The sequence below is a fragment of the Siniperca chuatsi genome, linkage group LG1, assembly GCF_020085105.1.
Source record: "Siniperca chuatsi isolate FFG_IHB_CAS linkage group LG1, ASM2008510v1, whole genome shotgun sequence".
NCBI classification, from domain to species: Eukaryota; Metazoa; Chordata; class Actinopteri; order Centrarchiformes; family Sinipercidae; genus Siniperca; species Siniperca chuatsi.
This window is the reverse complement of record NC_058042.1, coordinates 3250001-3315000: the sequence shown is the minus strand read 5'-3', so window position 1 is coordinate 3315000 and position 65000 is coordinate 3250001. Positions and strand designations below refer to the sequence as shown.

Below are 65000 nucleotides of genomic sequence, written 5' to 3'. Positions count from 1 at the left end.
CAGAGATGCGACCACATCACACCTGGTTCAGCCTCTTTACATCGGCTCCCTGTTTGTTTCAGGATTGATTTTAAGATCTTGTTGATTACTTTTAAGGCTCTTCACGGCCCCAGATTATATTTTAGACCTTGTAATCCCTTATGAACCTTCACGTAGTCTGAGATCTTCGGGCAGGGGTCTCCTGTCTGTTCCTGAGTCCAGGATGGAAACTAAGGGGGACAGAGCTTTGGCCATCAGGGCCCCGAGGCTCTGGAACAACCTGCCTGAAGACATCAGGCTGTCTGAGTCAGAGTCTTCGTTTAAGTCTCGTCTCGAAACACATTTTTATCTGAAAGCAGATCCTGATTTTACCTGAACTGGTTGTTTATTTTACTGTTTATTTTATTGCTTTTCTGTATTTTATTTCTTTATATTTCGTCATTCACTGTGGTGTTTTATTTCTCTTGTTGTGAAGCACTTTGTACTTTGTTTTGATAAGTGCTCTATAAATAAAGTTTTATTATTATTATTATAATCCGCAGGTTTGTTGTGAGCGGTTTCACGTGGGAACTATTTTCTTTCTACCGATAGCTCCATTTGAATGCAGCACTTTTACTTTTACAGAGTATTTCTACACTGTCGTACTGATACTCAAGTAAACGGTCTGAGTACTGCCACCACCGCGCGGGCCGGAAGGTCAACAGCTGGTTCACGTCCAGCTTCCAGTGGACACTCGTAACCGGTGTAATGTCGAAGTACACATGTGTATCAGCTTGTGTACGTGTCGTTGCCGGTCAGATCATAGATAGAGCCATGATCAGTTTTCATGATCAGTGTGTATTAGTAGCATGTTGATTGATTATTGGTTGGTTGTTCCAAACGTGGTCCCCTCCCTGTCACGCTCAGGAAAATGGCTAAATAAAGTCAGATTCAGCGTTCAGCTCCTGGTCCGAACGCGCGCGATCACATCAGACGTCCTTCAGCAGAAGACGGGAGAAACAACAGCTGACAGGAAACACACACACACACACACACACACACACTCCACAATCCAGGCCAGTGAGATCACCATCAGCCATGTTAAGCGTAATGTAATTTCACCTCACAATGAGGGGGGCGTTGAACGCACAGAGAGGAAGTCATTAGTGATGTGGATGTGAGCCTGTGTGGGGTCGTCGTTTCATTCATAACAGTTAGTGAGGAGGAGGAGGAGGAGGAGGAGGTGAGGGAGGGAGGAGGAGGAGGGGAGGGAGGTGAGGGGGAGGTTAAAACTCTGTCAAGCTTTGTCTGATGAATTTCTGCTCAAGCAGCAGCACTTTCATCAAACTTATTCATGTTGTGTCCTTTTGGCTGAAATTGACTCAAATCTGCTGTTTGTTCATTTTCTCCTTCGACACAGTGGTACATTTACTCAGGTACTGCACTTAACTTACAGTTTTGAGCTACTTGAGTATTTCCATTTTATGCCACTTTATACTTCCACTCCACTACAGTTCAGAGGGAAATATTAGTACTTTTTACTCCACTATATTTATTTGCAGATTCACATTATCAATACAAAATATAATAGTGCTTTTGGTGCTTGAAGTAAATTATGTTCCTCTGCTTGAATGCAGAACTTTTTCTTTGTGTTTCTGTATTGTTGTGTTGGTACTTCTTCCACCGCTGAACAAGAAATTTCGCTATTACAAACGATCTGATGGTGAAACGGTGGTTTTAAGCACCAGTCGACCAGTTTGACCCAGTTATCTAAGCCACTTATCTGGAAGTGAAAACAAAGGTGCAAATAAACAAAATGTTCATGATCATACAGCTGCAGCAAGCATCAGTTAAAGTGAAATCAGGAAAGAAGCTCTGCAAAACAGATGCTTTAAGCGTATAGTTTGGGTAAAAATTGAGTTTGTCTTGTCGTTAGTTTGATGCCTCATGGACTCTGCTTTCTCTACTATCAAGCTAGCGGGTAAAATGTTAGTGCGTCATGAAGAGAAGACGCAGGTTGTGGAGAAACAGTTTCAGATCGGAGGCTCCTGCTGCTACAGCACATGCAGGCTGTGTTTTGATAGAGCGGTCCTTGAAATGCTGCACGAGTCCGTTTTTGTGTCCTTTGGGCTTTTAGCTCGACACTCGCTGCTCCTGCTTCCTCCTGCGTGTACAGGAGAGCGATGTAGCACGGAGGACCTCGCCTGGAGTTGTTGACATAGCTGGACGTGTCCACAGGTGTCTTTCCCTACAGCAGGCACTGTGTTTGTTATTCTGTATGTGCTGAGACCCAGGAGTCTTCCTCCTCCTCCTCCTCCTCCTCCTCCTCCTCGTGCAGTATTGATGTTCACAATAAGAGGATTCATTCTGCAGGGGAGTGAAGGTTTGGGTTTCTGTATTTTGCCAACGACATCCTCAACATTTGGAGTGAAATGTTGCAATAAGCTCATTTCATCGTTAAGGTGGTTAATATTTGTGTTTTAAGCACAAGTTTTTTGGTGGAAATGCATTTACTAAAGAACTTAAGTACAAATTTGAGGAACTTGTACTTTACTTGAGTTTTTTCTTTTCATGCGGATTTCTACTTCTCCCAAGCTTCATCTCAGAGGGAAATATAACTTTTTACTTCACCACATTTATCTGACAGCTTGAGTTGCTTTACGAATTAAGATTTTTACACACAAAACAGACAAAAAGCTTATAAAATATGATGTTTTGTTATAAATTAAACTCCCCAACAGTTCATACAAGTTCGGCTGAAACGATTAGTCGACTGACAGAAAATTTATTGGCAACTATTTTGATGTTTGAAGTCATTTTTCCTGTAAAATCACTTCCTGGTTGCAGCGTCTCAGATGTGCAGATTTGCTGCTTTTCCTCTGAATGACTGTAATAACTGTAATGTTTTGTTAATAACGTCGAGCTTTGGACTGTCGGTCGGACACGACGACATCGTGAAGGCGTCGCTTTGGGCTCTGGGTCGTCGTCACGGCGTTTCTCACTGTTTTCAGAATCTTTACAAACCGAACGATCGATCGATTAATGGAGAAAATAATCAGCAGATTGATCCAGAATGAAAAGAATCATCAGCTGCAGTCCGATACAAACCGGTTCAACATGAGCTCCAGCTCCACCAGCTGCAGCAGCAACATCCTGCTTTACATTAATGCACGAGGAATAATAATCTGATGACAGAATATATAACAGCACAGCAGCCACAGGGACGCTGCACTGCTTTAATACTTTAAGTACGTTTTCCTGATTATACTCACAGACTTTTTCTTGTGGATTTTCACAGTGTGTATTAGTACTTTTACTTAAAGTAAAGGATCTGAATACTTCCTCCACCGCTGTTTTTCCCCATCTGGTTACCTTGAACTTTATTGAGCAGCCAAGCTTCACTTCCCTTCATCCCCTGGCAGCGAAACATCCACACTGACAGCGAATTCATTCATTTTTCAAGAACTAGAATGAATGTCACGTACCATCGTACAGTCTTTATGGTTATGAATGCATTTTTTTTTTTGTTATTGTACAGCTGTTGTCCTCCGCGACCATGAAGGAGCAAGCTTCAAGCTTTTCAGAGCCACATTTCACGTCTACAGGCGGTAATTGCGACTGAAAACAGTGGAGCACACCTTTAACCCTAAAAAAAATGAAATTCACAATTCAGTACAATAGTATGAAGTAAATCGTGCTGTATGCTCCCGTTGTCCAACTCCATTAACATGAACTTTCTGCAGCACAAGACTAAAGATCTCAAATGCCGATAAATACATTATTCCACATCATTAAATTGAATGTTTCCAGCATTTTTTCAATTTTCAGCAGCTCACAGAGACACAAATCTACCCCCTGCTTGTGCCAAACCCCAGCGGGCGACCTTTCTTTTCCCAGAGTCCTTCATGCTTGCGGCTCCTCCGGAGGCCTGTCAGGCTTGATACATCAGGCACCTGCAGCGGGGATCGCTGTGCCCGTCACATGTGACAGGGGAACACGCTGAGGTAATGGACGGCGACAGAGCACGCACCGACTTAACTCACAACTCGCCGCTCCACGTCTCTCCAACCGACAGGACAGGGAAGGGTTTCTTTTGTATCTCCGCAATGTCTTTCTCCAGAGGACAAGACGCAGCGAGAATCTCAATTTCACCGGTGGTAGACGGGTGATTTGAGACGGACAAGCTGTCATGCCGGATGGCAGGTGATGTTTTGGGCGGTGAAATCAGAGCCAAAAAAAAAAAAAAACAGTCATTTGTATGCAAGGTGTTTTTTTGTTTGTTTCTGAGGAAAGGCTGAAATGTGCGTCTGACATTTCTGTTCTCGAAACAAAAACAGCTGCTTTGCTGGTCCACTCCATATGTATTAACCGTATGTTTTTATGACCTTGACATGGAGACACAGTAGGACACACACACACACACACACACACACACACTTGTTCACATTTACAGTCTCTCTCTACGCAGTATGATAATAAATGACAAATCACGTGAAATATGAGTGAGTATCGATAATAGAAAGCGAGCACCTCCAGTATTTGGACAAAAAGGTGAAGAATGATTATTTCGTTAGCATTCAACAACTACAGCTCCCATGAGGCTTTGCCATTAGCACACTATCAACTGCACTTGTTAAAAGCTAACAAAATAAGTTTATATTTGTTAAAATGACAAAGTGTTCCAACTCCACCATCCTGTACTATCGTAGGCACCAATTCACATTATGAGGTCTTAGAAGGACATGAAACTCTCCAGGTTGAATCATCAAATATGAAAATATCTGGTTCTTGTTGCATCCTGGTGGTCTAAGGGTCTAAGAGTCTGGCTTCTCCATCTCTCTCCCCTCGTTTCCTGTCATCTCTCTACTGTTGGCTTTAATAAGGGCATAAAATTATCAACGGGCGCGGAACAAAATGCCTCTGGACGCAACTGGAAAGACCTAAAGCCAGTCAGAGCAACAAAACGTGTGATGTAGCGTAGTTGGTAAATTAAACTTGTCTGAAGTACAGCAAACACATCTTTAAGTAAAAGCTTTAAGTGCAGTTGTTTGTTCTTCTTTTAGAGAAAATATACCGTCCAGTTTGTTTAATACTGAGGTGATGGCGGATTCAACATCAGCGGCAGCCATCTTGGTTGTTTACGAGAGAAGTTAAGTGTGTCAGAGGGCCACACAGCTAGCTAGCTAATTAGCTACTAGCTACATCCATTAAGAGTAGCGTTTATGAGATTGACGCAGTTGTTGTAAGCCGACTTACAGAAATGTACGCATTTCTTCAGCTGATGTGAAAAACGTTAAAAATGTTCCGTGTTGACTAAAAATGACATCGGTGGGACGGATATTTCAAGTTGCTGGCTAGGGCAAAATAAATTCTGTTGCATGCAAAGCTAAAGCTAAAGCTAACAACTTCACCTCGTAGAAACCCGATAAAACATTCACAATGAACTTCTTCTCCACAGCTACATGGGCCGAGGCTCGGGGCCGTTGTAGTATTTAGAGCCGTCCACTTTACCCAACGGACGGAAAAAAACATCCTATTTGTGTGTTTATTTGTCCCCTAAACACAAATCATAATTTCTGTTTTTTCAAATTAGTTTAACTACTCCACAATCTTTTCACATACTCCTGTCTCGAGAAGTGAATCATGCTTTAACTTTTAAAATAACTGTTGCTTCCTAGCTTCCTTTCTTTCTCGCGGCCTTTTATCTGAGCCGAATGTAATCGCGGAAACTAAATCTGGTTTTGGAGACAGGCAGCTTTTTCATCATCATCATCATGTTTGCAAGTAACTAATATATTTTGCAAACTGTTTCACAACAAATGTGAAGTTTCTGTAAAGACGCCGCTGCAGCCTTTGTGCTCCCAGAGAAAGCACAATCGTTATAAGCTGAGATAAATCCTAGTGATGTGTTCTGGTTTCCCCACTGTGAGACTGGAAAGTCTGCTGCATTATTTAAAAATCACCCTCCCAGTCTCAGCCTCTAAACCGCTGCAGGGTCCCCCTTCTTCTCTGAGAACAAACCTGCTCATCTGCGTTGATAGACAAGGTGAAGGGAGAAGGTGAACGCTCCTCGAAACCAAAACACGTGGATGTCAGTCGGACCCCCCGTGGAGAAGGCGGTGAGCGGAGGTTTTCGCTCGTCTTCACCGCTGTTCGAGCTCCCCGGTGTCCTCGACACAGAGGTGCGCTGTGCGGGGAGTGTGTGAGACCCTTCACACTGAAATACCAAGCCGGGTTGTTGAAATATGACGTGTTTTTCAGAAAAAGAACCAGTTATGTTTATTGCACAAAGCGAAGGAAGAAATTATAATAAACTTTATTTTTTGTATAGCACCTTTCATACATACAGTGCAGATTGAAGTGCTTTACATCAAATTGTATATCTATATATATATATATGTGTGTGTATATATATATATATAGCCTACATAAAAACATTTAAACAAAGAAATTAAAAGGTGAGACGGTGTAGTCCCTCATTCGTCCAGGAGTGTTCTATCGTAGAAAAGGTTTCAGTCGTAGTCATCTGGACACTGTTTTCAGAATCAAGACGTTTCGGCTCCCATCCGGAAGTCATTCGCAATTGTGAAAAAATTGGACGGGAACTGGAAATTTAAGCTAATCTGTGTTACATAAGCCCCGCCCTCAGGGAGGAGTCTACCTGAGTATCTGTTAATAGCTAGTTTCACCTGATTAGCATGTAATCAGGCACATTAGCACATGCTAATCAGGCACTTAACAGTGACTAGGGAGGTGCAGCCAGAAAACAATAGGCCTGATTACTGATTACTGGGCCATCTTGGAAACAATTAGGTCAGTTTCAGGTGAAACTAGCTAATAACCTGACTCCAGGTTCATACTCAACACACAAACATGAGAGCGACATCGATCTTCTCATCAACTATTCTTCTAAAGCAGGACTATATGAGAGACTACACTTAGTTTCCTCTATGACATCGTCTACTGTGCTTTGTTGACGGTTGTTCATTGTGCATTTTTATGTTTTATTTTTGATCCCCCCCAGCTCCCCATTTGTTTAACTGATGTTGTGTTATTGTCTTGCTGCTGTACATTGAAAGCAACAAGGGATCCAAATAAACGAAACAGTGCGGAGCGGCTTCATGAAAGCAGGAGTTAGGTCACCTTGCCCAGAGGCATCATGGCTGCACTGGCCCATCAACTACATCTGCAGCAGTCAATTAGAGTGAGCCGAGCATCGGTGGAAACACAGAGCTCGATGTGTCGTCCTTTTTATCTCTGCCCTCATTTTATATTCTGTCGCTGTTTCATGCAGCGCGTGAGTGACGGCTTCCCACGTTTAGCCGCTGCAGATTAACATGCTTTTCTGAGCGGAGTGCAAATTCAAGATCAGGAGATGAGAAGGGCAAACACGATTTCTTTGGAGGTTACTTTTAATATTTCTGATATGATACTTTAACAGGCATTGGTTTATGAATTATGTAACTGTTTCACATCAAAAATTCATAGCAGCTTACTTAAAAAGCCCCGCAGTTATTCTGTTTCATTAGACTTCTGCTCGGGTTGAAGTTTGGCAGAACTTTGCTGTGAATCATGTGAGGCCACTGGACTTCGTGCAGTAACGGGTGCTCTCCGACACCCGGCCTGCACACTGCCAGTGTGGTTTCCACTTCATTTCAACCTGGCACACAAAACGGTGCATGCCGCTTGGCCGACTAAAACTGACGGCTCTGTGCGCCAAGTAAACAAAATGCCTCACGTACCAGCAGCATCAGAAACAATCAGAAACAAATATTTCACATGGCTTGTACTGCCACTGTCAGCACTTAAAAGCTGCAAAAAGAAGTCATTAAAATTTAAGTTCACCCCCACACTTTTTTCATTTTCACACTTCTTCAGCCTCAGCCATTTGTCAGACTTCACACAGCTCCCTCTGGAGCCACAAAAGGCTTAATATACATCTTCTTTCACATTCGCAGCAGTACTCCCCAACGCCTGTAAACAGATAAAGACGCGTAAAATCGGAGGAGTTCTTGGAGGACGCTTCTCCCACCGCTGAAGAGCTGTGATAGCTGGAGCTGGTGGCAAGAGAAGTGCAGCTATGCGTTCATCTGCGGACACTTCACCTGTAAATATTTGGACAACCCTGCAATCTTTTCCTGCAGCGGAAGAAGATGCTTTACTTCAGTAAAAGTAGCGACACCACAATGTAAAAATACTCTGTTACAAGTAAAAGTCTGCAAAATATTAGCATCAAAATACACTTCAAGTAAGTAAAAGGACTCATTCTGCAGAATGGCCCATTTTATTATTGCATTGCATTAATGTGTTCATCACTTTAATGTTGCAGCTGGTGAAGGTGGAGCTACTTTTAATCACTTTATTTCCTCTCAGGAATCAATACAGTTTTAGCTTTACCCACAATTAACATTAATATAATAATATTATACTGGATTACATATTATTAATCAGAATCTGCAAAGTAGCTATAAATTATGAAATAAATATAGTGGAGTAAAAAGTATCAAGTAGCAGAAAATAGAAATACTCAGGTAAAGTACGAGTACCTCAAAACTGTTTTGCGTTTTTGCTTGAAAAGTGACTCAAAAGATCAAGATAGTTGCAGATTAATTTTCTGTTGGTCGACTGATCAGTTAATCAACTAATCAACTAATCATTTTAGCTTCAATGTTACATGTTTATGTTAAAAAAAATCAATATCAGTCGATATATTTTGACCAGTTTTGCTCGGTAGCTTGTGAATTTCCCCTCAGGGATCAATAAAGTCTTACTAAAATAATATCATATTTTGTATTATTTATCTAAATCTGCAAAGTAACTAGCTAAAGTTATCAAATAAATGTAGTGGAGTAAAAAGTAGTTGAAGTATAGAAGTATAAAGTAACTGAAAATGGAAATACTCAAGTAAAATACCTAAAAACTGTACTTAAGTACAGTATTTGAGGAAATGTACTTGTGGTGGAATTTAACTAAATACATTTTGTTACTTCCATTTTACTTTGCACTTCTACTCCACTACGTTTTGGAGGCAAATATTGTACTTCACTATATTTATTTGACAGCTTTAGTGACTAGTTACTTTTACAGAATACAAAATATAAATCATCTCATAAATTATAATATATTATTATAGGTTAAGTTACCCAGCACTTTATTAAAATGAGCTCCACCTTCACCGGCTGCAACATTAAAGTGATGAACACATTAATGCATCAATAATTATAATACAATAATATAATATATATGATTCTGAAATGGACCATTCTGCATAATGAGTACTATTACTTTTGGTACTTTAAGTATATTTTGATGCTAAAACTTTTGTACTTTTACTTAATCAGAATCAGAATCAGAAATACTTTATTGATCCCCAAAGGGAAACTCTTTGATACAGTAGCTCGCCTTTACGTCAGTGCACACAGGAGAAAGTACTTGCAAAAAAATATAATACACTATATAACACTATAAAAACAGGTCAGAAAATAAATTAAGAACCAGGTGGGTATAGGTTTGAATGCAGGACAGAGTATTTTTACACTGTAGTATTGCTACTTTTACTTAAGTAAAATATCTGAGTACTTCTTCCACCACTGAAGAGGAAAGAAAAGATTGATGAGTTCTTCTTCTTTAGTTATTTTCAAACACTGATCCTCCTTGACACCTGTTCCGGAAGTAGTTTTATTCTGAAAACCCTGACCGGAAGCCGTGTGTATATAAGCGCGTGGCTTGACGGCGGTTTAAAATGGGAGCGTAACCGTTCCCCAAACAGACCGCAGCGAGCAGTGAACCCGAGTCCGCCGACCCTCCTCTGCCGACCCTCCTCTGCCCGAGCCGCTGGAAGCGCAAATGTTGATTGATAAGAGTTTGTTGGATTTATTAGTTTTGTCAGGAGACGCTCGAGTCCACTTTCACAACAGATAAAAGAGACATTTTGGAGAAAGAAGCTCATCTCTCAGCGGTAAGTTACAGCGGTTTGAACGCCTACTGTACCGGTTGTAACGGTTAGCCTACAGTAGGTGTGTTATTAAGCACCTAGCCGCTAGCTTAATTACTCTTCACAAACGACGTTAAGGACTAAATTAATGATTTCTGCCAAGTAAAAACAACTGTTAATAATTGCTAATATGTCCTCACAGTTCAGTGTTGATTTGTGACCTTTACAACTTGACAGTCGGTTTGAAACATTGATAGAAAACAGTAAGATATACCACTTTACGTTCATTAAAACAGTAACATTTAAATGCGAATAAGGCACATTTGGACGGGGCAGATTATACAGGCTAGTTTTTGATAACTGCAGCATGTTTTATTAAAGAAAGTTTATGCTGCACCTTTTGGGTGTTAAAGTATGAATATAAATAACAAAGTTGTAAATGAAAAAATTAAAAATAACACTGGGACCACAGTTTGGTGTCCAGACTATACTGAATTTAACTGTATGAGCAGAAAGAAAATGAACCTGTTTTTCTATGAATGTTTTAGCTTTATGTTGTTAAATTAATCAGATTATATTTTTAGTGCTATAAACTATAGAGCCTGACTGATAAATCAGCCTGGCCGATATTATTGGCCGATATTAGCTTATGACATTATGCATCTCACAGTATCTGCATGTCAATAAGAGACAGAAGAAACTGAAGTACAGGAATGCAAAATACACTGCATGTTTGAGGTAATGTAGAAACAATGTCTCCGTATATCAGCACTGACAAGCTTATTTTTACGCTGTAAAAATATACATATTTTTGTGACTGTTCTTTAACAGCCAAAATGAAGGGATCCTTATCAAAAATGTTTGTTTATGTTATGTAGGGATTCAACTAAATATTATTTTCACAATCAGTTAATCTGCTGCTTGTTTTATGAACTAATTTATTAGTTGTTTGGTCCGTAATATGTCTGGAACTGTGAAAAGTGCCCGTCGAGACTTCCTAAAACCTGAAAGAACGTCCTCGATTTGCTTGTTTTGCTGTTAAACACCCAAAGAAAGTGAGTTTACTGTCACGCAAGACAAAGAAAAGCAGCAAATCCTCCCGTTGGAGAAGCTAGAACTGGGAAATGTTTTGAGTTTTTGCTTGAAAAGTGACTTCAATGATGAATCAGTGATCAGGATGGGTGCAGATTAAGTTTCTGTTGATGGACTAATCGATTAATCGGCTCAGTTCAGCTTTAATGTAACTTACATGTTTATGTAAAAAAAAAAATTAATGTCAGCCGATATATCGTGACGGATTAAACCTAATGTAGAGTACCACCACAGACAGTGTGTGTATATATATATATATATATATATATATATATATATATATATATATATATATATATATATATATATATATATATATATATATATATATATATATATATATATATATATATATATATATGATGAGGTGAGCCGGGAAACAGAAAGATAATTGAAGTCCTGCTCCTTTTGATGGCCAAACTCATTAGCTCATTAAACAAGTCACAGATATACATACACAAGACAAATGGATTTTTAAACACTACGGTGTTTTTTAACATGCGAGTGGTTAAGATACAACTTAAAATTGTGTAGAAAGTTAAGGGAAAATGAGATTTCAAGCAGTTTCAGAGCAATTTGTCTGACTTTTTTAAAAATGTTTTCCACCTGTATGTGTGCAAAGCAGAAAATTACCTTTTCCTGTTGACAATTCAGCAGCCAGCTATATTTTTAGAGCAAAATAAAATCTCCAAATAAGAGCTGATTAGCTGGCGTGGCAGCCGGTTGAGTAGCCAAACGAGCATTTGGCCGTTGCTGCTTTCACACCCTGTGAGTCTGTGAAACACGTAAACTGACCTCTTCATGATTTTGTTTTTCTTCTAAAAGCTTCAGCTGCCAGACTGTTATCGAGAGACTTTTTTTTTTTTTTTTTTTTTTTTTTTGTCTGTGGGAAGTTTTCTTTGTGTATAAATCAGTTTGGCACATTAATGCGCACCATCTGCATGAAAATAATGTTCAGAATAGGATCATATTCACCACCTGAACAACTCCGTTTCAACTCAGCAGTGCCAAAAAGAGACTTACATGTTCACATAATGAGGCAAATGTTAGTAAAAGGGAAAATCCACCCTGTTGGCGATGCACCTTGCATTTTTGGGTCAGTTTTGGTGTTTGGTGTTTGCTTTAGGGCTGCAACTGATGATTATTTTTTATCATTACTTAATCTGTTGTTTATTTTCTTAATAATCAATGAAGCATTTAGTCTATAAAATGCCAGAAAATAATTTAAAAAAAAATGTCATTGTAAGTCTCCAGAGCCCAATGTGATGTCTGCAAAGTGCTAGTTTTGTCCAACAGTCCAAAAACATCAGATTTAAAATGATTTTAAACACCATAAAAGCAGCACGAGCACATCGGAGAGCTGGCGTTAGTTTTTTTTTTTTTTAGTCGTGCTTTCCGCCTGGCTCTGGAGATGGTTGTTGTGAAATCTCTCAACAACTATTGGATGGATTGCCATGAAATTTGGCTCAGACATTCATGTTCCCCTCAGGATGAATTTAATAACTTTATTGATCCTTTTTATTGAGTTTTCACTTAGCGCCATCATCAGGTCAACGTGTTAATGTGTCCAACACTTTGGTTCATGACCAAATTCCTGCAAAACTAATGACGTTCCCATCAGCTGTTAGCACGCTAACACGTTAACGATGGTAAAAATGGTAAACATTGCCTGCTTAACATCAGCATGTTAGCATTGTCATTGTGAGCATGTTAGCATGCTGGCGTTAGCATTTAGCTGTGCTTCCAGCCTCGCGGAGCTGCTGGCGTGGTTGTAGACTCTTAGTCTTGTTGATTCATAAATGATTTAAGCGATTAATTGATTATTAAAATTGTTGCTGATTAATTTTCTGTCCATCGACTAATGGACTGTTGGTTTCAGAACTTGTATTCTTCGTATGTTTCCTCTGGTTTCAAAGGTGTCATGTTAATGTGGGAATGGGCGCCCTGGTACCCTGATGGTTGGGGCGTATGCCACATATGCTGGTGGACATTTTGTTGCATGTCGTGCCCCTCTCTCTCCCCATGTTTCCTGTCTCTACTGGCTGTCAAATAAAGGCAAAAAGCCCCAAAATAATCTTTAAAAAAAACAGTCACGTGGGGATAAAGCCGTCTCAAATACAGTTCAGCCACAAGGCAAATTTAGTTTTGATTCTTGCTCGATTTTTCTTGACTCCGCTCTGCTGTTGCTATCGTTCTCACCACCTCCACATCCTGAAAGTTCAGGTCATGTCTCTGGAGGACGTCGACAGGCATTGTGGCGAGGGGAACCACAGGTCCATCTGTCCCTTCCCTTCATGTGCAGCACTGAGGCACTTAGTCTATTTGTGGATCACAGCGTGGTCGCTGCGGCCTGACAAAAGGACTGACGAGCCACGGGGGGGGGCGACCCTCGAGGGCTGGCAGTTCCTTTACTTCCCATCCTGCCAACAGAGCGTCTCTGGGGTAAAGTGAGGAGGGACGCTGCTGGTTGGATTGAGGTAGTGTAGTACTGTAGACGTTTGGTGTCGTCTGAGGAAATACTAAATATCAGGTATCAGCCCGGCTAACTGAGTTTAGATTGCAGTGTTGTTGGTTTATCCTTTTATTTAGCAACGATTAGTCAAAGCAAAAGCAACTGAAGCTTTGCTTGGTTTTAGTGCTAAAACGATTGTTGGGATTATTTGTTTAGTCAAAATACTCAATGTGACGTCTGTAAATTACTTGTTTTGTTGACCAACAGTCCACAGTCCAAAGATATTAAGTTTACGATCATATAAAACCGAGAAAGGCAGCAAATTCTGACAGTAAAGAAACTGGAACAATAAAACATTTTTGGCATTTCGATGATTTAAAATTGTTGCAGATACATTTTCTGACAATCGACTAATCGATTAATTGACTAATTGTTTCAGCTCTGGTGGATTGACAGAAAAGTAATGGACAACAATTCTGATTATCAACAAGTCAATTATGAAGCGAAAATGTCGAACATTTTCTGGTTCCAAATGTGAGTGTTTGCTGCTTTTCTCTGTTTCACTGTAAATTTAATATTTTTGGGTTTTCGGCTGATGGTTGAACAAAACAAGCATTTGGAAAAGTTCACCTTGGGCTCAAGGAATCCTCTGGGAAGGGTATTTTTGACTATTTTCTAACATTTCATACCCCAAACAATAAATGGATTAGTCGAAAAAATTATGAACAGATTGTTAAAAATAACTGATAGTTGCAACCCTCCTTGGTTTTGTCTTGGATTTGATTTGTCTAAACCACTTTTTTGCTTGTGATCTCTTAAAATGAAGTAACGTGACCCCTCGTGACAGGTTATGGCCTTAATGTGAGCACGAGTTGTGAGCAGTTCAACTAAAGTGTGATTTTTACTTCTCTGATGTGTCTTGTTTAAAGGCTTTTGTAGAGGCCAGAGTAGGTGAAAGTATCCTGTATTTCAAAATAAACAAAAACTAGAGAAAAGCAAGAAAAAAATAAGAATTTTGTGTAATAGATTTGTTTTTCTTTCTTATCCCTTTAATCATCTGGTGACCCCTCAGATCTGCTAATGAGAAATTTGTATGACTGCGTGATAATGACTCAATCTGGCAAAAAGGAAGAAGGAAGAGGGTCGTTTCCTTGATTTGTTGATTAAATTACCAGCCTTTAACATGACCTGTTCTCCTCAAACGCACTGCGGACACATCATGCTAATGCCCTGGTGCTCTTTCAAAGGTTTCTAGTTTTAACGAGATTAAATTCAGTCAAACTGCATTAAAAAGCAGATGGTCGGCCCTCCGCAGAGCGACCCCGTCCCTGAACTCTGCTCTGTCGCAGCACGGGGGCTTTATCAGCTTCTCCTTGTCTTGGTGGTCTTGCTCAAAACACATTTTGAGTTCCTGTGTCAGTCAACCATACAACACATTCACTGTGAACATCTTGACTGAAGCTGTGTAAGATACTTTTAAGATGAAGCACTTTTCAAAATCTGGGTACAAAGAGCTTCGCAATAAATTTAGAAATGAAGAATATAAATAAATATGAATACAAAGAGGAAATATTACATTTGAATAAACAAATTAAATAAAGACAAGTGAGAGTATAAATAAAAGGCCTCAAGACAAATCAGGACAAGCAGGAGCATCAGTAAAATGCCTTAGAGAGAAAAAACAGCTCTTAATGTGAGAAACTTTGTTTCTCTGAAGACCTGAGGAGCTTAGTGGATCTGTGGAGGATCAAACATTCACAGGTAGATGGTGGACCAAAGTTTCAGAAGGCTTAAATAGTAGTAAAACGTATTTTTATTTTAATTTCTTAAATGTGATTGTGAATCTGTGATAATATAATGGGATCACTGAGGGGGTCCCTACATTTGACTCAACTTAGGTTTCCACTGCAAACCGCAAGTCAAGTGGATTCAGTTGAAATTCATTCCTGTAATTACTGACAGACCAAAATAAATATCAAATTCAACTGAATTTAAAAATCAAAACAAGCCAGTTTGTATCAGCAGGCGCTGTGATTGGCTAGCCACATCACTGCAACACAACACAGGAGAACCAGAAGAGTCTACAGCCAAACTAGCAACTCTGTGTTTAGCAGCTATATTTATGTTTACCATGTTCACCATCCTAGTTCAGCAAGTTAACATGCTAAGATGCTAAGAATCACGGGAATGTGATTAGTTTTGCAGGTATTTGGTCATAAACCAAAGTATTGTACAGATTTTGACCTGATGATGGCGCTAGATTAAAAGTTATGGGATCGCCAAAGTTATTACGATTCATCCTCTGGGCAACATGAATGTCTTTGGTAATCCATCAAAGTGAGAAACTCACTTAAAAGCACAAATGTGAACCCGCTGGAGGCGCTAAAGGAAAAGTCAGTAGGGTTCATCCTCTCAGGACCATGAATGTCTGTAAAACATTTCATGGCAATCCATCCAGTAGTTGAGATATTTCAATCTGGATCAAAGTGTTGGACTGACCGACATCACCATCCCTAGTGCCACGCTGCTAACATGGCTAAAATCATGGCAAGGTTTTATTTTGCCGCCAAAAGCAGCAGCGCAGATCAAAGCAGCTGCACTCCGTGTGGCTTTTTTATTTCAGTTTACAGTTAATGGCTGTTGATGGTTTGACTTGTGGTTTGCGGTGCATTTCAGTCTCAAATGTCTGCATGTAGAGTTAGTTAGGAGTCATGCAGCAGAACTTGGGACTAATGGTGATTTAGTAGCTTCTTGACTTAAGCAGACATGCTGCATTACAGTAGTGAAGATGAGAGGAGCTGGTGAAACGATAAGCAGGGGCGTACATTTTTTGTATTTAGGTTGCAATTGGAAATAACAGGACTGGATAACAAACAAACTTGACGTGTTTACCAAAGTTCATCTGGGAATCAGAAATCACTCCGGGGGTTTAGAGGCCGTATTTGGGCTAATTAGATTAAAGAATTTGCAATCTAACCATAATATCCGACAGTACATCGAACTCTACACACAGCATGGTTGCAGTAAGAGTCGGGCAGAGAGCTGCGTTAGGCACAAAGATTTTCTACCACGTCAAAATGTAATTTAAACCTTTTTTCAGTAAACGTTATTTAAACCGTATTACATCTCCTGTCATCGGCGTCTGACTGAAGTTACTTTGTCTACAGCTCGTTAGTGGCTTATGTCCAGACAGAATGCCACTACAGTAGCTTTAAATGCACTTTGCCACGACAGAAATGCTTTGGTAATTCAGTCACTGCGGTTTATTTAATACAAAAGAAGTGGTGCAGCTGTAATACAGTGGCTAAATCACGAGAGCATTTGGCAGCAAGCCACTCGCACACACACTTAGCACATAGGAGCCAATAATTCAGAACAGAGTCTAAATATGGCCGCTGAGAGAAACCAGCAGACAGTATTTTTCTCCACGCGCTTGAGTTTATTCTCCCAAACCTGAACCAGATGGCCTCGGCTGTAATGACGGTGACGTTTCTTTTACATTGGGGAGGCAATTACAGCGAGAGGAATCTGCTCCCTGTGTGGTCCTGCTCAGTGGTTCACTTCGTGGTTAGTTTGGGAGTTGGATCATCTGCATGGAAGGTAGCATTCAGTCACACCTGGTGTATTGGTTTCACTTAATAAACAGCAGTTAATAGAAGCGAGCACCAGGAATGACGAGAAGCAGCACCGACCGTCCTCCTCCGCTGCTGTGGAGGGCGCTCAGCTGTCTGAGGAGAGTGGGCGCCTCGCTCTCCACCTCTACATCCACCTCTTGGGATTCGAGTGTAATTGGGTCTCTGGAGGTTTATGTGTCTACCTCTGTGCTCGACATTTTTACTTTCATCTTTTAAGGTTTGGTTTGGTCCTCGACTGGCTGACAGCTCAGCACTCTCAGATGGCACTGAGGGCTTAAACGTTGGCAGCAATTGGGAATATCATCACACTTCCATCAGGGGTAAAGCTATACTTTGGATTTTAAAGCAATCACATAGCAACTTTTAGTTCGAAACCAGCTTTTAGTGTACTGGAGCTTGCTTTTCTGGGTCTATTGTGTCAGGTTTTCATACTCCTGCAGATTTCGGGCACAGCTTTGATGGAGTTTAATAGCAGCAGTTTTGGGCATCAGTCTCTTCTACAAACTTTCACTCTCTTGCTCTTACTGAAATATGCACCGGAGCAATATTTTTGTCAACTGTGGCTCTGTTGATGCACACATTAAAAAGGGCAGGAGCAGTCGACTCCTTTTGAACTTGCTTTCATCAGGATGACTTAGAGTTCAGGAATCTGCATTTCAAACTGACCATTAAACTCTTCAGAGATGAAAACAGTTACTCGGGTCTCCCAAAATGTTCAGTTGGTGCAGGATTAGTCACCGTCTCACCTCATCTGCACATGAATGTGATTTTGTCTTTTTTTCCCCCTCAGTTTCACACTGAGGAAATAGAGCAAGTAAGAAACGGGGAGAAAGGCTTCTTGCTGTGTGGGCAGAGCTGCTGTCAACAGATTTAGAAGGTCCTCCACATCCGTGAGTCATGTGCCGTCTGTTTGATAGGCCTGCATCATCGGCACAGCTGCCTGCGGCAACCTGTAGCTGCATGTAGGATTACAAGACGGCATCCTGCTCAAACATGAGATTTACCTAAAATACTATATTGTTTAACCACAATTATAGCCATATTCTTATACCAGTGAAGTTATTACACAGATTTCCATCCTGAGGGATCCCTCCTAAGTTTCCCCCGTTTTTTACCATGAGGTTTTTTTGTTTTTCCTCATCCAAATTGTAGTCTAAGGATAGAGGGTGTCGTATGTTGCACAGGTTGAAAAACCTCTTGAGACAAAGTTGTGGTTTTGAGCTATATAATGAAATAATTTACCTAACTTGACTTGGGTCAACTTTGTCAAAATATTTATGTACAGTATATTTTTTGAAGTACTTTGCCCACTGCAGAGTGACCTGCAGCGGTGCAGCACGCAGCGGTGCAACACGCAGCGGTGCAACATGCTGCGGTGTATTTATGTGCAACACGCAGCGGTGCAACACGCAGCGGTGCAACATGCTGCGGTGTATTTATGTGCAACACGCAGCGGTGCAACACGCAGCGGTGCAACACGCAGCGGTGCAACATGCTGCGGTGTTGCACACAATTTTCAGCCAACAGTTCAAACTGGTTTGGATATTTCACATGAGAGATTTCTGTCTTTGTGGGTGGGGCTCAGTTGGGAAAAGATGATGTCTGTGCACCAATCAGGATTTAGCAATATTCGAATCAAAATGTGGTGGCAGTTGCTGGATTGTTTGCCGATCAAATCTGATCAAGCCACAAGCGCACAGTCCTGATGAAGCAGATTAGCTAAGTTTTTGAACGTTAAACTCTTAATAAATTATGACCAAGGGTTTTTTTTAACCTTGATTGTTGAACATTTAGTAAGTAATATTTATGTTACAGAGAAATACTTTTACTATTATACTATCATCAAAGCAAAGTCAAACTCAGAGTCAACCTCTGCATCCTAAAGCTGAATGTCTGGTTGTTTTCGGATCCGAACTACTTCAGTTTTGTCACCCAGAATGAGCTGGAAACAATCGCCTGATCATCAACTCTCACAGATCAAGATATGGTGGCCCACAGGGGACAGTAGCCGTGTTGAATATTAAACAAAAGCTTTGTCAACAGTGAATTGCAAACAAAAGAGCCCCTAAGCACTGAAGGATTAGTCTGTCCACTTGTCTGTATGATGGTATGTTATGAGCTGAATAATAGTTAACTTTACAGCTTTAGCAGTTATCGGTGTTTTTCACGCTGCGCTGTTCTGTCACGACTCTCTTCATCTGTGTTTACTGCTTACAGTACAAGTCTGGACGATTTGGGACAAACACTTCTGCAGTTTTGAATCATGTATTGAAAACAAACAAAAAAAAAACATGAATCATGAACTGTGAATCATGTAGCACGAAAACACAGTGCGTTAACATCGCAGGATGATGAATCACTCTCATTACTGAAGTGATTTTTTCCTTTTCTTTGGCATTTCCCATGGCCTAATGTACTGTATGTACCATACAGTACCGTTGCAGCAACATGATCGATCATCATGATTTCATTCCTGCTCGCATGTGGTGGTTGCTATAGAAACAGCTGGACAGCTGGTAGAGTACAAGGCCCGGGTCACAGTGTGAACTCATCTGTGCTTTTCACTAGAAGGAGAGAAATTTTGAATCATGCCTTAAGAAATGTGTTAGTTCATTTGAGACTTGCAGGGTCGGGCTTGTGTGTTAAATGTGTTTAATGAGGCCTGCAGACCACATACGTGTCTAGGGCTGTACCGAATGTCATTATTTTACATTCGAAGCTTCTTTTGAGGTTTTTGAATGAAGCTTCAAATGTCTGTCGTCATATTTTATGACATCATCACACTAATGCCTGACATCATGCCTCCCTTTGTGTGCGGCGAGCCGGAGAGCAGTGAAAATGTTGTTTTTGAAAGGCTAAACGGCAAACAATATGGACTGAAGCAGAATATTTAGTTTGATTACATCTATCTTTTTTTTTTTTTTCCAATAAATTTTGACTTTTGGACTTTACAACCCTCTGGAGTTATTGGAAATGTACAAATAGTATAATGCTAATAATATTAGTGTAGCTCAATCTTTATCTGAAGCTGCGCAGAAATACCGGGTTTAAACAGAATGAATAGACATGCAAGAAAATTAAATATAAATATGTGCAGCATTCGAATGCTGATGTAGAATTTGAATGTCGACGTTATGATAGCAGCCCTAATGATGTCACATGTTACCATGGATTATTTTCAGCTATGTAATGCAGGAGTAGCCTAATAATAATAGATACTCATCGCACAGAATACAGTATTGAGACTGAAAAGCATATCTTTAATTCAACAAGAGTCTACAGCCATAGACCATAGCTAGTGACTCTGTGAGGCTGTATAGGCGCAGCAATGCTTTGAGCTAAATGCTAAGGTCAGCATGCTAACATGCTCACAATGACAATGATAACATGTTGATGTATTCTAGGTACAATGTTTACCATGTTCATCATCTTAGTTGAGCGTGTTAGCATGCTAACGTTTGCTAATTAGCACTAAACCAAACACAGCTGAGACTGAAAGAAATGTTTTGCAGGTATTTTATCTTAAACCAAAGTATTGGACAAATTTACATTTTGACCTGATGATGGCGATAGAGGAAAAGTTAAAAGATCACCAAATTTATTACAATTCATCCTGAGGAGAACATGAATATCTGTACCAAATTTCATGGCAATCCATCAGATAGAGATATTTCACTCAAAACCACGAACGTGAACCTCATGGTGGCGCTAGAGGAAAAGTCAGAGGATCACTAAAGTCATTAGGATTCATCCTCTGGGAACCATGAATATCTGTATTTCAAATTTTGTGGCAATCCATCCAGTAGTTGTTGAGATACCAAGAGACCTACATTGCCATTCATATATGCATGCTGCTAGCGTGGCTAAAAACAAAGCATGTGCTGAAGTGGAGAAGGAGTTATTAAGCCGTCTGTTGATTTTATAATATTCATCAAAGAATGAGAACCAGAAACAGTCATTTAATAAATGGTAGTAGAGTCCAAAACAAAAGGTGGGGTTTACTGTCTCACTTTGTGATTATTTAATGTGAGGAATGTTTCGAGCTTTTGGCTTTTCCTCTCACAGGTGATTTCGTCATGAGTGTGTAAATACTGTATAACACAGCCACCATTACTGCTCTTTTTTCTCTTCTCTACAGCTGATGTAAAGCAGTGCGAGGTCAAAGGTTAAAGACTGCCATTCTCCCAGCTACATTCGAACCCAAGAGCCATTAAACAGGTACATATGGTATGATGCTTTCTGTTGCTACTCCGTCCTGCCCTTTCACCCTTCATTTCATTTTGGTTCAGCTTTGTTCATATTACCTTCAACTACGAGCTTGTGCTTTCATCCATCTGTATGTTAGCTAGAGGGATATCTGAAAAACTTTGGGATTTCACTGAAATTTGGGAGACCGTTGTAGACATTTATGAAGCACTTTCTGTTCTCACCAGTAACTCCTCAACCATGAAGCCTAGAGGCAAAATTAGCCTGATATTCAGACTGAATTGCCGTTTCACTTCATGCCCGACGTTGTGTTCACATCAGCCGATTTCTTGTTGGAAGGTGGGTTATTTTGTTCCGTTTATCCTAATCAATCAGTAGAAAGTGAAGTATCCGTCCCACGGACATCATTTTCAGTCAACAAAGACGTTAATTTAACATTTTCTCACGATGATTAAAGAAGAATTGCTATTATTATTTCTTACAAAAACATGTAGAGCTGTTTCAAGCTCATTCACGATTGTTGCCATTTTTGTGTCGTTTTTTTTTTTTTCATGGATGTAGCAAGTTAGCTAGCTATCTATGTAGGAAGATGACCTCTGCATTACAGTAGAGGCTGAAATTTTTTCGGGGGATTTCCAGTGGGATTCCCGCTGGATGGGAGTCAGTTTCACTATTCATCACGGGACTGGGACGGGACTGGGAATCAAAGGTCCGTTTTTATATATAAATACGCAGTTCTAATATGAATAATTCAGATTTATTTATAGGGAACAGGATGGGACGGGAGTTAATCTTCCGGGATTGGGACGGGACAGGAGTGAAAATCCACTCCTGTGTCTCTACTCTGCATTTTTAATCAGCCTACAAAGCTCTGCTTGGGTGATTGTCAGTCTTGTCAGTGAGCACAACAAAGATACATCAGACCCATTTGAATCACTTAAATGGGTCTGGAAGCAGGCTTCCTGGATGCCAATACTGATACTGACTGTTGTTTTTTCACCACCATGGTACTCATATTTGGATGAGCCCAAAAAAAGTTGATTTATGTGTTTTTTTTGACATTCACACAGACTTTTTTTATGTAAGTGGTTACAAAATCCTTTTGAGCGTGGCCATTTTGAACATTTGAACTCATTGTATAACTGCAACCACTCAGGTGCCAGTTTATTAGGCAAATATCACAGTACAGTCGAACAGCACCACAAACTACAACCTCCAAAGTGATCTTACAGTCAACACGTCTCTGACAGTTTAAACAAAAACTGATTATAACCTTCATGAAGGGAGGATTTACTGCAGGACTGTCGTATTAGACTACATTAGTTTCAGCTAGGTGTACCTAATAAACTGAGTGTGAGTCTGACTAAAAACCTCAACATTTTCTGTTATCAAATATTCATTTGTGCAGCTTTATTGGAGATATACACTCTCTGTGTGCTTTCAAGTAATTATTTTACTTTGATCATTTTTTTGTCTCTTACCACAGGAAATACTGTCTCATTCTTCGACGCTTCTTACCTCGGTCTTGTTTACATCGTTCGGCCGATCAAATTCCAACTGATGTGGCGGCTCACTGCAGACAGACACAGTGACAAATGTAAACCTCCACGGAGGTCAGACTGCAAGGCCCGATCAAATTAAGTCCAATTAAAACAAACTTATTAACACTGTCTGATGTCTTTGATGTTCAGGAGCTCCATCAACTTCAATAGAAACATATTAGTTCTTCTGGTTTCCAACAAATGTTAATGTATGCAGTTTTACTAAGAGTTCAGTGTGATTGACTGCTGCAGTCTGGAAAGTATCAATTAATTTATCTTCTCACTGTGTGTACTGCATAGACTACACCACCTGGTGAAGCATGCAGCACACACAGGCACATGTAGTCACGCCCACATACTTATGCACACACACATGAAAGCAGTATAGTGTGTGACTGTGGCAGATGGTGAGCTTGACTGTTCAGTCCTCATTACATTTAAAAGATAGTAACTTTTTCTTATTTCCCATCGTCATTAATGCTCATGAGATGTTTAAACCATACATTTATCATTTCCCACGGTCAAAACCCACTTTTGTTTCTTTAATGGTAGTTTAAATGATGTTTGTTTATGGAGGTCTGTATTTTTGAAAACAATAGAAGCACAAAACTTCTTAATGCAAAACCTGTAGCAGATTCAATTCAGTTCAATTCAATTTTATTTATATAGCGCCAATTCTTAAAGTTATCTCAGTGCACTTTTCCAATAGAGCAGGTCTAGACTGTACTCTTTATACTATTATTTACAGAGACCCAACAAATCCCAGGCAGAAATACCTGCTGAAAGCGGCAGAAGGAGAGAGACGAGAAAGCACAGAACTACGGGAGAGAGAAGATGTCGAGTTAGTAACATGCAGCGATGGGATAAACGTGTACAGATGGAGGGGAGGAGAGAGGTGCATCATGGGAAGTCTCCCTGCAGTCTAGGCCTATAGCAGCATAACTAAGGGGTGATTCAGGACTCACCATTAAGAGCTCTGTAGGCGAGGAGAAGGATTTTAAATTCTATTCTGGATTTTACAGGCAGCCAGTGCAGAGAAGCTAATACTGGAGAAACATGATCTCTTGTCCTAGTTCTTGTCAGTACGCGTGCCGCAGCAGTCTGGATCAACTGACTGTTGAAGCTTCTGACATTTGGACCTCTCATTATTAAAATAAATAAATTAAAGTTGCATTTTCCTTTAAAGCAGCCCTCAGTTTGACCAATAGAGAGCGTTTCCCTCAGAGAAGAGGGCGATGGCGTCTTTCTCTTCCCCATGTCAACATTTATAACAGCTCCAAACTAACAGGCTGGAAAAGCAGAACCCGCGGCACTGACTAAAACATGACATGTTTGCCAATAGTAAGTCTAGTAGTATTTTAGGTATGTGTTAAATAATTAAACTCTCTGAATTTTAAACTCTTGTCAGCACACACCATTACATCACTTTCACCTAAATTCAACTGTGAGAGAAAAAAATCGACTCGACTTGGAAAAGAAGTTTGCGTGACTCAACTTCAGGCATTTTATCACAAATGAGACATCTTGTCATTTTGACAAGAAAATTAATATTTATTTTAAACAAACCATTCATTTTTGTTCTAATCACACTTAATTAATATAAAACACAATACAGCTTCTGACTAAAATGTGAATCTTCACCTCTTTGTCATATTTGCATTTGCGGATTTTTTTTTTTTAGGTTGCATCACAACCTTTTACAGCATTTTACAAAGCTGTACTGCAGATGTAACAATAGAAATAATGAAGCTCAGTGAAAATGACCTCATTTACCATCCAATAATCAATACTTTCCCTGGGGAGACGCTACAAACTGGGCCTCGACTGTTTAAGCAGGTCAGACAGTGGACAGCTCCTGGTGCTGAAATGAGGTCAAAACTTTTCCAGACGAATGCTGCATTGACCCGAATGTAAGATGACCCTGATTTATAAGACGACCCCAACCTTTTTCCAACGCCTGTTTTTGGAACAAGACCTTTTCTTTCAGACTAGTCCTGTTGGGAAAGCTTCCCTGAGATACTGTTAGTCAAAGGAGAACATAGTCCTCGTCCTTAAAGCCTTTTCTCTCATAAAGGTGAAACTTGAAATATCGACGTTAAAGCAGAAATTAAATCCCACGTATATTTTCAAGTGCAGCTAATTCGTTTTTAGCCTTTTTTTTTTTCCGTTGGCTGACTTTGGTGATCTTCTGACTTTTCCTCTAGCGTAGCAGTATGAGGGTTGAACTTACTCTTCAGGTTTCCAGTGCTGAGTGTTTGAAATTGCTCCCACTGCAGTAACTTCTACATTGCAGCTAATAAGGAAAGAAGTGACACTATATTGACCCAAACTGGTTGGAGCGCCTCATTGAAGTAATTGGTGATTTGGCTAATTAAACTGAAATTGTGTGTGACCCCTCGAGAGTGTAACTTCTTCTCGCTTCTCCAATTCTATACTTTCACATCCGTTTTAGCATTCAGAGTAGGAACCTCCGTCATGGGCCTTCCAAAGAGGCTTTACACCTCCTCCACCCTCAGGGACGCTCTAGTCTTTATGTATTCTTCATCCACCTGCTTTTATTTGGTATGCATCTCAGGGCCTTTCCAAAATCAAAGTGTGTGAAAGGAGATAATTTGATGCCTCCCTTGCCTGGCTCTATTTATGGTTATGAGGCATGGTGGCAGTCCCTCAAAGGGAGAAGCTGTCCATGTGACTGGTTTTCATAACAGGTAGCTTTCAGCAAGGACGGAGAAAGCGGGGAATGGTAATAATTATCTCTTTGAAAACACTCCCCTGAGGCCTGCTTTGTCCAAGTTTTCTCTTCTCCCCCCCCCATTTCACCAGTATTTCTCATCCACCTTCACTCAGTTTCTTCAAAACCAAATGAACGAAAGTCCAAATTGTTAATTCAGTTTGCTAAAGTAACTTGCTTACAGATTTAGAGGAGATATGATTCAGTGCAGTCAGTAGTATCTCAGAGTTGACCCCATAAGATTCTTGATTTTGCCACTACAATTAGAAAGATACTCCAGTGTTTATTAATACCATTTGAGTCCACTTTTTTGACGCTGTCTGTCTGCATGGTGCGGTATTTTAAAGCTGCATTAACCAGGGGCCAAAAAATAAACTTCAAAACAAGCTAACAGCCACAAAGCCAACACCAAATCTCTAGCTTATGAAGTTATTAGCAAGCAGTTGCCCGCTTTAATGTCGAGCAGACACAGAGCTACGTTAGCATCCATTTTGAGTTGTGTTCACCTGATCAATGTGTGTCCAATATTCACTCTTCTTTTAGCTCTGGTTTGGTTTCCACCCACTTCTGAGAAAAACATCTGGCTCTTGGTCCTTTAATGGGATTTGTTGACAATAAAAAATATATAGACTTATCTCCAGATGTGTCCTGCATTACAGAATAACCCCTGGAACAGACTGAACATCACAAATCGATGATTTGAAGGCTAATAGTGCCTTTTTCCCAAAGTTCATATTGAGCATGTATTGATACTTATTCACAGTTCATGGTTTCAAATATTTGAACACATAGATTAAACTCATACATCGTTGTATTCAGAATATCGGAACCCATTCAGAAAAGCAGCAACCACACCGTCCTGAGATATATCAATGCCAGTCTTCTCCGATAGCGGCTGTGTTTACATTGTTCTCTCATTATCGATGCAGAGAGCTTGAATCCTCCGGGCTCATCCCTCTGTCCCCGTTCACTGCTGCACAGCACTGTTCTGATGGATGAAGGAAATCGGGTGCGTTGCTTCTCCAGCGCCGAGGAAGCCGCCTCTCTGACACTGTGATTTATTGTCACTGGTGGGCGAACGCTGCAGAAACGGTTACACACACACTGGCTGTGGGAAGCCTCGGGATTCACACTGGGATTTTGTTTCACTACTGCACTATGCTGACTCTGCAGTCCTCAACACTGTGGGCTAGTGGTTGTATTATAAATGCTAATAAAGGGGTTGTATGCAATGAGTGTCACTGTGGCAGTAAAACTGAAGTGAAATATTTCGTTTCAGCAAATTTAATGTCTTTATATGGATATTTAAAGGAATAGTTCACCGAATCATTTCCTACTTGTTACCAGAACAGACCATTGCTCACTGGGAGAGAAATATATATATATTATTATATATATATATATATATATATATATATATATATATATATATATATATATATACACACACACATTTTTGGGTATTGAATGTACGGTGCAGTTGTTTAAACAAACTGTTCTTTGATGTTGATGAGTTGATTCGCTCAAGAAGTAACCAGGAAACTTAAACCCAGTTCTGCAAGAACTCCGTACTCATACAGTATCTGCTGATTTCTAGATGTCTCCAACCTTTTTTGTCTTCTGACCCCTTAAAACAAAACGTCTCCTCGTGAAGCCTCGTCACAGGTTGTCTAATCTTTGGATGCCTAAAGAGGAGAAACTAACTGGGATGTCACAAGAAAAAGCAAAGAACAGAAAAAAAAAATATAATTTTCTTCAGAAGACGATATGTTTTGTTTTTCCTCGCTCATGTTCATTATCACCACGCGATGCCTCAGATTTATCTATCGGTTTGGGAACCAGTATGCTAACTAGTGGCCGTGTATTGTACTCTACAGAGAGTGACGTCACCTGGCACCAAAGACCAGCCAATAACATTTGACCCGTTCAGTAGCTGCTTTTCATCAGTACACTGCTTATGTCGGCCGTTGCCGAGGTTACACAGGTTTGCGTTTTGTGTTTGGTTATTGTTAATAACAGTTAATGAGGAGCCAGAGACCAACATTTCACTTTGTGTTGAACGATTTTCTTAAAGCTGCACTGATCAATATTTTTTTGCCTGAACAATGGACCAAATGACTGTGTGAAAGGGGTCAGTCGTAGTGACAAACCCACAGAGAATCATCACCCGACTCTGCAGTTCCCCTCAGCTCTATGAAGCATTGTTTTGGTTTTACTGCCCGCAGTTTTACTGTTTTGATTCGCTCTCATCAGCTTTGCTTCCAGCAGCAACTAACTGGTGAACATAGTGGAGCATTTAGCAACTTCAGAGCCAGATATTTTTCTCAGGAGTTGGTGGAGAGCAAACCAGAGCTTAAAGAGAGTAAATATTGGACCTACGTTCATTCAGGTGGCCTGAAACATGACTTTAAATTAATGCTAATGTTGCTCTGTGTCTGCTGGATGTATAAATACGCAACTGTTTGCTAACATGTTAGCCATATCAACTTTATAAGGTGATATGTCAGTATTGTGCTCACAGCTAGTGCCCCCAGGTGGCCAAATAGTCACTTAATGCAGGTTTAAAGCTCAGGGAGCACAACAGAGCTGTCAACGGTCAGGCATTTTGATAAGGTTGTGGAAGTTTAATGACAATGGGTGCACAGGCAGGCAAACACACACAGACACACACCAGATGCTTATACATATACATTTGCCGCATAGTCAGGCAGTCCCAGTGTGAGGTAATCAAACCCAGCACTTGAAGGATCTCCAGGGTTGGCCCACAGGAAACCGCCGCAGGGAGAAGCAGGCTGCAGGATTATTGAATCCAACCAGAGCGATTCTCCGTGACTGCAGAGGGGAGAGGAATTATTTGTGGCCATTCTCCGTCTGGCTGTGTGAAATTACCCAGCTGCCCCCAGACCTATTTTTGAAAGGAGCCACAGCTGCTAAATGGGACCTGATCACCACTTTGTGTTGCTGTGTACTCAAAACTCAAGGTACAGGAAGAGCAGGGTCTCTATTCTTGTGACAGAAAATACCCTTTTCACCGATGTACCAAAAACAGGACAGAAACAAACCTTTTGATCTTGACCCTTTCACCGCTAAGGTACAAACATATTTCTGAGAGTTTAGGTTTTGTAGCAGTTGAGGCTGAACTAAAGGTGCAGTTACCAGGTGGCTCAGGGTAAAAAGCCCTTTCCCACCACAGAAACCCAGATTTATTTTCCTGCTGTAGTGCTTGGCCCCTTCAAACATTTAATAGACTTGGGAGTAACAAGTGATAAATGGCCTTTTAGTGAGAAAAAAAGGTAAAATAAAAGAAAGAAAGTAGCAAAGACTGATTATTGCTAACTGCGGCACATTTTGGTGTACGTAATGTAATACTGAAACCAGCTCTCGTACTCTCGTAAAGATACAATTCTGCTCTTGTCTTTTCTTTGAGTAGAAATTACAATTGCAGAGAAGACAGGCACCCAAAAACAACAAGCTGTCATGATTGAAAGGTAAGAAACACGTTGATAGTCGTGAGTACAAAAACACTTTGAGCAATTTGAGATTAACGATACTGAACGAACTGTTGTGATTACAAAAAAAGCTGTTTTCTTCAGACAAGGACATTTGTCCGGTTTATGAAGAAAGAAGTAAACATATAATGGAAAAATAGGTTGAAGTTGTAAAACTTCAAGTCCAAATTTTTAACAGTGGAACAGCAAACAAGCCCCAATAGTTTTTAACCCATGTTTGATGACAGTTTTGCATTAGAGCATACACAAAAACACATGTAACATATAGTATATGGCTCTTTAATTTCACATTTTCCCACAAAACAGTTAAAATTGCCTATAATGATTTCAGTAAAGAGTGAGAACTCTTTGATGCATCAATAATTACAACTTCTTCAAAGACTTTTTTTATATTTCTTTAAACCAGCCTCTAATTTACAGCATCTACTACAACTATCACACTTTATCATCAGCGTCATTTTATGGGGAGACATGGAGACTTTACGATCACTCCTAATAATTTAATAGAAATGATGTTTAATTGATGTTGAAGGGGAGGGACAGAGAGAGAGCAACAGTGTGTGATGTGAATGGATTAAACCCAGACTGAAGTAGACCTACATCTTACATCTGTCGCATGTATCAGTGTGTTAGTGAGCCACCGAATGTGTCCCCTCAATATTTATAATTGACCAGAAACGTAATCAGATCAATAAAGTATTTCTGATTCTGATTTCTGATACTGAGCCAACTCCAAAAAGCACAGGATGTGTGGCGTTCACTGAATACCTCCCGCTTCATGTAGTTCACAAGGAGACGCTGTCTGTTTGAATCATACCATCATGATGCACGTGCTAAATACAAAACTACACCACACAATACAAAATATAAACTAATGTGTTTGAAACTGTGACCAGGTTTTCGTTGTAAAGTTGTTGTTCAAAACGCAGATACGCTTACAAATGCCACTTGTGAACACGTGCACCGGCACATGCATTGTCCACGGCGTGTCGCGTGTTTTGTGTGTTTTACCGAACACTGTATCATGTAGCTGCCGGTTATCTTCTGTGGACCTGCACGGGACTAAAAATGCAGAGAGAAATACGTTAGTCGTGCTCATTCGGACTGTCTGTAAAGTGTCTGCACAGCTGTATGGAAATAGAAGCCTGACAGACCAGTTTGATGATTGGTTCGTTGGGTGGAAGCATCCCCAGGTGATTGGTTCCTTCCAGATGACGTTGTTTTATCTGAGCCGACCTACTGGAGCTGGTGGACACCTCACGGCCTTGTTGTCCTCGCCGCGTTGACTATCAGAGCTTAATTTGTAATTATGTACAGTATGTTAAAGAGTAACTTGACACCAGGCTGAGAAGCTGTGTTTCTCTGCCCTCTCTGGTTGAAAGTTTCAAACCTGTTTCACCTCTGACTGTTTGTGGTCAGAAGTGCGCTCAGGTGCACCCAACAGTGATGTCACACAGCCTGGAGTACACTCCTACATCAGAAGAAAAAAAACACTGGAGGTCAACAGGGGGTGTTAAGTAACTCTTTAAATTAGCCATACTGATGGCTGCTCATTTGTTGCAGAAGTGAGCGACCATTTATGTCAACCCTAAGTCAGCGTAATGTGGTTTCTTTGTTAGTCCCCCATGAAGTTAAAACGTTTCTCAACTCCCGGTTGTTGCGCCGCTTTTCATCCTCGCGCCCCTGCAAACCCCCATGCTAGTGCCTCATTTTGTAGCAATGAAAATGAAATCCTGCTGCTTCTTGTCTCTTTGTAGCTTCATGTGTGGTAAGATAACATCAATCTGCTTCAGCGTGCTAGCTACCAACTTCGCACGCTAAATTACATTAATTTGAACGTGTGTGTGTGTGTGTGTATTATGTGATCACTCCATCGTGGTAGGGTTTCATTAGTTCTCAAAATGTCTTTTCACTTCTTAAATATGAGTCCACAATATGAGTATTACACCTGATTTACTGAAGGGAAAGAAAGACCGCACACTTGTTCGTGTGCACCGTTTAGACATCAGTCAGTCATCAGTGGCAAAATGGCCATTTTCCCTTTTTCTTTTTACCCTTTTAAAAACACACTGCTCTTATTGGTGAAGACTTTAATAACAGTAGCTTCAGTAGTTACCAGGAGATGTCTCCTGCTGAGCTGAGAGGACAATTACACCCTCGCACTTCATACATGTTTTTACTTAAAAAGCCTGTCAGTCTGATGAAAGGTTAGTGTTTGAAGAGCGAGAAACTGCGCCGATCGTCCAGAAGTTTTGTGATTAAAACGGCAGCTGGTGTGAATTTTAACAGCTTACAGTTTTTTTATTCTAAAACAGATGTTTTTTGGATTTCAAAGGCAATTGTAATCATGTGATCTAATTGTAGTAATTTAATTATGATTGATTAAATCATGATTACTTCTAATTGTGACAGCTGTTTTTGACCCCTGTTGTTTAATCAAGACGTCTGTTTCTGCCTTTTCATCTTTGTAATTATGGCGGCAATTTTGTGATTGCAGTAAATGTGTGTAATCATGTTTTCTCTGACATTGTTACAATGCTTGCTGTGTTTTTAATGTTTTATTTTTTGACAGCTCTTTGTGTATTCTTGTTTGTTTTTTTTCCTACAACCGCTGTCTTTCTTTGTTCATTCCATAAACACAGAACTGTCTGCGTAATTGTAAGTCCTGTGTAAATGTGCTGACATGAATGATTGACAAAGATGTGTTAATAATGCTGAGTGCATGTGTAGACAAATTCCCAACACACCATACATGCCCTTATTTTATTAACCCTGACCTCACTCAAACAGGCAGCAATTACCCAGAGTGCACTGGCAGTTACAAAACCTGTGTTTAATTGCAGTGAGAGCAGAGCACCCGGCATTTTACTTCATTAAACTAAAAGCCCCACACAGATCGGTCAAATTAGCAGTAAATACACATTTACACAGCTGTGAGCTCACCAAAGTCAGACAAAGAGTGAGGTGGTAAATAAGCAGGAATTACTGGTGTTAACTGCTGTGTTAAAAGGGAGCATCAGAGGACAGCTGTTAGTTTTCAGTCCTCGCTGTCGGTTTTAATCTCAGAGACCCGGCAACCACCAGGAAATAACTCCAAACTTTAATAATAATAAAACTTTATTTATAGAGCACTTATCAAAACAAAGTACAAAATGCATCACAACAAGAGAAATAAAATACCACAGTGAATGATGAAATAAATAAAGCTCAGGTAAAATCAGGATCTGCTTTCAGATAAAAATGTGTTTTGAGAAGAGACTTAAATGAAGACACTGACTCAGACAGCCTCATTTCTTCGGGCAAGTTGTTCCAGAGCCTTGGGGCCCTGATGGCCAAAGCTCTGTCCCCCTTAGTTTCCATCCTGGACTCAGGAACAGACAGGAGACCCCTGCCCGAAGATCTCAAACTACGTGAAGGTTCATAAGGGATTACAAGGTCTAAAATACAGTCTGGAGCCAGGCCATTAATGTGCCTTAAAAGCAATCAATAAGATCTTTAAATCAATCCTAAAACAAACAGGGAGCCAATGTAAAGAGGCTAAAACAGATGTGATGCGGTCGTACTTCTTGGTCCTGGTTTACAGCCGAGCAGCTGAGTCCTGTACAGTCTGCAGTCGTGTCAGAGTTTTTTGATTAAGACAAGTGAACAGGCTGTTACAATAATCGAGGCGCGAGGAGATAAAAGCACGTACAACAGTTTCTGCATCACTAAGATTTAAAATAGATCGGATTTTTGAAATGTTTCTGAGGTGATAAAAACATGATTGGACAAGCTTAGTGATATGTTGCTCAAAACATAAATTGCTATCAAACAGGACACCAAGATTTCTTGCAACAGGCTTGTTATGTTGTGACAGGTTACCAGTAGATGGCAATATTTGTTTAGTGATGTGTTTGGGTCCAGTAACAAGGATTTCAGTTTTATTTGAGTTGAGCTGAAGAAAATGTATCGACATCCAGTTTTTTTATGTCAGACAGGCAGTCCTGCAGAGAACTCAGCGTACTGAGGTCAGTGGGCTTGACAGGGAGGTACAACTGTGTGTCATCCGCATAACAATGAAAAGAAATACCATGTCTGCGGATGACATCACCCAAGAGGAGCATGTATAAGGAGAACAGTATTGGTCCCAGAATTGAGCCTTGAGGCACACCATACTTGATATGGGAAAAGGATGACATGAAGTTATTAATGCTGACACAGAATTTCCTATTGGACAGATAAGATGAGAACCAGTCTAGTGCAGTGCCAGATACGCCCACCCAGTGCCTCAGTCTATCTAGAAGAATGCCATGATCAAACTTTAGTTATCACATTTCTTTCCCTTTTTGGCATGTTTGTTGACAGGATCATTTTATTTCAAGCTATGTGGGTTTAAATTGTGCATTTAAAAAAAAAAAGACAAACAATGTTAAATGTCAGAGTTACAATACAACTCTAATACATACATCTACATTTGGGGAAATGTAGACAATAGTAAAAGGGCAATAAAAATAAATAAAAGAGAATTATTTTCATTTAACATTGACACAACGTTATCCAACAAGTTGTCTAAATTGAACAATAAAATACGTAGTTTGTCCATTCCCTCTAGAACGAAGTGTTTTCTGGTCTGATGCCTCTAACAGCAGGACGACATCAAAATATCTTTGACAACACAGTGGTTAAAGTTTGGTTAGGTTTAGGCACCAAAACCACTTGGTTAGATTTAGGGAAAGATCCTGGTTTGGGTTAAAATAAATACTTAGTTAAGCTTAGGGGACCTTTGTCGTCATGGTTACAATAATAATCACATGCTTAAGGTTATGGAATGATCGTGGTCAAGTTTGACCGTTGGTTTGAAACGGGAAACAATCAGCGGCCTCTGGTGTTACAGTCCAATGTTTTGTTTGGCCCGTCCACCACGACCTCCTCCTTCTGCAGACTTTGTCGCTCTATAATAATGTCACCTGACCTCCTTCTTTGCTCCTGACGTTTATACTTCTTACGACCGCAAGAGGGCGCTGTCTCTTGTAAACGTGTAGTTTTGGGCCATTGTTATTACAATTCATCCTGAGGGAAACATGAATATCTGCACCAAATGTCACGGCAATCAATCCAATAGTTGTCGAGACATTTCACTAAAAACTACTAATGTCAACCTCATGGTGGCGCTAGATGAAAACTAGACTTCAGGGCATCACCGAAGTCAGTGGGTTTCATCCTAATTCATCCAACACTTGTTGAGATATTTCAGTCTGAACCAAAGCGGTGGACCGACAGAACCACAGACTTTTAACGAGGCTACAAACACATCAGCGAGCCGCTCTGTTGCACTGGGTGACGTGTTCCTTCATCACCATGAACACACACACTGTAGTTTATTCTGACTCAGCCCCACACACACCGTCCTGCTGCCCCAAACACTCACTACAGCACCACATGTGGATTCATCCGCCGCTGAAAATAGTCCCCAACAAATGCACTATTTCCTCCTGTTAGTCTGATAAAAACTACAGCGAGCAGCTGTTTTAGGAAATTACTGAGCCTTTTTAAACACGAAACTATATATTTGTGAGCTGTTTTTAAAGATCTTCAGCAGGGACCAATAGGCTTGGAGCTGAGAGCCACAGACAGGAAGTCAGGAAGTATTGAGAGACACATTGTTGGTTTAGATCTTTTCAGGGGATTTGACAAAAATATAGAATAATACCAGACTTATCCTTTAGAAAACAGTAGTGATTTAAACTGTAAGCCGTTCCTTATAGCGTCTTTCTTTACTGTTATGATCACCAGCTGTGTGTTATGTCTCTCCAAAGAGAAATCCTTTGGCACAGTGAAAGTGATGCTCGTTATGTTTTGTTCCTTGAATAAATAGAGGATGGTTAACATGAGCAGCGATAGCCACCATGGATGAATTTAGAGTGTTTGTCAGGATCTAATCAGAAATAAGGACCTTTTAATCGTTAAGAAATCTCTCGCAGTAGTCGTGCTCTTGATTGAATTTGCAGTTATTAAACTAAACTGCTCGCTGTCCCCTCACATGTGACAGGTGGCTGTATGTTCGTTTTAACTGGTAAACACCATCAGGGACCATAAGTGCACAGTTGGTCCTCTTCACACCCCCACCGATGGCCCCGCTTAAATCAACATGTCCTCCTCAGCACCAGCCAACGTCTCTCCATGTGTCAAATTATCCCACAGGGACAGGCTGTCAGTGTCACGTCCCCAGAACTGACAAAAACTGTTACTGCCGATGTGTCATCATGCATTTCTCTGTCCTGCTTCTTGTGTTTGCTCATATCAACCGCAGATAAGACGCTGAATGTAGTGACAGAGTCTGCAGCATCTTTATGCAACACGCTGCATGAAGCTTTACATTCATGCAAGACAATGCAATTTTTTTGTTGTCTGTATAAATTCATGGTAACTCAGATTTGGCCAGTATTCGTGTTGTCTTAACAACACCTTTTAAAATCATAGAGGCTTGACATCAAATGCATCATTGAATCCTCCTGAATTGATTAGCCTCAACATTTTGGGATTTGGATATTAGAGCTGCAACTAACGATTATTTTCATCATCGATTAAACTGCTGGTTCTTTTCTGGATTCATAAATTAATCGCTTGGTCTATAAAATGTCAGAAAATTGTGAAAAATGCTCATCACAATATCTGAGAGCAACAGTCCAAAACCCAAAGATATTCAATTTACATTGATATAAAATTTACCAACAAATCTTTACTTGAAAAGTGACTCAAAAGATCAATCGATTATTAAAATAGTTGGCAATTAATTCTCAGGAATGTTTTTAACTAAATCATTGCAGGAACTGATGATTGATTTTTTATTTTTTTATTTTATAAATCAATTTATGTAATTTAAACCTGCATGAATAGTTTTTTTTGGCCACTTGGGGGCAGCGCAACAAGCGGTAAACACAAAAATCACATTTTGTCGCCTCATGATAATATGTTGATATTGTGAACCTGTTAGCAAACAGTTGCCTGTTTACACATCCAGCAGACACAAACATGGTCCTTCATCAGGAGGCGTGTTGGTGTCTCCTGATGGACGTCAGTCCGGTCTTCTCTCTCCGTCAGCTCTGTGTTTGGTCTCCTGCAGCTCCGGAGGGAAACATCTGGCTCTTTAGCTGCTAAACGCTCCGCTAAGTTCACCAGCTGCTCTCTGGCTGCGTCTGCCTGCTGTTTGCAGGTAGTGAACGGCGGCTTTTTACAGCTTGTTTGTTGAAAACAGCTGCTGCTAGAAACAAAGCTGATGAGAGTGAAACAAAACCGTAAACTCGCCGGCTGTAAAACCAAAACAATGAGCTGATGCAAACTGTAACGCTCCGTAGAGCCGAGGGGAACTGCAGAGACGGGTAATATGTGGGTTCAGGACGTCCCTGGTCCCTGATCTGTCCGGGAACCTTTGTCACATGTCGTTCCCCCCTAAAACATCTGTGGGTTTTCTTTTCACACACATTATTAGATCTATTGTTAATATAAAACTATAGATTATGGTAGCTTTAATTTTTATTATTCATACTTATATCCCTAAGCCCCTTTAATATGACACTGACTGAAGGATTTACTGTCATGTACCTCAAAATCAGTCCACTGTTGCATAATTTGTAACTCTGGTGCAACTTTCTGTACAGTGTTTTCATAACAACAGTAATATAGTAACACACATGCATACATGCATCTTACAGTGCTGTGTTCATTGCTTATACAACATATTAACCAGCACCCTGCACTTTGATCTCTACTTTGCACCTTCTGCATGTACAGTATATATTTATATATATTTATATATACATTAATTTACTTTACAAGGTCTGTTTGGTATTTTTGCTGGAAAAATGGCAACAATTACAACAATTTACTGATCATCAAAATAGTAAATTTTCTGTCGATCGAGTAATGGATTAATGGACTAATGGTTTCATGTCTAATACTCTGTATATTCCTGTTTTACTATGAATACTGAGAATCTTTGGCACAAAAAAAATCCTTTGGGATTAATAAAGCTCCATCTTAACTGAACTTATCTTAGGTCGATCTTAAAGTACATCTGCACTGTTTGAATGTTCTTAAATTATGTTATTGTGCCGGTTTCTGTGTTTTTGCACTGACTAAAAGGTGTGTGTGTGTGTGTGTGTGTGTGTGTGTGTGTGTGTGTGTGTGTTTGCAGGGGCAGGGGGAGGTTTCAGCTCGAGGCTCAGCCATGGAGGGGGACTGCCTCAGCTGTATGAAGTACCTCATGTTCATCTTCAACTTCTTTATCTTTGTGAGTTCACCACTTTCTCCGCTCTCGTCTTCTGTTGTTTCACATCAGACTGAAATCAAAGGACACCAGGAAACAGTCCTGTGAAGTCGTAATGACTTTATGTCGATAAAACCTTTGAATGTTTGACAGCATCAGCTTTCCTTGTTTCCAGTTGTAAGATAATACGAAGCAGGATGAAACATGTTGTGTTTTTTTTCTTTCTTTTTGCTGTTGTAAAGAGTGCTGTATATATCGGCCTGGCTCTGTATGTCCATATAACTTTCATTTATCTGTAACGCCCTGTGATTACCAGCATGTCCAAGCTGATAACGAGAACAAATAGTGGAGTTTAAACCTTCAGCTTCAGTTATTCACATCCTGCAGTGGCTTTTTCACTGGTCAACCTTATTATACTGTATGTACTGTATTATATACAGTGTGTATATATGTACTGTATTTTTGTAACTTTCCATAACCGACAATCCAACATTCACCCCCACTTCATGCACCGATTGACCAGCTGTGTGAGAAAGTAAGCTGGGTGTGAAAAGTGTTCTTTGTTGTCGATTTATACGATTCATCATGTCTCGTCCCTCTCTATGACGGCGGGCTTTTCACCTCATCTTCGCCATTCGGAACATCTACAAACACTTTGCGCTTTTAGACGTGTTCAAACAACACGTCTAACTTACGAACTATTTTGTTTTAAGAATCCCCCGACTGTTAGCTGTTTGAATGTTACTCATGCATCTTCCCCGTCATTCGTTTGTTTACTGTACCAACTCAGTACAGTAAATATCTGAGGTAGATATCGTTCTGACTGAATAATTAACCTTCTCTCTCCCAGCTGGGTGGCTCCTTCCTGCTGGGTGTCGGCGTTTGGGTGCTGTTGGACCCGATGGGCTTCAGGGAGATCGTGGCGGCCAACCCCCTGCTGTTCACCGGGGTCTATGTCATCCTGGCCATGGGCAGCATGCTGTTCCTGCTGGGCTTCCTGGGCTGCTGCGGAGCCATCAGGGAGAACAAATGTCTCCTGCTCTTTGTGAGTCTGTCCTTCACACACTGATGACAGGGATTTACTGGTTTTATTGTTAAACCATGACATCTTGTGTGATCGTCTTAGTTAAAGTCAGAGTAGATTATATATTTTTTACACTGTATATTAGCTGCGACTAGCAGTCAGAATAATGCTGCATTCATAAACTGCAGTGGTAGAAAGTAATTAAGTACATTTACTCCACTTACATCCTCCATTACATCCCTGCTTGTAAGTTATGTAAGACCAGAGTAAAACAAGATAAGTGTGCCATCTAGAGGAGTTGAATGTAACAGTGCATATCTGCAAGACCAGTTTAAGATTATAGCTCTCGGTGTTTGTTTATTTAACCTTTATTTCACCAGACAGCTTATTATTCACAGCCAGTATAAAACTGTATGTTGTGTAAACTGATGCGGTTATTAATTTTGTTTATTGTATGTAGTATTTTTGCCGTTTCTGTGCAAGTTTTTAATTTTATGTCTGGAGTCATATTAAAGCATTTGTTTAGTCAGTCAATGCAGAGTATTATTATCATCATTATTATTATTATTATTAGTATTAGAGTTCCCTGGGTAACACTGTGACTTTTTTTTTGTGGTTACTCAGTTCTTCATGCTCATCCTCTTCATCTTCCTGGCCGAGCTGGCAGCTGCCATCCTGGCTTTCCTCTTCAGGGAACATGTGAGTACAGTCTCTGGATCAGTTCACCTTGACAGCGGAGCTAAAAGTGAATGAGCACAAGACCAACGGTTGTTCCTCTGACAGGTTTAAGCTACTGATGTGCTGCAGTTTCCCTCTGTGGAACTGTGCTTTTATCACAGATGGGTTGTGATATTATCAAAAGAAAGTTCGCCCCTGTAGTTAAATCTCTGAATTGTCTCAAACAGCTGTAAAAAAAACAAAAACAACAAAAAAAACTTTCAAATTTTATCAAGTTTATCCAAAATGTAATGCGTGTTGTAGCCACAGGATAGCATCATGGGTATGACAGCACCACACAGCAGTCTGGTGAGGACTCATTACAAGTGATGTTTAAAGGCTGTGATATACTCCAAATACATACTGTACACCGGGCCTGTCCAACTGGCGGCCCGCGGGCCACATCCGGCCCAGCAGCAGCCTCCGAGTGGCCGAGCGTTCATAAATCTGATGTATGACAAGATAAGTAAACTACACATACAGTGTGTGGAAGCAGCTAACGAGTGAGCCGTCTCGCTTCCTTCTCATCTCTGCTGAGAGCTGCACGTGCGCAGCAGCGATCGGGCAGGATGTTCACGGATGTAGCGACGCCGGCGATCACGTCTTTCACAAATCAGCGTTTTCTAACGTGAGCTCCGACCAGCTGAGCAGCTTTTCAAAACATCTGGCTGTCGACAGTCACAAGCAGGAAGTGCTCCGCTGACAGTATGTCTCTGTCAACCCTGAAACGTAAATCTGACAATGAAACCCGCCAGTTTAACGCCGCCTGAACTGGCGAGTGTTTGTTTATTTTACCGCCATCTCCGAACGCCTGCTATTTTTTTTTTTATTACATTCATTTGCATTTGTTTAAAATTTGTCATTACCAAACACTAAAAAAAAGGTTTTAAACAGGCTGCTGAAAATGTCTGGCCCAATTGATATTGTAGTTGAATCGCCCTGCTGGACACTAACGCCTGCGGAAGTTTTTCTACACATCCTGAAGTTCGCAGATGACTCGGTCGTAGCGAGCCTGTTACAGGGGAGGGATTCTGCTCAGTGGCAACGACTGCTTTTTAAAACTGAATGTCGCCACAACTAAAGACACAAATGTAAGTCCCATGAAGTCATTAAGGGTCAGATCATTGGACAGGTTCAGCGTTACAAACATCTGGTTACCGTGATTAACAATAAGCTGACGTTCAATGACGACACAGTGGCAACAGCTGCTGCTTTGGGGTGTGTAGTAAACTCATGACGCTCAGCCATCACCTTCTCCGCTCTCACTCGGTTCATCTCTCAACAGGTGCCAAGAACAGGTTGCAACGTGTAGTCAAAGTGGACAGTAAGGTCATTCGTGTTAAACTGCCTGAGACATATTTTACAGTGTCATCCTCTGTATGGAGAGTTTGAGTTTCTCCAGCCGCAGTCTAATCTTTCAGGCCACCAAACTGTTAAACACTCATGATGACTCAGCTGATTTTAACTACCGGGGGCCTGATGATGTTTTTGGCGAGTTTTATGTATGTTATCATGTTTTATGTGCCTTGTCTGTGTTCCTACGTCTCTGTGTGTTCAATGTTTTACTTGGCTGCAAGAAAAATGTCCCCCCCTAGGGACAATAAAGTTAAAGTTGAAACACTCGGGGATGTGGACAGCAGGGCGGACGGACGCCACACACACAGTTCTGTTTATACTACATTGGCTTCTGTGTACGCAGACGTGTTTGCTCATGTGCAGTTAACATGTACAGTCAAAACTTTTTGGGCTGCATGCAGAGATCTGCACGGACCCTCGCAGACGTGGACAGATAACAAAATGTACGTCATGCAGACCATCGCAGCTAAAGTATAGTCTTAGCTTTACGTGCTGTTCACACATGTGGCAGGCTCTCTCTCGCCTCTCAGAAGCTTGATGTTTAGTGTGAAGCGCGTTATTTACATACTCGGCTCGGATTTGGCAGTTATTATCTCATGCTGCCATTACGCAGGCGTACAGCACAGGAGTTCAGATCCTGAACCATGTGTTTCCGCACTTTGGTTAGACTAATTTAAGACGATCAGCTTTTCTTCCATTTAGTTTGAAGGACTTTTACGTTGTTGAGTTGGAGTTGGAGTAAGAAACAGCTATGTACTTTTGTTTCCGGGGGGAATCAAAACACAGTTGAACGTTCCCCAGGTCGCGCTATGCCAGGATGTTATTTCAAGGTTCAATTCACAATGAATGGCAGCTTGTTGCGCCTGCAGTGTTTGATTCTGTTTGTGCGAAGGGGGGTGATGGAGGCACATAAGTATTTGGACATTTTATCTTTTATTTGGAGCAGTACTGTATGTCTAATGTATGTCTAACTGTGTTTAACAGACATCTTAAGAGTTGGATTCCTGGTTACAAGGAGAATTTCCTGAACTGAACTGTGTTTGTGTCTCTGTACAGTTGACCAGAGAGTATTTCAGCAGGGAGCTGAAACGTCACTACCAAGGTCACAACAACACCGACGTCTTTACATCCACATGGAACGCCATCATGACCACGGTGAAGCATCGATTTTCCAACTGCCACTCCTCTCTTAGCTTTTTCCCATCAATGTCCAAAACCTACATTCCCTCCCATCATGTTTCTGTGTACAGTTCGATTGCTGTGGCGTAAGTGGCCCCGAGGACTTCGAGGAGAGCCTCTTCAGGCTCCTCAGCCCCGATAAGCTGGTCCCTGAGGCCTGTTGCCAGAGGAACGGTTACCCCGGAGACATCAGCGTGGAGCAGTGTGTGAGCGGCAGCGTGGCCTTCAGACACAACAAGGTCATTACAGAAAACAACATCTTTCTCACAAACACAGGCTCGAACGTGCGTCATGTCAGGTTTGAGAAACGTTCAGCTGGGCCAGATGTGTTCAGGTCCTCTCACACGCGGTTTAATTCTTCTTCAATAAAACACTCGAGTCGAACAGAGTCCAACGCGATGTAGATTTTACTGTAATATCAAAACAAAGTACACGTAAAACCGCGTTGGTTCGTGAAGCAACTGAACGGGCTCAGTTGTGCATTCACTTATATTTTCAAAACACGCTCCTCCTGGCGGGCTGTTGGGATGTTCCCTATTGGTCCATAATCAGAACACAGAAATCATTGACAGTCTCTGATTGGTTATGAATTATTGTGCCATTACGCTTTTACCCGCCATTACACAAGGAAACTTCTGATTAAAGACACGAAAACACGATTACCTCAACTGTCCTTGAATAAACTGGATAAGGATAAGGATGTTTGTGAGAAACTAAAGCAGGAGGATCCGGGCAGAGAGATATGACTCCTGGGAAGAGCGTCCTTTCTCTCTCTTAATTAGACAGAAAGAGTTTATCACAAAACTTCCCACGCTCTGAGCTCCTTCACGCCGTGGGCGCCCTTCCACAGGAGTGTAGGTGCAGTACAAGCAGGCCGGTGCTTTCACCGAGCAGCACAACCTGAATGATTATTGAACTTGATTGTCTACAAATGTCTGTATCAAGGAAAATATTTTCCACAGTGGAAGACCCTTTAAATTAAAGTAGAAGTACAACACTTTACTAAAAGTCCTGCAATGTATTTTATCATTATTACTGATGCATTAATGTGTAAGCAGCATTTTAACTGAACTACTTTAGCGACTTTGAGAAAAACCAGTATGAACAAAATGTGGTTTTTCAGCTTTCTTGAATTCGTGAACTGAAATAAAAGTATATAATAATTGTATTTAACTGAAGTATATAATAAATTAACTCTATGGCATTGCCAAATTACCAAACCACAGAGCAGTTTTGTAGGTTTGTTTTGATTTTGTAACATTTACAGTTTTGTAGTAATCTTGGGAAATACACATTCCCGTGGCGTAACACGTTTAATCTGGTAAAAATCAATACAAATAAATTAAAAGATCGTTCTACTGTATCACGAATGCATCATGTTTATAAAATGATTGTATGTTTTACATGTGGAGTAACGGTAGTGAAAGCTGTGATGTACAGCAACATTTCCTACTGAAATGTAGTTGAATAGAACTGTAAAGTAGATTAAAACAGAAATACTGAAAAAGCACAAAAGAGAAACTATAAATTAGACAGCAGTTAACGTCTCCCAAGTAGTAAGAGTCTTTTTTGTGTATTTTATCATAGTGACATTTATTTTATTTAGTTAATAAATATTCCCGAGTTGTAATATTTATATTTTTAATTGAAAGTAAAAACTTCTGCCGTCTCTGAAACATGGAATTGTTGAATAATTCAACAAAACGAAGTTTATTTAAAATGTGTTTCCACCCTGATGTGTGTCATGTTTTCATGCACATTTGAATACAAACTAAAAACACGTTATTACAGAAAACAGCTGTGCAGTTCTGTTTTATTAAGGACAGCAGAATAATTAAGTATAGTTTCATAAGCAGGCTGTGTGTTTTATTCATGCAGGGCTGTTACTCTGCGATGGTGGACTACTTCGAGACGTACATTTACACAGCAGGAGCTCTGGCCATCGTGGTTCTGACAATTGAAGTACGTATTGTGTTTTCTCCTCCTTTATATTAAAATACTGAATAATTTATAGCTCGTTCATTTTTTCGTGTGAGGGATTCAGCACAGTGATGTGGATTTTTTTTTTTTTATGACGATGGTTTAAAAACAGAAAACCTTTCTACCTAAAAATGTTCGATAACAGCAAAGAAAGAAGTCACCTCACAGGTTAGTTTTTAAGATGAGATGAGCTTTACGCTGATATGCTGTATAGCTACAGCAATAATTTGTGTTGTAATGTTAACTCCATTATGAGTCAGCTTTTATTTTATAAGTTTGAAGAAGAAAAATCTTGTCAAAACCTTTATATGCACATTAAACAGAAGTATGAATCGTCTCGTTTATCTAGAAGCCAAAGATCTTTATGGAACTCGTAATCTTCCTCTGGTTATTGAGGCTGGAAGATTAAAAATATTCTCATTTTCTTTAGTATTGTACATACTGAAACGGCTCAAACAAGTTTGCCAACTTTGTCTCAAAACCCTGGAAAAGAAGACAAGATGTCTGATTATTTATTAGGATTTCTCCGGTGTTATAATGTATTATAATGCATGTTTTGTCAGCCGTTTGTAAATGTGACTTTCTGGAATTTGTGGGGCATTAAACCCACAGATTTATTCATTTCTTTGCTGAGATAGTTTGACACAGTTCACTGCAGAGCCCTAAATGAAAACATCGCTCTGAAACAACAACTACTATATACAGCTATAGCTGTATGTGGCATTTGAAGGCCCATTATGTTACAGAAATATAACTGTAGGGAGTGACGTCGCATTGAGACTTTTACAACAGTTTGATAGCAGAAAATGTGCAGTCTGAACACATCAAATGTGTCGCGTAAGAAAAGGCTCGGCTCTAAATCGTACAGGAAGAAATCCATCACAGAGGAGGCAAACAGGTGCAGAATTTAGTTTTGATTAAAGGGTCTGACGTCTGGCATCAGGCGCTGTAGGAACAGAGGTAGAAGCAGATAAAGCAGGTTTACACACAGTGTATCCTAAAACTAGAAAAGGCTAAATTTTCTGTGTTCGCTGCTGAAATTCTGCAGTTGAAACAGTTAAATGTCTCGACGTGTTTGTGTCTTTGGAGCCTTTGAAATGTCTTTTGTATGGAGAAACTGCTGAAACAGTTAAAGGAGGTCAAGTGTTAGTGGAAATGTTGAAATGAATAAAATAAAAACAGAGCAAGACAATAAAAAATAAATTATATTTAAGTCTGATTATGGACTTTAAAGGATAAGTCTGTTGATATTCTATATTTTTCTTATCGTCAATAAAATCCCATGAAAATACCAAGACAATGAACTGAGCAGTGAACGTATCTGCTAACAGGTGTGTGTGTGTGTGTGTGTGTGTGTGTGTGTGTGTGTGTGTGAATCACAGCCTGATGCATCTTCTTCCTCCATCGTTGTCCAGAAACTATTAAAACACATCAGCGAGCCGCTCTGCTGCACTGGGTGACATGTTCCTTCATCACCATGAACACACACACTGTAGTTTATTCTGACTCAGTCCCACACACACCGTCCTGCTGCCCCAAACACTCACTACAGCACCACATGTGGATTCATCCGCTGCCAAAAATAGCCCCCAACAAATGCACCGTTTCCTCCTGTTTGTTTGATAAAAACTACAGCGAGCAGCTGTTTTTTTTTTTTTTTTAATTACTGAGCCTTTTTAAACATGAAAACTATATATATCTGTGTTTTTAAAGATCTTCAGCAGGGACCAATGGGTTTGGAGCTGAGAGCCGCAGACAGGAAGTCAGACAGTACTGAGAGACAGACGGACATGTTTTGGTCTTTTCATGGGATTTGTTGACAATAATATAGAATATCAGCAGCCTTGCCTGTCTGCCCTCATTGATGAAGTGAATCAGTGTGTGAGGACTTTGTGTTTCTCTTCTATTTTTTAAAACTTTAACCGTCTCTGATCGCTGTGTGTCTCTGCAGCTCTTCGCCATGGTGTTCGCGATGTGTTTATTCAGAGGCATCCAGTAACGGCTGCGTCGTCGTCGTCGTCGTCGTCGTCGCCATCATCATCATCAGCCGTCAGAAAGACACAAGCAGAAGGAAAACAAAACTGTAAAATATGAAATGTATTTGTACAGTGATAGTTTATGTGTCTCATTGGTTTTGTGACATCATTCTGTACTTCACAGCAGCAGCAGGGCGCTCGGGGCGCTGCTTTGGGCACAATAGACACACACAGGAAGTAATCCGCGACCTGAGGATGAGGTTCTGCACTGTCCGCACTGTTTTCTCAAAAGTAAAGGCTTCACACCGGTGCTAAGAGGTTCTACAAGCTAAACACTGAGGGCAAACTGAATCGTACGTGGTCTTCTCACCACAGAAGTCACTTCGGTCCAGGAAACTGGCCCTAAAGCTGGAAACACGCCATTTATAGCCCGATTACAACCTCGATTTGGCCGTGATGATTGATTTTCAGGATCGTGGCGAGTCTGCAGTTCAGGTACAATCAGCGTATATTATCTTGCTGTGAGCCTCAGAACAGTCAAAGCTGTCAGGATTATATCAAAAATCTGGGAAATGTGAAGATGATCATGTAGTTTGAGCTGGTCAGCAATGGAAATCAGAACTCATTGAGCCTCATGCAACAACATTTTCGTGTTCTCTCATCATAAACCTCTCTTACTTTTACTGGTTTGTTCACCAAACTCTCGAAGCTGCACAATCTCGATGAACGCCGCCTGTTCGTACAGTAGAATTATCGACGCCCCCAAATGGTTATAAGGCCGGCTGTTCGTTCACAAAATGGTAATAAATAATAATAAGACTGAAAAGACTTTCACACAGTGGAGTCCTGCAGCAGACGAAGAGAGAACAAAGCGTCAGCAGCGTCAGAGGATCCGACATGCAAGCGCACATTCCTGGTAGATGACTTTGTAACGTGAACGCCGTTAACCTCGTGATCGTCTTGACGAAACATAAAATATTTGTCACTTTGTCTTACAGTTTAATTAACCACTGTGCAGTGTTTTGGCGTCTGATAAGCCTTCAGTCTCATGGATCTGTTACTCAAACGGGACTTCCCGAAGCAACACGCCAGCACAGCGTTGTTTTAAAGCAGGCCGCGGACGAGAGGATATATTCAAACAAAAGTGTGATGGGTGCCGACCCAGAAATCGCAAAATGCCAAATGAAATCGTCGGCGCTCGCAGACAGTATTAGTACTTTCTAATATTGCACAGCAGCAGAAAGAAACGTACGTTAGACTGTCGGGAACAGAGAGACGCAGAACGAGCTGCTGCTGTGCCAACAAAACAGGAAAAAGAAAGAAACCTCTCAGTAAAGATCACACTGATTTACATTTTTATTTCAGTTGTTTTCGGTGTTTTAAAATTCAAGAGTTTCCCCCTGCAGAGTCAAACTGAACTACGTGGCTCTTTGTCTCCAAAGCCCAGAAAGTTGCTCTTCTCTCAAGTGTTTCTTGCATGAGGCTCATTGTCGACAACACAAGTCACGAATCAGGAAACGTGATTCAGAGTCTCTTCACAGTCATAATGTCTGTTTACAGGGTCCGTGCGCTCGTGCAGGGTTCAGTGTAAAGTGTTAAGTAAAGGAGCGTTCAGTATTTAAGTTTGTCACGGACGGATCTTCACGACAGGAGGGGGAATATGTGTGAATATGTGTGAGTGTTTATGTGTAGGACTGCGATGGTGTACAGCATGTTTCCCTCTTTGTGCACAGTGTAATAATGTCCAGTAGTTATAAAATGGAAATTTAGCTAAAATAACATTTTTCTGTAAGTGTGTTTTTGAAAAGTCGATTTGTATAAATGGCACTGATTGACATTAAACTGATGTCTGTGATTTTAGTGGTGCGACATTTGATTTATCACACAAATGCTGCCCGTTGTGTCAGCCGCTGAATCACCGGGAGCGTTTTGCTCGTCCAATCACAGGTGAGTTTATAAATGTAGAATAATCATATGCAGGACAAAGCGTGTGATCTGTATCAGTGATTTTTCCTTCTCATATTAATTTATTTAAATCATTTTTGGGGCCCTGAAGACGTGAAAGTTTCCAGTATTTCACAAAAAAAGCAATAATTAGGAAAATAATTACCTAATTTATTTAAATGTAATGTAATTTAAAGAAATATACACCCAGTTAGCTGTTTATTAGGTACACCTAGCTGAACCTAATACAGTCTAATATAAAAGCCCTTCATGAAGGTTAAAATGTTCAGTTTGTGTTGAAACAGTTTAATAAACTGAATTAATTTTGGAGGTTTTAGTTTGTGGCGCTGTTGAACTGCATTGTGTTATACAGACAGATGTTTCTGTTATTTAGCCGACCCTCACTGATGTAAATCAACACACCATGTTTACGTGTATATATACTTGCATATGTGTGATATTTTTATGTTTTATGTTTAAGTTTCCCTTTATCGGTTAATTTTCTCCAACTGGATTATCTGAAAACAGGAAAACATGTGACACAATCAGAGACACCAGCTGTTAAAATGACCTCACGGTAAAGTATTTGAATCTTAAATCTTATCCTTATTTCTGTGGTTGCATTTTGCGACTGAGGCTGTTTTCACTGTTTATGTAGCGTTTTGTTCTGTACTTTTATTCTGAAAGTTTGTGCTACGACATCCTTTTAAAGGCTGACCTTTTCTGTGCCCGCTTCTCATTGGATAATTGGAAATGATTCGGCCATCTTGTGTTGTGTGTGTGTATATATAAGGGCTGTTTTTGGTAGCTGGTTCTGTGAAGCCCCCCTGGGGAAACGTGCACAGGCGCTTCAGGTTGGAGGGGCGGTGTTGCACAAATCCAAAACACAGGATCACATAACAAGGAGGCTCCTGGAGCCTGGTAACCAGCAGATTCAGTGCATTTACGCTCATGTCGCGGCTTGTAAACTGATCTAACTGTGAAAACAAAAGTGATAACGAGGCAGCCGTCACTTCTGAACTTTGTGCTCCAGGTTCTTTATTGTTTTTCCAGATAATATTGATGTAAGTACTTGAACCCGTGCAGTTAATCCATAACCAAATGTGGAGAACACCTGTCGAACAGACTGCGACGGCCGCACTGTACTTCGCACTGGTTCTGTCACACTTGGCTGGAGAAGGTAAGTTTTCTGACAGAATCAGATGTAATTTAACATGTAGAAAGTGTTTCTTCAGATAAATGTATCACCTGATGTTCTTGCTGACTGGAAGTATTCAGATGCTTTACTTCAGTAAAAGTACTAATACTACGACAAGTAAAAGTCCTGCATTCAAAACCTTACTGAAGTAAAAGTCTGTATCAGCTAAATGTACTTAAAGTATGACAGTAAAAGTACTCACTGTGCAGTAAAATGCTGCCTGTCAGTGTTTTCCTATTTTACTGCTGCAGATGTTTAAGGTTGAGCTCATTTTAACTGCTTTATATACTGTTGGGCAGTTTAACCTGCAGCAATGCATCATGGTCTATAAGGTCATCATATGTTTGTAGCGTCGCCGTCCTGTGAGAGCCACGTATCAGAGAAACAGCCTGTTTTCAGCTCTGCGACGACGCGTTTCCCAGCTGATCCGAGGGGGGGTTAAAGAGTTTATTCAGCTTCAGGAGGAGGAGGAGGAGGAGAGTTTCCTCAGCACGTGAAGGAAACTCTTCATCACAAACACCTGGAGATACGAGGTTTTCACTGGACAGCCGATGGAGTTTGACCAGTTGTTGAAATTACAGAAACTTTATTGCACGAGACCACAAATTTCTGATTGTTGACATTTCATTATTTCTGCAGTCTTAAGAGTATTTATATATATTTTGCTTTTAACATAATATAAAAATATCACACACACACACACACACACACATATATATATATATATATATATATGAGGATATATATATATATATATATATATATATATATATATATATATATACATATATATATAGGGGTATGAAAAATTGTAAGGAAGGAAGGAGTGTCTGCTGTTTACTCTGCCTAGTTTCACCTGAAACTGACCTAATTGTTTCCATGATGGCCCAGTAATCAATAATCAGGCCTATTGTTTTCCGGCTGCACCTCCCTCATCACTGTTAACTACCTGATTAGCATATGATTGGCTTGACCACGGTGCTAATACACTGTGGTAAACTGTTGGCAGGTTGAATCTCAGACCACCATTTCTGTTCAAAGAGGGGTTTTCTTTTTTCACAGAAATGGCTTCTTTGACTCCTCTTTCAAACCAACTCTTCTCTCTACTTAGACTCTTCACCTCGCTGTCTTCAAATGTGCGGTTTGTAGCTTGTAGCAAGGTCAGCTTCAGGTGAAACGAGGCAGGTTAAACAGCAGACACTCAGGTAGACTCCTCCCTGAGGGCGGGGCCTAAGCAACACAGAGTAGCTTAAATTTCTGAGTTCTCAGACCATTTTCACAATTGAGAATGACTTCCGGATGGGAGCCGAAACGTCTTGTTTCTGAAAACAGTGTCCAGACGACTACGACTGAAACCTTTTCTACGATGGATCGCTCCTGGACGAATGAGGGACGACACCGTCTTGTATTCATTGTTAATAAAATAATACAGATTAGTGTCTGAAACACTCACAGTGCGCTCTTCTGTCTCCAGGCAGTGTTGTGAAAGTGCTCTGTCAGCCTGGTCAGCGGGTCACTTTGCCGTGTTTGTATCACTATGAGGACCGCGCTCACATCCCTCAGCTGTCTGTGCAGTGGAGGAGTCCGCACAACGAGCTGCTGTGTCACTACATCAAGCATAAAGCGTTTCAGAACTGCACCGTGGGCTACGCCATCACCTACAGCCCCGGCAGCATCACGCTGACCATCCAGCACGTCGAGATGGAGGACTTCGGGGCTCATGTTTGCTCTGTGAGCAAACGACACGAGTTCTCCGACTCCAGCGTGGAGCTGGCCAGGATGTCAGGTGAGTCTGACAGGTGAGGGGCATTGAAGAGCGTGTGAGCTGTGACTCTGGGAGGTAACAGGATGTGTTTGTTTCTTTAGAGTCGGCCACCTCAGCACCAAACAGTGGACAGAATCAGTCAGGTACGTTTACATGTTTACACCTGAAACAGGAAGCGTGTGAGCGTTAAAGGGATATTTCACCACGAAATGAAGTCTCTGTTTCATCCTCCCCGCTGTCACAGCAAGTCATCGCCCGTTCAGTTAAATGCAGACGTTTTCAGATCATTTACGTCAGTAAAAGTATCAACAGCACAGTGTAGAAATACTCTGTCACAAGTTAAAGTCCTACATCAAAGTATCAGCATCAAAATATACTTGAAGCACCAAAAGTACTCATTATGCAGAATGAACCATTTCAGACTAATATATATTATTGTATTGATTATTGATGCATTAATGTATCAGTTTAATATTGCAGCTGGTAAAGGTGCATCTATAATAATAATCTATAATAATATATCATCATTTATTTATTGATTATGTTTTGTCTTAATCTGAAAAGTAACTAAAGCTTTAAAATAAATGTAGTGGAGTAAAAAGTACAGTATTTCCCTCTGAGATGCAGCGGAGTAGAAGTATAAAGTGGCATAAAACGGAAATACTCAAGTCAAGTACAAAATTGTACTTAAGTGCAGTACTTGAGTAAATGTACTTCGTTGCTTTCCAACACTGTCAGATCCTTTAGTTCAGTAAAAGTACTAACATCACACTGTGAAAATACTCCACTACAAGTTAAAGTCCTGCAGTGAAAACCTCACTGAAGTAAAAGTATTTAAGTGTTATCAGCAAAAAGTACTTAAAGTGTCAAAGTAAAAGTACTCATAGTGCAGTAAAATGCTCCCTGTCAGTTCCTGGTAATTTTAACTACTTTATATACTGTTGGGTAGTTTAATCTACAGCAATGCATCATGGTCTATAAGATCATCACGTGTTTTAGAGACGTTTAAGTCGATGTTGCAGGTTGTTTCCAGAAGCACTGAATAATTTATTAATGAATACAAACGAAGACGATTAATGTGTGTCTCTGTCTTTTCAGGTCCGGGCTGGACGCTCATTCTGCTGCACACGCTGTCGGTGTTTGTTTGCATGTAGGAGACGAACTGTAGAAACGCAGGACTCATTCGGTGCGCGTTGATGCAGCTGCACGCAGACGCGCTTCGCTTCGCTTGAAAATAAAAACCTGTGAATCCACGCAGAAGCTGCACCTTGTCGTGTACAGATCCCTAAATAAAACCTGCGGCGGTACTGGGCGGGTGTGTGTCTCGTGTTGTTATGTCCAGGGTGGGGCCTTTAACCTGGACGCACACTAACGGGTAGAGACGGCTTTTTGAGGGTTAAGACTTGGTTTTAGGGCACAGGGTACAATTTGGTTAAGGTCAGGGGCTGATAGTGAAACAAGTGTGTGTGTGTGTGTGTGTGTGTGTGTGTGTGAGACGTTGAAAGCTGGCCTCAGTGACCTTTCACTAATTTAAAAGCAGAGCAAAAAGAAAACTTTCAGTTATTTTTTAATTCAAAGGAGAAGACAGGAAATCCTCCGGATGAGTACCGGGTATATATGCATACACAGTTTATTGATAGATTAAATATCTTATCATCTGAATCCATGATTTTCCACAAATACAAGTTTACTTAAGTGCAGTTTTGTGGTACTTTACTTTACTTGAGTATTTCCATTTTATGCTACTTTACACTTTTATAAAACATACATTGTTACAGGTGAAACGTGCAGTTGTTAAAATGAGCTCCACCTTGACAACATGCAGATGCTGCTTTGACGTTAATGAATCATCTAATGAATAATAAGATAATAAATAAATGTAGCGCTTTGAATGGAGCCAATTTGCATAATGAGCACTTTTACTTTTGATACTTTGAGTACAATTTGCTGGTAATACTTGTGTATTTTTACTTAAGTAAGATTTGCAGGACTTTTACTTGTAGCAGAGAGTTTTTTCACTCAAGTAAAAGATCAGAGAACTGCAGCTCCTGGACGTGCCGGCCCTCGCAGAGCTGACTCCAGAACAGCTAAAGGGAGGATTCCTAGAAAGACTGCAGGAGGCTTCGAGCTACATAACTGAGCTTCCTGTGGCCTGATGCACACTGCAGATGTCCAGCACGCACGCCCTCGGTGTATGGGCTCCAGTGAGGGTCAAAAAGGTTTTGAGCTTGTGAAATGATGCTCACAGATAATATCAGAGCGTGTGGTCGTCTGTCACCATCTGTAAACCTGCGAATAAACAGCAGAAACGTCAGTGCGGCGTCTTTGAGCACAAATTTATTTAGATGTTCTCAAACGTTTTGTTCAACTTTGGATGTTTGTTCTTTTTTTTTTACAGATTCACAAACTTGAATTTCTCATGCAGAGTTTTTTTTTTTTCACAGGTTTACAGAAGTAAACAGAGAAACCTTTTTTTTAAAATGATTTCATTTCACAAGCTAAGAGCACTCGTTTATTTGAGCCCATTTACGAGCCATCAGCTCTCTCAAACTCAGATGCACATGTTTGTTCGACCATCACTCTGAAGTGGAAACTAGAAAACTTTAAAATATAAATGTAAATCATTAATCGCTGGGAGACAAAATGATAGATAATATATAGATAAATATAGAAAAACTATAATTTACTGTGTGTATATTTGTATACTGTGTTATTCTGTAACACTGATCTAATGTAACCCTGATGACGCCTTATCAAAAATACAAAACTGAACTTCAGCCGATGAAATTCCCCTTTAAATTTCCCCTTCGATATTAATAATAATAATAAATAATAAAACTTTATTTATAGAGCACTTATCAAAACAAAGTACAAAGTGCTTCACAACAAGAGAAATAAAACACCACAGTGAATGACGAAATATAAAGAAATAAAACACATGAAATACAGAAAAACAATAAAATAAACAATAAAATAAACAGCCAGTTCAGGTAAAATCAGGATCTGCTTTCAGATAAAAATGTGTTTCGAGACGAGACTTAAATGAAGACCCTGACTCAGACAGCCTGATGTCTTCGGGCAAGTTGTTCCAGATCCTCGGGGCCCTGATGGCAAAAGCTCTGTCCCCTTTAGTTTTCATCCTGGACTCAGGAACAGACAGGAGACCCCTGCCCGAAGATCTCAGACTACCTGAAGGTTCATGAGGGATTACAAGGTCTAAAATATAATCTGGAGCCGTGAAGAGCTTTAAAAGTAATCAATAAGATCTTAAAATCAATCCTGAAACAAACAGGGAGCCGATGTAAAGAGGCTGAACCAGGTGTGATGTGGTCGTACTTCTTGGTCCTGGTTTACAGCCGAGCAGCTGAGTTCTGTACAGTCTGCAAAATTTATTTATATATATATATATATATATATATATATATAATATTATAGTTAAACTCTTTCCTTCCAATTGTATTAATTGTTTGACAGCATCACTAATATATTTTGCTGTTTTTATGGCTGCACACGCTCTATGTTGACCTGACATCGTGTATATTTAATTGCTTTTATTTGTTTTCTATCTTAAAAAAACTCAACTGTGTTTAAAAGGGCAGGACAGGCCGTAATACTGACATATTCCACTTGATGGCGATGTTATCAAAACCTCCTGCAGTGAACAGTCAGGTCCTGTGGATCTGAAGCAGTCGTGCAATGGGAGGCAAAGGAAGTAAAACACTGAAGCTGAGGACGATGCAGTGCATTAGCCGCTTTGGTCTGTAAAGTCACAAAAGATAACAAAAGAAATCAAATCATCCGGGTGTCACAGCTGTTCAGACGCTTTTACAACAACTGGGTCCTAAAAAGACTCATCTACAATCCTTAAAGGAAAGTCTAGTATTCCTTCACACTTTTCTTGACGGTGACACAGGACATCGCTGTTCCCTTTCTGCTTCCTGCCGACAGCCAGCGATGGTTTCTTTTAACCGTGGCCACCATCGTGCCCCGGCTTTAAAGGGGCAGCATGAAAAGATTCGGCCCGAATTTTATTTTAAAACATTCAAGCAATGAACTAATGTTATCAACAGATTGTGAAGAAGTTACAGTGCTGACATCATGTCAAAGACGTCAGTGTACTGTGTCGCAGAGACTGAATCTACTGAATTAGCATGCTAACCTGCTAGCCCCGGCCCGTCCTGTGTTGTGATGCCACTCGAGCGGCGAGTTTGTTGTGTTACACAAGCTCTCTTAGCTTTATTAGTCGAATTAATCAACAAAATAAACTCACAAAATGTCAAGAAAGGAAATATTCTTACACCTTTTTCTTAAAGGAAAGTCTAGTATTCCTTTTCTTATTGTCAACAAATTGTAGACGTAAATCTTTAAAAAACAGCTCACAGATGTATAGTTTTATTTTCTCAGTAATTTCCTCAAACAGCTGCTCGCTGTAGTTTTTATCAGACTAACAGGAGGAAATAGTGCATCTGTTGGGGACTATTTCCAGCGGCGGATGAATCCACATGTGGTGCTGTAGTGAGTGTTTGGGGCAGCAGGACGGTGTGTGTGTGAGTCAGAATAAACTACAGTGTGTGTGTTCATGGTGACGAAGGAACATGTCACCCAGTGCAGCAGAGCGGCTCGCTGATGTGTTTTAATAGTTTCTGGACAACGATGGAGGAAGAAGATGCATCAGGCTGTGATCACACACACTCACACACACACACACACCTGTTAGCAGATACGTTCGCTGCTAAATCTTACCAAACGTATCCTTCAGATTATTGTGTAATTCTCTGTGATTTCATCACAACTAGTGGCCTTTTTTCACATTACACGCAGCCGTTTTAATCAGTGTTGATGTCAAACATATAGATTAATGATAAGTCTCATGTTTTAATCTCATCCGGGGTCGACAACACTCACAACAGCGATGTACACAAACATCCCTAATACTGCTCAAGCCTCAAAAACTCCTATCTCCATAATGCAACCCCGTTCAGTAAAGGCCCCATGTCTTTCAGACTCCTCAACACGTGTCTCGGTTGTGCTTAAGCACAGTACTTAAAATCAGCGGAGTGCCCCTTTAACAACATTTCTTTTCTCTTATCGCTCAAGATACAAAAACAGCAACGAGTAACTCTGACAACACTTCCAGCAGCTGATAAAGCTGCAGCTCAAACGTCAGCCTGTAAAGAGACTCGGGGGGTTTGTGGCGTTTGGATCAGTTTAACACTTCGCTGCTGTTACGTATGTGAGAGTTTAAGCACTGAACAGGGAACAGTTAACGCCAACACATGGTGTATCTTTACAGAAATAGCTGCTGCCACAGCCGGGCTCTTTAATGGAGCTCTGGATCAGGTCTGTTTGTTTCATTTTTATCTGCGTCTGCAAAACCCCACATTGTCTGTGCAGCCCAGAACGCACGATAACTGGCCTTGTGTCAACAGCAGGATGTGAGGTTTCCTGAGGGCGACCTGGACGCCTGCCAGAGCTGTGAATGAAAACTCATGTTATATATGCAGCGTGTCTGAGTCGGCCACGTGAGCAGCTCCAGCGTACGGCGCAGCTGGCTGCACGGCGGGCTGTGGGTCCAGTAAGGCGAGCTTCTGTCCTGAAGTTAGGGGATCTATTTCTTGTTGAGTTCTCTGTGATCTGTAGACGTATAGCCTCATGTGACCTTTGTCAGGCCGCTGCAGGTACGGATGGTGTAAAGTTTCAACGTCTTCTTTCAAAAATGAACTCAAGTACTGTAGTTAAGTATTATTTCAGGGAGGCCTGCTTGAACTTTACTTGATTCATTTCCATTTCGGGCTTCTTTAATGCTTTTATCTGAGCGCTGCAGTTAGAAGACATTGGATCAGCTCATAAAAATATAATGCGTTGTTAGATTAAACAACCAAAAAGTAAAGTTGGAGTCGAAATGAAATGGAAACCCATTTTCTGCCGCAGGAAATTTAAGTCACAATTCTGATTTGATGATGTATCTCAGTTAATCATGAATTATGAGAAACCACACACACGTCACTGTGATATATGATAATTCTGTTCACACATTAAAATGCAGTTTACAGGTGACCATTAAACACGAAGTACTAAACTATTTCGTCTTTTGTATGATACAGTGTTTATTGCCATAATTCTTTCGTGGATTTGCTGATGAAATTTAGCTGTTTAGCTAACTCTGTGCCCTGTTAAATAAACAAATAAAATGCATCTGCGATAATAATCCAATGATAGTTATATATATATAATATTAAAATACTCAATATACTCTGAATATTATACTCTAAATGTACGATTTTGCTAATAATTACTGCACTTTTACTTAAACCTGCAGTTACTGATTGTTTGGCCGCTTGTTTTCAGCAGAAACGAGCTGCGAACACAACATTAACGTGTCTTCACCTTTTAAGTTGACATGTTGAACCTGTCAGCAAACAGCAGCTTGTCTCCACCTCCGGCAGCGACGTGACGCTTCATCAGGAGGCGAGTTGTGTGTCTCCTGATGGACGTCTCCAGCAGCTGCTGAGGGAAACATCTGGCTCTTCGGCTGCTAAACGCTCCGCTGTGTTCAGCAGCTGCTCTCTGACAGAGCTTGTGTACAACAGTACGTGTGCGGGCGGTAAAACCTGCTGCAGAGCTGGGTAATAATTATCTGTGGGTTCGAACTCCTTTATTACACACATCCATTTGATCCGTTGTTTATATGAAAACATTGATTAGTGCAGCTTTAAAAAAATACTAGAAAACAATTAAATCCAAGTTTGCAAACAGAGAAGTGGATTCACTTGGTTAAATTGGTTTGCTTTTGAACTCTTTAAACTCTTATTTGTGAATATTTTGTCCTTCCTTGCACAGACTCCTCAGCAGGCAGAGGTTTCTACTTCAGTAAAAGTATTAATACCACAGTGTAGAAGTACTGCATTCAAAATGTAACTTGTGTAAAAGCACAAAAGTATCAGCATCAAAATATACTTAAAGTACCAAAAGTGCATTAAAGGTAAAGGTGGAGCTCATTTTAATCACTGTGGATTTACCCCCAGGAATCAGTAAAGTTGTATCTAAACCGATTATAATACATCATAATTTATTTGTTGATAATATTTTGTATTATTAATTTGAATCTGTAAAGTAACGAGTAAGTAAGTGCATCGAGTAAATGTAGTGGAGTGAAAAGTACAGTATTTCCCTCTGAGATGTGGCGGAGGAGAAGCAAATGGAAATACTCAAGTTAAGTACAAGTACCTCAAAACTGTACAGCAGCAGGGAATCCATTAGAGGCTGTTTCCTCTGCATGTTCAGGCCTGAGCTGCAGCTCATTACACCGGATTAAGGACCGCTGTGTTTGTTTTTAAACACTCAACGGGATGATAATCAGCACGTTTTACAGGATTCAGCGTCTCTTATTAATCGCAAGAAGCAGAAGCAGCTCAGTGATGCCGCGTTACTGATTCTCGGCTCGGAAGAGAGTTTTTTCTCATATCTTTTACAGTATGTTTGATGTTTTTCTCCCATTTATTGTGTTGCTGTTTTCACCTGAAGCTTGTCCCCAGTGCCACTGTTGTTGTTGCCAGATTTCACCATGAATTAGTCAAACTAATGACTAATGTAGAAGGTGATTAACAATGCGCTGCCTTAGTTAATCATCCGTCTTCTATCGCATGAGTTACGGCCCGTCGTCTGTCTGGGAAGACTCTGCGGGAAAGAAATATCATTTACATCAAAATCTACGCGATTAAACTATGTATGTGTGAGCTGTTTTTAAAGATTTACATCTTCAGGAGGAACCAATGGGCTAGGAGCTGAGAGCCACAGACAGGAAGTCAGACAGTGCTGAGAGACGGACCGACAAGAACAACAGTCGTTTCAGATGACATATGTCAACGTTTAAGTGACAAAGCCCTCTAACGGCTGCAGTAATTATGTGTCTGGTCTGTGGGGAGCAAAGGAGGAAGTCGGGTGACGCCATTATAGAGCATCAAAGTCCACAGAGGGAGGAGGTCGGGGTGACGGTGACACAAAACATCGCTGTTCCCTTTCTGCTTCCTGCCGACAGCCAGCGATGGTTTCTTTTAACCGTGGCCACCATCGTGCCCCGGCTTTAAAGGGGCAGCATGAAAAGATTCGGCCCGAATTTTATTTTAAAACATTCAAGCAATGAACTAATGTTATCAACAGATTGTGAAGAAGTTACAGTGCTGACATCATGTCAAAGACGTCAGTGTACTGTGTCGCAGAGACTGAATCTACTGAATTAGCATGCTAACCTGCTAGCCCCGGCCCGTCCTGTGTTGTGATGCCACTCGAGCGGCGAGTTTGTTGTGTTACACAAGCTCTCTTAGCTTTATTAGTCGAATTAATCAACAAAATAAACTCACAAAATGTCAAGAAAGGAAATATTCTTACACCTTTTTCCTTATCAAACTGAAAAATACAACCGTACACCTTCTGAATTCATGTTTCTCTCTTTCACCGAACTAAAACCAGCTTGTCTTGTTAACTCACCGTAAAACAAACTCGACAGAAACAAAATAAAACTCACCAAAACCGTCTTGGTTAAGTCTTTAAATTGTTCCAATAATCACCAACTCTGGTTTGGTCGAAATAAATCTTTAATTCACCGAGTTAGAAGTGAAAAATATTCTGGCTCTACACGCCGTCGCTGCCTCTCTGATCCCCGACCTTCCTCTCGCTACTCTGCCGCTTGGACTCGCCGTGTCTTCGCCGGCCCCCGGAGTCAGAGTCCTGCTCGGAGCCGCTGTAAATCACCTCCGTACTGTATTGCCTGTCCTCAAACTGGCCTCTGTCAGTCTCGCAGGCTGCGTTCGGTCCCGGTTCACTGGGAGGCTGCTGATCCCGGTTCCGCTGCCCGCTCGCCCGGCTCTGGTTCTTGTGCTCAGTCAGCTAATAGAACCGCTAAGCGAGCTGCACAGCTAACTGAGCTAACTAGCTAATGGCAGTTAGCAGCAGTTATGACCTGATACATGATATGCTGCCCCCTATTGATTTGGAGCATTGACCGTGTATGAAGATGGACGACATGTCAGCTCCCCAAAGGTGAATCCAAAACATCTGGATCGCCCCCTGGTGGCGGGCTGCAGTACAGGTCATAACCCTGCCCTCCACGTTAGCTGATGGGACGTGAGCCAAACTGAAACCTCAGAGTACATCAAATAAATTTTTCCCAAAGACGGTTTCTGTCATTTTAGGCAGTTCTTCTCGCGCTGATGTTTGTTGTTGGTTCTAATTAGTTATTTGATGCCATAAAAACGGGGTTTCACGTCATGATTGACAGCTGAGCTCTGCTCGTGATCGAGTCAGCCGGGTGTGTGGGCGGGACCTCCGACCCCGATCACTACTGCGCAGACTCCGGCTCCAAATGACGTCACCAGCGCCAGATGGCAGCTCCCGTATCCGGGATAGTTTGGCTTCACTGGAGACCGTCGTCCATCTTTACATGCAGTCTGTGGTTTGGAGACAGGTGGAGAGTACTCTCAGTTCTTACATATTGCCCCTTTAAAAGAGCACGCCACCAGTTCAGCATTGCACTTCTTCTCCACCCTAACACCGTCACTCTTTCCCTCCGGATCAGGACGTTACAGCTTGTAAATATGTAAATAGTTTGCTTGAGCTTCTCTCTCTCTTTCTCTCTGGATTAAGATGTTACTACAGGTTGTAAATATTTAAATCGTTCATTTGATCTTCTCCCTCCCGTTGAAGATTTTAGTTTTTTTACTTTTTTACTTCAAATACTCGATGTCCCCACGGTGAGTTTGTGATTATTTGGCCAAAGATTTCTCTATCTACGTTTTATATATCTTAAATTAAATGATCTCTCCCTCAGTGCACTAAGAGTCTTCCGCCCCATCCGACCTCACACAGCTCCCTCTGGAGCCACAGAATATATACAACCTTTTTCACATATGCAGTAGTAGCCTACTCCCCAACACCTGGAAACAGACTTTGATGCGTAAAATGGTGGACAGTGGAGTTCCCCTTCAGCCAAACAGTTATTTTAACCCAAACCATCGTCTCTTCCTGAACCCTAACCCAGACGGTTTTGGGCCTAAACCAAACCAAACTGAAACCGTCAGGAAACAGTTTTTCTTTTTGTAATAGTTTGTTTTGGAGGGCTCTGACAAACGTCTTCCTACTGATAGTTGCGTCAGATCAGAAAACAATTCTACGTGTGATTCACGAGAACAGTTACAAAACGGTCTGTCTGTGGGATCCGTTGACAACAAGAAAAATACAGAATACTGCCAGCCTTCAACAACAATGAAACTGTACCTTCACCCTGCTTAAACAAACGCAGTTACGGTAACGTGAAGGGGATGTGTGTGTGTGTGTGTCAGTGTAGCAGCTTTCTGCTTAAAAGAGAAAATGCATGACGTCGTTTTATGTCAACACACAAAGACAAATCTGCAGTCAAAGCCAAACAACACGTGCAGCTGCACCAACAACAGAAGTGTGTCATTAAACCTTCGAGTTGTGTTTTCACGTCTCGCTATCATTTTGACATCCTTGACATTTCTTGCAGGGAGTTATTTGTGTGCAGCGCACAGAAAAAAGCGTGAGACTCACTTGTTCGCTTGTCATACGGTTAAACGAGGCAGCGGGGAGGGCGGAGCGCTCAAGGACGCCTCGTGTTTAGTCTGAGCCGGACAAACATTCAGCACAACAAACCGGCCAAACAAACTGGTGCAAAGGTTGTGTGGGGGGGGAATCAACACACCGGTAGACTTTTCCATGTTTTCAAGTTTTAACCCGAGATGAAGAATTTAGAAACTCCCCTGTGAGTCGAAAGGGCTCGAAAAATATTGTGCATCCAGTCGTTTAAGTGATTAATCAAGCAGAAATGCCAAATGTTCACTGGTTCAAATTTTTCCTGTTTGAGGATTTGCTGCTTTTCTGTGTTTAATTAAATTGTAAATGCATTATCTTTAGGTACTGGTCTGTTCGTCTAAGAAAACAAGTGGTTTAAAGACGTCACCGAGGGTCCTGTGAATGTGTGATGGGCCTCTTTCAGTGTTGTCTGACTCAGCAATTAATCAGTTTATCGGAAAAAGAATCAAGAGATTAACCGATAATGAAAATAATCATTAGTTGCAACTAATAATGTCACATAAGTTTGTCAAAGACATTAACGTGAAAAGAAAGCAGTGACCACAGTGTTTCATTCTCGCTACACATGCTCCGCCAAATACACAGTTAAAGGAACAGTTCGACATTTTGGGAACTTATTCACCTTCTTGCGTTTGGGTGTCGTATTCCTTCATTGGGATTAACACCACCAGAGTTTATTCGTCTCAGCTCATCAGAACTAGCAAAGTAATGCAAACGTGGGACCGTGTGCACGAGTGTGACCTCTGCCCGATGTGTTTCGGAGAAACAGTCGAGTTTCCATCCAAATTTAGCGCAAATTTCAACCGAATTATCAAAAGATCAGCGAAAGAAATTCGAAATAATGTGCGTTTCCATCCGCTACTGTTACTGTCTGTGAATGTTAGGAGTTTGACACATCAAGATAAACAGTAGGTGGCGCTAATTCTCCAGTCGCTGCCATTAAACCATCGCAGAAGAAGACGACACAACGAGATGACGTCATTAAAGGAGCTCCAGTCAAACAGTGAAAAACAACGTAGCAAACGTGGTGGAAATATGGCGTTTCTGTTAGTTTCATGTATTGATTTGAGGAAGGTTACAGTCTCCTCATCGCTCCACGCAGATCTGATGTTTTCGTCTCTTCAGTGGGAGCTTGAGTGACATTTACGTCTCACGCTTCATGCCCATCAGGATTTTTTCGTCTGTTTCCATTGCTCTTTGTCGTATGTTGCTTTTATCGATACACAAACTTTTCCACCTCAGCCAAACGAAAAAACGTTGTGCGATATTTCCCGCTCTTAATAACCGTGATTTGTAAACTAGAAACAAACGTTTTTTTAAATGACTTCTTTCTACACTTTCTGCGCATGGCAGCTACGGTGCCGTTCGGTTAACATCAGGCAAAGATTGCGATTACTGCAAATAAACAGTGATTAAGGTGCGGTTAAAGAAGAAGCAGAAATGTCTGTTTGATTCCTCCTCTCATGTTTGTACGGTAAATATGAAGCTACAGTCAGGAGATGGTTAGCTTAGCTTAGCATAAAGAATGGAAACAGGGGGAAACAGCTAGCCTGGTACCTCCAAAGCTCACCAACTAACACTTTCTCGTTTGTTTAATCCGTTCAAAAACCGAAAAGATTAAAAAAAATGACAAAAGTTATGGTTTTACATGGCGGCTACGTGCTGGACTATTTCTTGGCCAGGCGCAGTGACTTCTAAGTGTCATGTTTACGCTTTGGTTTTGGAACAGATTACAATTACTACAGTAGTACACGTACATTTATTATATATATTTATATATTTGGAGCATTAGCAGGATTTGTCACAGTAATTTCAATAAATTTGAATAGCAGAAGATCTTCAGACTTGTTGTATTGTTTTGAAAGAGGCCTGTTGTGTTAAACAGTCTTTTGTCGGCAGCCGGGCAGCGAGCATTAATCACAGCGTGATCCAGAGTTTTCCTGGAAGTGACGTAAAGCTTCGATTTATGGCTACAATGGAAGTCAAGAGCGTCCGGAGTTGATGGATGTGGCGTCAGACGCTGCGCGCCGCCCACGTTCACATCAGTGACTTGAGCTTTGTTCTCCAGATGGCAACAATTAGTTTTATTGTTTTAGAGTTTCGAAGCAAAACAAATCTCCACACGGTTGGAGAAACCTAACGATGTGATGTGTTGTCTTTGTAGCGTCTGACCTGAAGAAGTCACACCTTTACCAGAAGTAGATATTGTTTTTAAAAGGGTCAGATTACTCTCACTCCAGACCTCTTGAATCACATCTCAACTTTCTTTTTTTTCAGTGATTCAAATAGGTCAGGTGTTCAGGTGCTCCTGGTTGGAAAAATAACTAAGCCAATCAGAGCTGCTTTGTATGTATTTATTTATTTATTTTTTGATTAGTTATTATTACACAAGGGATACACACACACACACACACACACACACACACACACACACACACACACACATAAAGGAACAGAATATCAATACCACCAGGTGAAAACAACAACAAAAAGATAAATTAGTTTCCCGTTTTAACTTAAGCATTGTTGTTACATCAAATAGGACAAAAGGTAAGCTAATATACATACAAACACACCCATACATACTTATACAGATACATCTACACATAAACATACACACACACAATTATTTGTTCAATTATACAGACAAAAAATGTACGTATTAACATCCCTTTAATTGACCATAATCGTTTTCCAATGTTATTTTTTAACTCCAGCCTTCACCCGGACTCAAAGTCTTAAATCTGCATATTTCTTTCACCGACGTAACAAACGTGAAACCTGCATTATTTTATTTTCTGGCCACCTGGGGGCAGCGTAACGAGCTGTAAACACGACACTGACATATTTTCACCTTATAGAGGCGAACGTGTTCCTCCATAACTAGCAGACGGAGAGCAACAATATAATTTATTTGGAGCCGTTTCAGTTTCAGGCCACCGGACAAATGCAAGTTCAATATTCTCTCTCAAAATATCTGGCTCTTTAGCTGCTAAATGCTCCACTTTGTTCACCGGCTGGTCGCTGCTGTTTGGTGATGGGGCAGGTAGTGTACGGTGCGTTTTATTCACAGTAGCTGCACCAAGAAACAACGCTGACGAGAGCCGCGAGAGTGAACCAAAACAGCAAAAGTTGTGGGACAGAAAACCAAAACAAAGAGCTGAAAGATGTTAAAACGCTCCGTAAGTTTCGGGTGATAATTGTCTGTGGGTTCATCACTACGAGTGACACGACTTGACACCTTTTTTGCCTTCGGTAACTACTCCGAGCAACCGCTAACGCAGCTCCCCTGTCGACTGAAACTTACGCGAACATGACGAATACGTCAGTCGCTGCTGGCTGGTTGGGACACAATGTTAGACTGAATGATAAAATGAAGCTAAATGCCTGATTATCAGGCTAAAAGTCGCTGCCACTTCAGGGTTTTGGGAGCAGCTCACTGTAAACCAGCACTTATCTGTTATTACTGTGTGCGCTCGTCATCCTGCAGCAGAAACCACTGAGGTCAACACGAAATCCTGCGGCTGACTGGAAACAGACTTTATGTTTATGTTCACTGTGTGCTCTGAGTTCTGAGTCTGTCTGCTGCTCATCCAGATGCGAGTGGAGTACATTTTTCTTTTAGAGTTTGCTTTGATTCGACCTAAAGCCGAGACATAAATCGGGCTCGAGGTTAGAGGACATGCTGCTCATAGCCGCTTCCCACGAGGTGAATAACATATTCTGTCGTGAGCAGAAAAACACGAACAACGAGCGATGTCAGTCTGATAAATCCAAGCTGATAAAAACGTTTGTGTCGGAGTATTTACAGATGCACAGATACTAAAGGTTTGATCCGTCAGCACTGTGGATGACAGTTGGGGAACAGTTCGGGATGTTTGAACAGGACGTGCCGATGACAATGCAACACTGGACATTAACAACAATAATACTGACTGATCATTCATGAG

The 65000-nt window shown here is 40.8% G+C and overlaps 1 protein-coding gene and 1 long non-coding RNA gene across 8 annotated transcripts; one reads left to right on the top strand and one right to left on the bottom strand.

The window, feature by feature from the left end:
• Positions 1–9689: 9689 nt before the first annotated feature.
• LOC122877822 (tetraspanin-18-like) lies at positions 9690–47395 on the top strand. Of its 7 annotated transcripts, none has more exons than XM_044199970.1 (10): positions 9690–9916; positions 21210–21289; positions 28980–29037; positions 37232–37327; positions 38154–38348; positions 38952–39026; positions 41457–41555; positions 41651–41818; positions 43458–43541; positions 45511–47395. In XM_044199970.1, the coding sequence occupies exons 4-10, from the start codon at positions 37265–37267 to the stop codon at positions 45556–45558; spliced, it is 732 nt and encodes a 243-aa protein (XP_044055905.1). In that variant the 5' UTR covers positions 9690–9916; positions 21210–21289; positions 28980–29037; positions 37232–37264; the 3' UTR covers positions 45559–47395. The 7 variants fall into 7 exon arrangements, with proteins under 7 accessions (XP_044055905.1, XP_044055868.1, XP_044055878.1 ...); XM_044199933.1 differs by lacking the exon at positions 28980–29037 and adding an exon at positions 21505–21616; XM_044199943.1 differs by lacking the exon at positions 28980–29037 and adding an exon at positions 21505–21616 and having other exon boundaries at positions 21210–21298.
• Positions 47396–51913: 4518 nt separating this feature from the next.
• On the bottom strand, positions 51914–57485 carry LOC122877859. The gene is made up of 2 exons (XR_006378366.1): positions 56830–57485; positions 51914–52731 (listed from the first exon to the last, which is right to left on the bottom strand). It is a non-coding gene; the product is annotated as an uncharacterized LOC122877859 (long non-coding RNA).
• Positions 57486–65000: the final 7515 nt, after the last annotated feature.

Excerpts from the sequence above, each read along its gene's own strand:
- LOC122877822 (XM_044199933.1), top strand. The coding sequence starts at position 21,518 with ATGAAGCCTAGAGGCAAAATTAGCCTGATATTCAGACTGAATTGCCGT. Across the intron at positions 37,328-38,153 it reads TCTTCAACTTCTTTATCTTT|CTGGGTGGCTCCTTCCTGCT; the intron begins GTGAGTTCACCA and ends TCTCTCTCCCAG. Across the intron at positions 38,349-38,951 it reads ACAAATGTCTCCTGCTCTTT|TTCTTCATGCTCATCCTCTT; the intron begins GTGAGTCTGTCC and ends GTGGTTACTCAG.